The 72,089-nt window shown below is 43.6% G+C and overlaps 2 protein-coding genes across 2 annotated transcripts in view; both read left to right on the plus strand.

Moving 5' to 3' along the window:
• Positions 1 to 19,601, plus strand: part of EPB41L4B (erythrocyte membrane protein band 4.1 like 4B) — a 152,446-nt gene extending 132,845 nt beyond the window's left edge. The window contains 6 exon segments of the mRNA XM_026456265.1: positions 1 to 156; positions 2,354 to 2,431; positions 11,892 to 11,960; positions 17,050 to 17,164; positions 17,167 to 17,195; positions 19,091 to 19,601. The exon segment at positions 1 to 156 is cut by the window's left edge and continues 22 nt beyond it. Of these exon segments, the coding sequence (XP_026312050.1) occupies positions 1 to 156; positions 2,354 to 2,431; positions 11,892 to 11,960; positions 17,050 to 17,164; positions 17,167 to 17,195; positions 19,091 to 19,240 (597 nt within the window). The 3' untranslated portion in view covers positions 19,241 to 19,601.
• Positions 19,602 to 26,653: 7,052 nt separating this feature from the next.
• FRRS1L (ferric chelate reductase 1 like) lies at positions 26,654 to 57,207 on the plus strand. The gene is made up of 5 exons (XM_023201343.2): positions 26,654 to 27,039; positions 44,907 to 44,991; positions 47,460 to 47,598; positions 53,026 to 53,272; positions 57,035 to 57,207. Exons 1-5 carry the CDS (start codon positions 26,802 to 26,804, stop codon positions 57,205 to 57,207), a joined length of 882 nt encoding a protein of 293 aa, XP_023057111.2. The 5' UTR covers positions 26,654 to 26,801.
• Positions 57,208 to 72,089: the final 14,882 nt, after the last annotated feature.

The following is a 72,089-nucleotide window of genomic DNA, read 5'->3' on the forward strand; positions in this document are numbered from 1 at the left end:
GACCTGGCCGAGGCAGTGGGAGTGACCACAGCTACAACCACAAACACCACAACTGCCGCCACACAAGTCTCCGTGCCGCTGCCGTCTCCCAAGGTCCAGCATGTCAGCTCGCCTCACAAGTCAGAAGGCAAAGGCCAGCTGTCCCCCGGGGCCAAGGTAGTGTGGGGTGGAAAGCCCTGGCAAGCAGCCACACTTGCTGGGAGTTCAGTATCAATTTACTGAGTAGCATCTGGTGCATGTATTTCATTTTTGCATAATCAAATTTAAATTTTGCATAATCAGTTGTGTGTACTCATAAAACAACAGCAACAACCAGAACATGTTTTTATATAACTTGACCCCAAAATACAAACCAACTGTTTGCGAGAGAATAAGTGAAATATAAAATCAGGTTCGTTGTACTTTAATTGCAATGTAAGAGATTTTTGAGGGCAATTTTCATTTAGAATCTCATCTCTATAATAAGCTATTAGTCCACTGTGAAGATAGAGAGAAATGATTCCCCCCAACCATAGTGAACAGTTTGGAGGAGCAAAAACAGAAGTATCCCCATCCCTTTCCTTATGTCATATAGCTGGTATTCGTAGTTTGAAAATAGGAAATAGTATTCCATTTGCTGGTTTGAAATTTCAGGAAATTGCCTGAGATGTGAACGGGCTATGACAAAGGCTTTACACAAGATATTTTTCCTGGTTTTCTTTGAAAGACCTCTAGCTGCCGGGCGCGGTGGCTCAAGCCTGTAATCCCAGCACTTTGGGAGGCCGAGACGGGCGGATCACGAGGTCAGGAGATCGAGACCATCCTGGCTAACACGGTGAAACCCCGTCTCTAATAAAAATACAAAAACTAGCTGGGCGAGGTGGCGGGCGCCTGTAGTCTCAGCTACTCGGGAGGCTGAGGCAGGAGAATGGCGTAAACTCGGGAGGCGGAGCTTGCAGTGAGCTGAGATCCGGCCCCTGCACTCCAGTCCGGGCGATAGAGCAAGACTCCGCCTCAAAAAAAAAAAAAAAGAAAGAAAGAAAGAAAGACCTCTAGCTACAATCACTCTTTGGCAACTGGTCCAAATACAGTTGAACCTATTGCTATCCAAGTGGATACAAGTCAGAGGTTGCAGTGGTCTGTGCAACTACCTGGAGAAAAGGTGTGTGCATGAGGCAGGTGCCCTGAAGGCAAGACCGGAGCTTCAGAGGCTGTTCTCAGCTCTTCCATTCATAAGCCACAGCACTCACTTCCAAAACTTTTATTTCTTCAGGCCTCAGTTTCTTCCTCTTAAAAAACGGAATAAGATCTGCTATCTTGCCCTGGCTGGCGTCAGGTCCGGTGGAGGTTAAAGTGCTCATGCAAACTGGATGCCTGAGGCTTTTGCAGCTTCAGGGATCACAATTCCTGGTGACAGCTAAAGAATAATGGTCCAGGGCCACCTCCTGCATTACCAAGGCCAGTCTTTCACCTGGTCCCTTCCCTAGGTGTCTCTGGAAATATCTCTGCTTAGGTGTTCTGCACAGAAACCTGGCTGGAGCACTCAGCAAGCGACTGGCCAAGACCGAGGTTCTCTGCTTCTCTGTAGATCACCTCTTGGCATCTCAGCCTGGATTATTCTCCCCTGTGTAGAGGCCCCTGTACAACTTTGTCTCAGATGTGGACACAGGCTCCTATCACATATCCCACACTGTGGTTAAAACCAGGCTGAAAGAAACATTTACAAAACAGAAGGGAGTTGGGGTGGTGTGGAGGGGACGCAAGTGGCATCCTACCAAAGGCCACAGGGCTCCCTCTCCTGGCCGTCTCTCTCTTTGGGGCCTTCCTTGCACCACGTTGATGGGACTTATTTTTTCTGCCTTAAAAGACCTCGAGGCCATCCATGCAGCTAAGACCCCAGAGCAGGACAACAAAATGTTTTCCAAAAGCAAGCAACATAATATTCCACGTGCCATCATCTGCCATGAAGACCATTGCTCTTAATGTGCAGATCAGTTTAGCTCCTGGAGGAGCCTGGATTTGATCCTCTTAACCTAGGACAAAGTCTTTGCTCTCTCTTTGTATATTCAGAGGACTCTTTCAAGTGTTTTTCCTCCAAAAGACCAGTCAAACAGCACTAAGAGCACTTAAGAAAAGTTGCCTGCAGCTCTGAAAGAGACAGCACCCCACATCATGTCTACTTCTACCAATGAAAAAATTGGGATGCAGTCTCAGCATTTGATATACTGCTTGGCCAGGGAAATACAAGGGGATTGTCACGCTAATGAGATCAGTGTAGAGGAGAGGCTGGGAACCTCTGTCTGTCTTTTCTGGTGAACTTCATCATTGACGCAGTGCTGTCTCTAACCGGGGGTGTTTTTATCTGTCTCCCTAGAGCCCCTCTGACCGAGGAGGTGCCTTTACCCTGGAGCCGGGTGATCTTCTGATGGATTTCACAGAAGCCACTCCTCTGGTAAACTTCCTATTTTGCTAAAACCAGAAAAGCCACAGACCATAGAAACATCTTGGCAGAGGGACGGGTGGACAGAGGTGGGCATTGCTGTTGAGGAGCCTCTTCCTCTTGTCCTGGAGGCTCAGGGATCAGCTTTCATCCAGGGGTCAGGCACTGTGGGTCCCTCCACCTCTAGAGCCCTTGAGGGAGGAAGGGGTGCTCCCTTTGCTCCGAAGGTAGTTGTGGGGGTCCTGCCCGTGCCTGTCTACTGCACTTCAAGAGTTATAGGGCTCCTCTGTGTTTTGGTCTTGGCTTCTTGGCTTCCTGGACTGTGCCCTGCATGCCCACCCATAGGGAATCTCTTGCTGTTGCTTCTGATGATCCATCTGGTCTGAAGCACTGGCTCAAGGCCACACTCCAGCTTTCCAGGCCCCTCGCACCTCCTGCCATCTTCTATCCTCTGCATACAGGTCTCACCTTAGGGATGGCAGCCCTTTTGGGACTCCTGCAGGTGAGAAACGCTTTTCAGGGGACAAGTAAAGGGCCTGGTGGGTCTGAGAATTAGGGTCAGTTTCCAAAAAGAATACATGGTGGCTTTGACAAGAGTGATGAGATTCCCTTAGGGATCATTGTGTTGCAGGTCCAGCTTGTAGATTTAATTACTTATACATTTAAATGGTCTTTTCTTTGTTTGAACCAAATAAGCTGAGATTAGAAAGGAAGCAGCATCTGGCAGAGAATCGGAGATGCCATGATCTGAGGGGTGATGCCTGCCAAATGACTGTCCAGCCTCTGCTTGCACCCCTTCAGTGACAGGAAGCTCATTCTCTCTCCCCAAGACATGCTGCTCACATCTCAGGGTACCTCCAACTTAGCTATGAAATGGATATAGGCCTGTTTCACTGCCCAGGCATGGGACAGCTGAGGTCCTTGTACTGCACTGAGACACAGCCAACATTTCACAGCTGAAGTGTGCAGTGAATGTGTGTCCTCAGGACAAAGCATCCTTTGAGGCGTGAGTGCATGTACTCAGGCCTTCTCTGGCTTTTTGGCAAGAGCTTCCTCCATTTGGGGCTTTCCTTGGTACCATGGGCCTTGACCTTCCTTTGTTCCAGAATCCTGTTTCCATGAGTGCCAAAGGGTCCTAGAGGGGAAGAGGGGACTTCTGCTTCTCCCTTTGGTCCTCTTCCCTCCATCTCCTTCCCCCAGCATCAGAAATGCAAGCAGCAGCTCTCCCACCTGTTGGTAGGGTGATGGACAGATCTCTATCTCAGGGGACCGGGCCCACCTCCACAAGTCAGTGTCTTGGATGCTGTGGGTGAGAGCTACGGAGGGGCTTCCTTATCCACGGGAGGAAGGAGCCAGAAGTAGAGGGAGGCAAGGGTAACCCCCATGCCTGACTTGTGACCAGGGTTTCCTCAACTAAATGGCCCCAGCCTATCAGCTGGAACAATGCGTTGGGACCATCTCATCCAGTCCTTCACATATAGATGTGAAAACCAAGACCCAGACAGGGGCAGACACTTGTCCCAAGTCACATAGCAAGTGTGTATCAAAGCCAGTTCTAGAACCTAGACCCTGGGCTGCCATTCCAGTGGCAGATGGCCCAATCCAGGATGTGTCTCTCTCTTTCCCTGTTAGCCAGTCCCCTCCCTCAAAGTGGGTCAGATGCCCTGGTCTCAGCCTGAACTGTGGTGCAGCCCTGGGACAGTCTCCAAGCTGTCAGCCCAGGTTTGGTCCTCAGAGTTGCTGAGTGGAGCATGAGGAGGGGAAGTGCTCAGGTACCTTGGTCTAAGAGACTCAGCCTGGATGAACTATGGTTATTTTGCCACCAGCCCTGTGCCTTTGCCTCTGGCTGCTCTCTCTGGGCCTTCCTGTCAGCATTTCCCACCGAAGAGGAAGCAGCCCTTTACAGGCATGAATGTCAGAACTTCCCGGGTGCTATTCATCACACAGGCAGCGAATTACCCCTCCTTGGTGAATACTTTTTCCATGCAGTCATTTGCCAAGCTTACAGCCTATCTCTAGCCCCCTGTCTCCTACTAGCTGAGACTCCTGAGGCCCCATCACTATCCTGGTCCCTAGGCCCAGTGCTGGACTGACAGGGAACTGGAGATCTTACCTTCATTCAGCAACGTTCCACCAAGACACTATCAGAACTAACATAACCCTAGCTGGGCGTGGTAGTATGTGCCTGTAATCCTAGCTACATAGGAGGCTGAGGCAGGAGAATTGCTTGAATGTGGGAGGCAGAGGTTGCAATGAGTCAAGGTCGCGCCACTACACTCCAGCCTGGACAACAAAGTGGGAGTCCGTCAAAAAAAAAAAAAAAAAAAAAAAAAGCCAGGCATGGTGGTATTATTCCTGTAACCTCAGCACTTGGGGATGCCAAGGCGTGTGGATCACCTGAGGTCAGGAATTCAAGACCAGCCTGGCCAACATGGTGAAACCCCATCTCTGCTAATAATACAAAAACTAGCCAGGCATGGTGGCACGCATCTGTTATCCCAGCTACTTGGGAGGCTGAGGCAGGAGAATCACTTGACCCCAGGAGGCAGAGGTTGCAGTGAGCCGAGATCGCACCATTGCATTCCAGCCTGGGCGACAAGAGCAAAACTCCATCTCCAAAAACAAATTAAAAAAAAAAAAAAAAAAGAACTAGCATAAGCCTTATCACTTTTATCACTCTTGATACTTGTGGCTGGTCTCTGTGTAGGGTGGTTTTCAAAGAAGCACAGTCCAAAGGGCCCAGAGTAATAAAAAGGTTCAATCTGGAACAGGCATCTTTCAAAAAGTCATTAAAGAATATTAAATTAACACCTCCTATAACACATCTTGATCTCTTTCTGCCTTTTCTTCTATTCTCTTACATTCCTGCTTGACTCCAGGGACTTTCATTCTCAAGCTCTCCGCAAAGAAACACTCTTTCCAACTTCGCTTTTGTAGCTTTTCCCCCCTCCTTTTCCCAAACCTTTTCTGCTCTAATCCCCAGCTCTTTTATTAGGTAGCTCAATTTAGCAATCTTAAGCCTTAGAACCTTTGCAGCTTCACGTCTTTCCATTTCCGATTCTGCATCAGAGTTCATAATCAGATCTGAGTTTCTGCCTGGGTTGCAAGAGGTAGAGTACGTGGGTGAGAAGGGAAGGAGGCAAGTGAGTCAAAACAGCACCTGTTCTCCAGTTGGTTATTTTCTTTAGGGTGTGAATGTGAGCAGGTGCTTGGGGGCATTGGCTTTGATGGAACGAGGGGAGTTGGGGGAGGGTACATTGATGCATTAGTGATGTTGACCCTAGAATGCAGAGTCCTGCACCCCCTACTCCAAGTCTGCCATGCTAGCTTCCCTCCCCAGGTAACACAGACCATCAACACCTATGCTTTCTGAGTTCTTGACTCTTTCTTTCTCGGGCTTGTCCCTCTCTGATCCCCATGCTTCATGAACCACTCACCCAACTGCAAAGCAGAGCTAATTAGCACCCAGATCCCTTCTGGGCCATGACATGTTAGTCAAAAGTTCATGTGTCAGGGAGGACAGGGCCCTGGCCGGAGGAAGGCTGTGTAGGCCATAGAAACAGGCCCCGGGTTGGGTGTTAGAAGGGAGTTTCCATCTGCTGCAATAACTTACTTTTATTTTGAACTTAATTTTACCAGCAGGGCTAAAGCTGAATCTCAAATCAAATTAGGGTGCCCCTTCTGTGATTTTAGCTGTGTTCCCTAGGGCACAGGGAGGTGGAGAGAAATCTACTTGGTCTATGATGTCATGTTCACTAATACATCTAGGCCTCTCTTTGGTTCTTTCGTGGATGTTTTGGGTGGGTGGAGATCACTGTCCTGCCAGGACGTGTGACTCTGTACCTGTTGGACAACATTCTGTTCTGGGGCCATCCTGTCCTGGCGCTTACCATCCCATCAGCTCTACCTGAGGGTGTTGGCGGGACTGGTTCTTGCTGCTCTTCAATCCCTGCTTCCCGGCCTCAGTGTAAGGAGAAAGTTGCACAGGGCCCCTTTGCTCAGTACTCGCTAATGTCTACTCCTTCTCCCTTTCCCTCTGACTTTTCTCTCCAGTGGCCAAACTAGCCATCTCTTCTCCTATCTGGATGATGAAGAAGCCTTACACATTTTCATCATCATTTATCTGTGCCGAGAATCTTTCTGTTTCCCCAAGAGTCAGATTTTGAACTCAAAAGCCAAGCATGTACAGAAGAATGTAGCTGCTTGCCTGCAGAAAAGACCCAAGGAAGAAAGGAAATACCAGGAGAAAAAAATTAAGTGATATTTCAAAACAGCATTCAATTCCATGTATTATCTTATTTCCTTCTCACTTACCAACAGTCCAGAGTGTGGGAGCCCCAGGATGTTCTTTTGTTTCAATCCAATCAGATGCATATTTAGAAAGGTCAGAAAGGCTTGTGCGACGGATCAACACTTCTTTACCATGAAAGTCAAATGCTCGGCAAAGCCTTAAGGCGCTCATTATGTTCTTCAGTTGGGACCCTGGTGGCCAGGACACATTTTAGCTTCTAGGCAGTGTGGCCATGTTTCTCGGTCATTTGTGCCAGCTTTTGTTTTCTTCAAAAAATACCTATTGCGTGCCTGCTGTCATCAGAGGAGAAAAGACCCAGTGGCCTGGGGTCCCTGACGTAGCTGGTTCTGGTTGGAGCATGGATGCCCTGGGCAGTGGTGGGAACTGTTCCTGAGGGCAGCGGGGAGACAGCTTTCTGCAGCAGGAGGGTTTTAAGTAGTCTGGTAAAAGTTAACTGCAGGTGATTCAGATGGATTCACTTGACTAAAAACTAGATTTAGAAACAGTCAACAAAATGAACCACGGACTTAGACTTTGCAAACGCAATTTCTACATCTCCCAGATTTGAATAGTAAAATAGGCCATCATGAAGACCATTGTGCGATAATAGTTGTAAAAAGCCCTTTGGAAATTGTCCAGGACTGCACAATTGTAAAGAGGACAGAGTTAGATCACTTTGGAGATGGAAAAGAGGCTGGCAATTTTCTTGATCATTTTTCCATGAAACTTACCCAGGGGCTGTATTTTATTCTTCACAGCAGGATCATATCAACTATTTAAGGAAACTCTCTTGAGCTAAAAGATGTGTGTATTTGTTCTCTGGAGCAAATGGTCCCTCCCTGAAACCCAAAATAACCCTGTCCGTGGTTCCCTCTCCTAACCTCAAGCATCCTCTGTCCACCAACCTCATCCTCACCAGTACAAGCTGTTGGACCTCTGCTGGGCGCCTGGTGCTATTCAAGGATAAGGTGGAGAACCCTGCATATCCCAAAGGATGTGGAACTTTTTTCACAATGTTTGGTATTTTCCAGCTAAGTAGCAGGGTGTCCCAGTAATTAACAAGATGCCACGACTGGGCCCATGCATCTTGTTATGGGTCAGACAGAGTCAGTTTGTTTTCTGAACACAGATAACAAAGAGCCAAGACATATGAAATCCTAAACTATATGTTACAGCTGGGCACAATGGATCGTGCCTGTAATCCCAGTACTGTGGGAGACCAAGGAGGTGGGGGTTCTCTGGAGGCCGGGAGTTTAAGACCAGCCTGGGCAACATAGTGAGGCGTTGCCTCTATAAAAAAGAAAAATTAAAATGTTAGCCAGGCATGGTGGCACATGTCTGTAGTCCCAGCTACTCAGGAGGCTGAGGCAGGAGGATCACTGGAGCCCAGGATTTTAAGGCTGCCATGAGCTATGATTACACGACTGCACTCCAGCCTGGGTGACAGAGCAAGACCCTGTCTCTTAAAAAAATATGACATGGTGGCTCACACCTGTAATCCCAACACTTTGGGAGGCTGAGGCGGGTGGATCACTTGAGGTCAGGAGTTTGAGACCAGCCTGGCCAACATGGTGAAACCCCATCTCCATTAAAAACACAAAATTAGCTGGGCATGGTGGCACATGCCTGTCGTTCCAGCTACTTGGGGGGCTGAGGCAGGAGAATGGCTTGAACCCAAGAGGCAAAGGTTGCAGTGAGCTGAGATCATGACACTGCACTCCAGCCTGGGCGACAGAGAGAGTCTCAAAAAAAAAAAAAGAAAGAAAGAAAGAGAAATTAAACTATATGTTTTTCCCCGTGATATATTTCTTTCCTGGTGCCCTCTGTTGATATCCACTCACACAGTGTGTGCCCTTGTTCAGCAGAGTGCAGGAGGGCACTGAGCATGGAAGGCAAATGCTTCAAGTGTGTGGCCACTCCTCATTTCCTCCATGGCTCATATCACTAATTCATCCTGGCTGTCTTTCTGACTTGGCCTGGACAATGCTTCAGAACCCTCAACCACGTGCCGAGAAACCACTACCTGTTCTGTGCAGCTGGCACAGGAGACAGCCTCTACCTACCAGGCCTGGGAATGGGGTCTTGGTGTGTCATCTGCTCTGATGATGGAGACAACTGATGAAAGACAGAAAGGAGAAAAGAAGGCTGAGAGAGAGGGTGGAGGGTGGGACCAGAAGCCAGTTGGCCAGAGGCTGGAAGTAGGTTGTGGGTGAGGCTGGCTTGAGAACAGTCTGGAGTTGCCAGATCTGTCTTGCACTGTGCTGTCTTTCTCTCCTTTCCCTTCCCCTATCTCCTCTTCCTCCTCCCCCTCTCTTGCCACCTCCTCCTCCCCTTCTCTCCTCTCCTCGTGAGCAGGCAGAGCCCGCCAGCAACCCCCACTGTGCCCACTCTCGCTGTTCTCCTCCACTCTCTCTCCCCATGAAGGAAGAGACCACTGGAGTTTGCATGTACCCTCCAATCAAAACGAGGCTGGTAGGTACCCTGGCAGGGAGAGGGGCCTGGCCAGGAGAGGTGAGGTGGGCAGGAGCCACCAGGCGAGGTGGAAGCCTGGGTGGGCGTGCAGAAGCCCCAGATCTCGGGAAGAGCCCGTTGACAGGTGCCCTCACTCCAGATGGATGGAGGATTTGGAGTCCAGCTGGCCCTGGTCAGACTGGAACACGCAGCTGTGGAGCCCCCTTCGCCTCTAGGTCTCAAGAATCAAGAAGAGTTTGTTTTCCTAGAATTTTGATCAGCATAGATGCTTTCCCCAGAGAGAAATATATGCTTTGGTACTCAACAGATGGACACTTAAGTTGCATTTCTATTGAAAATAAAACTTCATTAAACTTGTCTTCTTCTGCTATTTATCAAGCTAATGATATAATGGGAGTGCTACCTAACAATGTGAACGAAATTGCCTGTCATCCCAATTTAGCATGATTTTTTGTCATTTTTATATATTTCCTTCTGTTCATATCATTCATAATTTTACATAGTTAAATCATAGTAACCATATTCTCTCCTGTTTTTCTCTTTTCACTTAATGCTGCTATGTTGTTTCTATCTTGTTGTTGTTGCCACATTATATGACTGTTTGTATTTCATCAAGTGAATGGCCTACCATTTACCTAACACATTCTTTACTGCAGGACGTGTGCTTTGTTCCCTGTTTGTCACTCTTCGGGAGAACATATATAGCTTTTTGCATCAGGAATTTTATTTTCTTAGGCTAGACCCTGCTGGATTAAATATTGTGATTTTGGCTTTTGCCACCTTTCTAAAGTGTTTGTGCTAACGGATAGTGCCATCAGAAGAGAGTGACTTTGCTTTTTGCAGCCTTAGCAACACAGGGTGTAATTGTTGAAATATATTTTTCTTATTTACAGCAGGTATAAAATAATTCTTTGAGGTTGTTAACTTTTACCTTTCTTTAATAGCAATAATAAACCACTTTCTGGCAGGGCACAATGGCTCACACCTGTAGTCCCAGCACTTTGGGAGGCTGAGGCAGGCAGATCACCTGAGGTCAGGAGTTCGAGTCCAGCCTGGCCAACATGTGAAACCCCAACTCTACTAAAAATACAAAAGTTAGCTGGGCATTGTGGCACATGCCTGCAATCCCAGCTACTCAGAAGGCTGATGCAAGAGAATCACTTGAACCCGGGAGGCGGAGGTTGCAGTGAGCTGAGATCACTCCACTGCACTCCAGCCTGAACGACAGAGTAAGACTCTGTCTCAAAATAAATAAATAAATAAATAAATAAGTAAGTAAGTAAGTAAACCGCTTTCCCTCTCTGCTTCATGATGGTCTGAGAATTTATCTGTCTATTACTTTCCACTAGGACATTGGTCTCAGAGCATGAGGCTGACCCAATAGGCAACAAGAGGAGAATGTACCCCAAGACTTCACCCCAAGAGTCCTTCTCGTACCTGAGTCAAAAGGCAATTTCAGGCCTATTCTGGCAATTTTGAGATGTGTAAAGAGACCAAAGAAATTTGGGGGAAGGGGAGCAGGCTTGGGCTGGATGTCTCAGTACACATGGCAAGGATATTGTCATCCCCACATGGGGGAGACCTGCTTTACCCATTCAGAAAAGCTTGGCTGATTTGGGTCTGAGCTAATGTGTTCTTCCTCATCCCTGCCTCACCCTCCCATTGGAGCCACTCAAGAGCATCGAGGAGCTATCCCAGTGTCCACAGGCAAGACCTCGAGACACACAAAGCTGGCTGCCCCCTGGGCAGTGGTGGCCTTAGTGTCTTGCCTGCAGCCCTCTGCTGGCGGGTGGTATGGTATGCATTCATCAGCAGGTGTGCGGACAGTTTCTGTGCCCCAGGAATTGCACTCAAAGCTAGTGCCAGAGTCATCAGGCCCCTGGGCCTGATGGCATACCCTAGGCTGGTTTGAAAAAATAAGCCCTCCCATTTCCCAAGGCCTCTAGGAGGCCAAAGACAAAATGACCAAAGAGAAAGACATGGAAGTCAAGAGTCTTTTTTGCCACCGCTACCTCATCAGCTGTTCATCTGGCCTCTTTCAGACTAGCTGAGTACTACAGGCACTCCCGGCAGTGGGCATCTTTGTGCATCCAGCCTTCTGTTCCCAAAGGCCATGGGGGCAGGATTCTCCCATGCTTCCATGGGTTTCCCTGAGGTCTCCCTCAATTGGCCAAAGTGTACAGAGAGTCCCGTAACTGAAGTGATTAGACAGGGAATATTTTCTGGCTTAGTTAGCCGAGCCTCCTTGTACCCTGCTGCTGTGAGAGACCGTGTCCCAGGATGTGACCTCTCAGCAGCCTCTAGGCCATTCCCACAGCTATGGAGAAGTCATCAGAAGCCACCCCAGGCAGCTCTGACTCCCTCATTATCCACCTTGATTGTGGCTTTTTATAAGTCAGGCCTGGAAGGCCAAGCAGATATCGCTGAAGGCAACTCCAGGGCAAGGCAAGTGTGGGGGCGCGCTAGGAACACGAGACTCCAGGCTGCCATCCCTGCTGAGCCCTGCCCTGCAGTCCAACGCCAGGCACAGATACAACCACCAGCCCACACTCCTGAGGGACCCTTTGTATGTGCCCTTACACGAGTAATGAAGGCTCCCCGGGGGCACCCCTGAATCCTTCAGTTCTGTTTTAAAGGTGCTCTGCCAAAGATTGCAAAACTTTGTTTTCTAATCTGAAGGTAACCCCCTTGTCTTTCTCTCTTTTAAAGATAAAAACATTCCCGGCTGATCCAATGAACCCGTTTCCTGATACTTTCACCACAGGGCCACAGTTTACTGTAAGTAGATCCAGAAAACAGATGTGCATTTTAAACCCTTGTTCCCATGTGGTGTGCTTTTCTGTGGGATGCCGGACAGCAAGGTCAACTGCGTCTTTTGATCACCGTTGAACTCTGTGAGGTTGGGAAGAAACTTGGATCTGCAGTCGGCCTCTATTTTATTGACGTGACATTGACATAAAATTAACCATTTTAAAGTGACAATTCAGTGATAGTACATTCACAGTGTAGTGCGTTGACCACTTCTGTCAGTTCTAGTACATTTTTATTGCATCCTCCAAAAACCTCACACCCATTAAATAGTTCCTCTTCATTTTCCCCTTGTTCCTACCGGCTAGCAACCACCAGTCTGCATTCTGTGTCTATGGATTTACCTAGTCTGGATGTTTCGTATAAATGGAATTGTATCATATGTGACCTTTTGTGACTGGCCTCTTTCACTTAGCGTTAATGTATGTGAGGTTCATCCACGCATGTGTCAATACTTCATTTCTTTTTTTGTTTGTTTGTTTGTTTTTGAGATGGATTGAGATCCATTCTGTTGCCCAGGCTAGAGTGCAGTGGCATGATCTCAGCTCACTGCAACCTCCACCTCCTGGGTTCAAGCGTTTCTCCTGCCTCAGCCTCCTGAGTAGCTGGGATTACAGGTGCCTGCCACCACGCCTGGCTAATTTTTGTATTTTTAGTAGAGATGGAGTTTCATCATGTTGGCCAGGCTGGTCTCAAACTCCTGACATCAGGTGACCCACCCGCCTCAGCCTCCCAAGTGTTGGAATTACAGGCATGAGTCACTGTGCCCAGCCTCATTTCTTTTTATGATGGAATATTATTCAATTGTATCTATATACTGCAATTTGTTTATCCACTCATTTTTGGGGGGTTTTGGGGTTGTTTTCACCTTTTGGCTATTGTGAATAGTGCTGTTATGCATATGTGTGTACATGTATCTGTCTGAACACCTGTTTTCAATTCTTTGGGGTTGGATCTTGATACTGGTGTGGTCTTAGGTAGGTTACTTTACCACCCTGACCACCAGCAGCTTTTTCTTTTTTGCTTTTAGAGATGAGGTCTCACTATGTTGCCTAGGCTGGTCTTGAATTCCTGGGCTCAAGTGATCTTCCTAGCTTGGCCTCCCAGCGTGCTGGGAGTATAGGCATGAGCCACCGTGCCTGTCCCTTCTTCTTACTTAAGGTGAAAGTAGTAATAAGAATATCCTCCTCATATCCTGTTGGGGCAAGGATCAAAAGGGACCAAGAATCTGAAAGTGTTTTACTAACCACAAAACATCCCACACCCGTCAGGCATGATTGTTGTTTCTCAAGGCTGGAGAGACAGGGTCGTGTGATGAACAAGAACAAGTTGTCCTGACAACAGACTTCTTGTCACCACCTCTCTGGGTGTCACTGGGCAGCTTATTTATTCTGCCAAGGCTAGGCATAGTGGCTCATGCCCGTAATCCCAGCACTTTAGGAGGCTGAGGTGGGAGGATCGCTTGAGACCAGGAGTTCGAGATCAGCCTGGGCAACATAGCGAGACCCTGTCTCTACAAAATAATAATAATAATAATAATAATAATAATAATAAATTAGCTGCCTGTAGTCTCAGCTACCCAGGAGGCTGAAGCAGGAGGATCTCTGGAGCCCAGGAGGCTGAGGCTACAGTGATCTATGACTGCACCACTGGACTCCAGCCTGGGCAACAGAGTGAGACCCTGTCTTGATTTTTTTAAAAATTCTGCCAAATGTTTAAATGCTGTAGTTTCCTCATCTGCAAAATGAGAGAGTTTGACAATGTTCATGCTTCTTTTCAGGGCTCAACTCATTCTTTAAATGAAAGCTTCTGCAGAAGTTCACTGTATTTTGAGCAATTAGATGGAGCAGAAGTGAGGAATCTGGGGTCCACTCCTCCTTCCTCTCACTCTGTCCTCCTCCCAGGAACCAGAGCTTGCAATTTCCATGATCCCTGAAGCTCCTTCTAAAGGGTTTTTATGCCGTCTGGAGGATCTGTGAGGTGGGCTGTGAGTGGCTATGGGTAGCTCTAAGTGCAGTCTTATGAGATGGATAATGGCCACTACCCCACATGGCTTCAACCACATAGGGAGGGAGAGAGCAGTGGCTGATTCAAGTTTCAGAGGATGAGCAGAGGTGGGAAGGTGTCCAGCAGGGCAGGCAGAGGAAAAAACAGGTTCCTAGAACAGTCCATTTCTAGGGTCATGAGCTGCTTCCAGCATCTGCCTTTTAAGAATGAGAGGGCAGAGACACGGGGCTCTGCCAGGATGTTAGATGCTATTTCCCTGACACTCATCCTGGCTTCCTGCAGTCTTGCTGGACACAGCTCCCCAGCTGGAAGCTCCGGCTCCACCTCCCTTGGTTGGCTGTAGTGGGGCACTCTGGCCTTCTGCCCAGCCTTGGCAGTGCTGTGAGACACTCAGGGAAGCCCTTCCTGAAAGCTGGGGGCCAAAATGGAGCAGGAAGCCAATGGCAGAAACCACGCTGGAACTTTGAAGAACTGAGCAAGAGTGGCTTGAAGACAGCTGGAGCAGGCAGAGGGAACAGCATGAGCCAGACCCCCAGAGTGGGTGGGATCATCACACATTCAAGGGACTGAAAAGCAGGCCAGTGGGACTGGGATACGGAAAGCAAGTGGAGCTGGGTGAGAGAGGAGGAAGGAGATGTAGGTGGTGACAAAACTGGAGGGGCCTTGTAGGCCACAGTAGGGATTCTGATCTCCATCCTAGGAGCAACAGGAAATCTTTGAGGGACTTTGAGCAGGGTAGTGACAGGGCAGATGCACTTGGAAGGGATCCCTGTGATCACAGTGGGAGGACAGTGACATCCAGGCAGAGTGGATTCAGAACAGTAGCCTGGAAACGCAGGACAGTGGCTTAAGGGAGAGAGAGCTGGGAGCTTGACCCAGAGTGGTTTTGTTGGTGGAAGTGGAGAGAAGTGCACAGATGGGGAAGATATTTAGGAGGCTGGTAAGATACAGGATTAGATGAGGCAGAGAGAGGGTCAGAAATGGTTCCCAGATTTCTGATTTGCAGAATGTGGATGGACAATGGGTCCATTCACTGAGATAAGGAAAGTTGGAAAAAGACTTGGTTGGGAGAGATGAGTTTGCCTTTGGCCATGATGGATTAGAAATGCCTTTGAAACGTCCGGGTGGACACAATGAATGGGCAGTTGGAAATCCAAGTCTGTAACTCAAGAGAGTGGACTAGACTGGAAACAATGACTAGGGAGGCAGTGACAGCTGGGTGGTAACAGAAGCCAGGCTCATGGGCTTCAGCTTCTCAATTTTCTCACTCCTGTGTGTAGTGTTCTCATCTCCTTCCTGCCACGATCATGACACTTGAACTTGCTGCAGGTTTGGCCTCTCCACAGGCCTCCAGATCTATCACAGTGACAGGGGTTGTTTAGCAGCGCTGGGAAGCTCTGCACAAAGTTGGTCTGGCCGTTGATCTAGCATTGATGGAGCTGGGTTTCAACAGCTGGGCTCTTGCTTGATCCTGAAACCAGTTTCTACTTTGTATTCAGGCCTATTAACTGGGTCTCTGCTGATACTGAGCTGAGTACGTTGGTCCATCTAGGGTGGGGACCCCTGCCTGACTCTGGCCAGATTTCTGTTCCACATGCTTCTTTCTAACCTGGCTCTGTCCTTCTGTTAACTGCTTTGTTCCAGTGAAAGCTTGTTCATTAATTCACTCATTCATTTCCTTATTCAACAAATATAAAAAAGATAAGATACTTAGGGTTGAGATTTAATAATATAAGTAATTTTTACTGCTTCTTCAAGGTCATTCTTTAGTGAAGCTGGCTTTTTTTTTTTTCCTTGAAGTATATGGAAATAAAGAACACAATGACTACTAGTACAATGACTACTAGTGAAGTATATGGAAATGAAGAACACAATGACTACTAGTACAAGAATTACAGAATTTCTTCACTGATCTACTTTTTTTTTTTTTTGAGACAGAGTCTTGATCTGTTGCCCAGGCTGGCGTGTAGTGGTACAACCTCGGCTCACTGCAACCTCTGCCCACAGGTTCAAGTGATTCTCCTGCCTCAGCCTCCTGCATAGCTGGGATTACAGGCACGTGCCACCACACCTGGCTGATTTTTTGTATTTTTAGTAGAGATGGGGTTTTGCCATGTTGGCCAGGGTGGTTTTGAACTCCTGACCTCAGGTGATCCACCCACCTCAGCCTCCCGAAGTGTTGGGATTACAGGTGTGAGCCACCGCGCCCAGCCTGATCTACTTTTATATATCTTCTAAGCTTTCTATATAAAAGTAATGAGCATAGTTTGCTATATAATGAAAATGACAAGAATATATTATCCTCTCCAAATGAGACAGTATACTGTACACCAGTAGTTCTGAAACTTTATTGTAATTCCTCAAAAAGAATCATCTGGAGGTCTTGTTGAAACATGTAGTGTTGGACTTCATCCCCAGGCATTCTTCGGTCCCAGTGGTCTTGGATGAGGCCTGAGAATTTGCATTTTTACCAAGTTTTAAGATAATGCTGATGCTGCTAGTCTGGGGCCCATACTTTGGGAACCATTGCTACAGTAATGAAAAACACCAGTTATGGTGTCAGCGTTCTTGTTCTGAATACTGTTCTTAACACTTACTGACTGTGTGACCTTGGGCAGATTACTTAACCTCTCTGAGCCTCGCTTTTCCCCATAAAATCAGCTTTAAAATATAAATCTTTTCACCTTTTAACATTTCCCGATATCAGAATGTTTACTACTGGGTATAACAAAGTTTGATAGAGGGCATGACAAAATTTAAATGGCAACATGTTTCTTTCTGTGTGGCAAATGCAAAAATGGTGTATCTTACAACTGATGGTGCCTAAGATGTGAGGAAATATGATTGCTACCTTAAAGGGTTGTCAAGAGTTAATATGTGTCAAGTACTTAGCATGGTGTCTGGCACAAAGTAAAATCACTTAAAATGACAATCAATTATAGCTGGTAGTGAAAAAGAACAGGAACTGTAGAGTAAGGCGTAGGGAGCAACTGGCAGTGTGAAAATGGAACCCAAATTGAGGTTGATCTCCTCTTCCCTGTTTCTTCTCCAGGCAGACTTCAGAGACAGTAAATTACAGTGTTGTCCTGGCCCGTCTTCCCCGCTGATCCCAGCAGCGACCCTGAGGCCTTTGACAGAGACCGTCTCCACAGTGCAGACCATTTACACCACCCGGAAACCTGTTTCTCTGGCAGCCAGGTAGGTCAGGTCAGCAGGTACCAACAGGTAATTCTGGTGACGGGGAAACCAGGGACACTCTAGGTTCATTGTGTTTGTGACACCTACAGCCTTTTCCTACGTTCTTTCATTTATTCTGTATTTATTGAAATGTCTATAAAGGGGCCAGGCATGGTGGCTCACACCTGTAATCCCAGTACAAGGGAGGATCTCTTGAGGCCAGGAGTTCAAGACCAGCCTGGCCAACAAGGTGAAACCCCATCTCTACTAAAATTAGCCAGGTGTGGTGGCGCACACCTGTAATTCCAGCTACTTGGGAGGCTGAGGCAGGAGAATTGCTTGAACCCGGGAGGTGGAGGTTGCAGTGAGCCGAGATTGCACCAGTGTACTCCAGCCTGGGCAACAGAGTGAGACTTTGGCTAAAAAAAAAAAAAAAGTAAGAAAGAAAAAGAAAGAAATGTTTACAAAGGGTAGGCTGTGAGAGGAGATAGACAACAAATGAGTGTGTGTGTGTGTGATACTGACAAGGGATAGGGAGGAACATAAAACTGTGAAAGGTAATAAGGTATTGTGGGATGATGGCCTCAGTGAGGTGGCATTTAAGCAGAGCCCTGAAAGGGGTTGCAGACAAAGCTGCAGATACCTGGGAGGAGTACTGCGCAGAGAGGAACCAGCCAGTGCTAAGGCTCCTGCGGAAGCATGTGCCTGACATGGTTAAGGAAGTTTAAGGGGCCAGCATGGCCAGAGCAGAGTGAATGACAACAGAGGAGGCCTATGAAGTTGTGGGTTAAGGCCACACTGCGTAGGGCCTTGTTGGCTATAGTAGAAACTTTGTTTTCTACCCTGAATGAAATTATTAAACTTGGTTAGTTCCTTTAAAGATGTGTATTTTGCCAGGCATTGTGGCTCATGCCTGTCATCCCAGCTACTCAGGAGGCAGAGGTGGGTGGGTCAATTGAGGCCAGGAGTTCAGGAGTTCAAGTCCAGCCTGGGCAACATAGCAAGGCCCCATCTCTAACTAAAAACAATGAAAAGATGTATATTTACTCTGTGTGTGTGTGTGTGTGTGTGTTTAAACAGTGGAGGCAGGGTACATAGATATGCAACTGGACCTGAGGTCCAAAAAGTCAGAGGCAGCTTCTTAAAACAGCCAATTTTATTTCATTCAATTTTATTCATTAAAATATAATTAATTATTTGTTACAACATTCCCTAAGGTATTCATCAAATGAAAACCTGGGAGAAAATGCATATGAAACCAATTTAAAGCATGATTTAAATAAATCTAACCCCTGGACATCTTCATTCGAAAGACTTTACTGAGGGCCAGGTGTGGTGGCTCATGCCTATAATCCTAGCACTTTGGGAGGCCGAGGCAAGTGGATTGTCTGAGCTCAGGAGTTTGAGACCAGCCTGGGCAATATGGTGAAACTCTGTCTCTACTAAAATACAAAAAATTAGCTTGGCATGGTGGCATGTGCCTGTAATCCCAGCTATGCTGGAGGCTGAGACAGAAGAATCGCTTGAACCTGGGAGGTGGAGGTTGTGGTGAGCCAAGATCGTGCCACTGCACTCCAGCCTGGGCGACAGAGTGAGACTCCATCTCAAAAAAAAAAAAAAAAAAAAAAGACTACTGAGTGGCTGCCATGCACCAGATACTGTGCAAGGCTCTGGAGGTTTAGAGATGAATGACATATAGTCAGTCAGGAACTCTCAGCCTAGTGGGACTGGGAAATGAATACGTAGCCAATTTCAGATCACTGTAATGCTAGCAAATTTAGGGAGTCCTCAAGGAGCCTAAAAAAGAAAGTCCAATACTGAGATCAGGAAAGAACCTGGGAGATGATACTTAAGCTGTCTGCTTCTGCAGTTTTTGAGGGATTGTCTCACTATTTTGTTATTTATATTTTTTTTAGTGCGGAGACACTCCGGCAGGAACTGGAGAGAGAGAAAATGATGAAAAGACTATTGATGACCGAACTGTGAAATTCTCCCCTTGTCACCTGGAAGATGGCATGGTGCCTTCTGTCCGTCTTCTTTCTTCGGGCTTTGTGTGCTCACTCTAGCACAACATACAAATGTGTGCTCTGTTCGCCCAGGTCTCCATGGTTAGTTGAAGCCAATTTCTGGCTTGACTTTTAAGGGAAAAGTTATTTTATGTCTCCTAAGCATTAGAGTTTTTCTATTACTCTATATAGTTGAGACAGGATTTGATAAGTCTAGGAAAAGAAAGATAGGAAAACGGGATTCCTTTTCAGAAGTACCTGTGTGTAACTGTTAATAACCACAGGGGTTAATACGATATGGGATTCTTTACTATCAATTTCAACCATTTGATTTTGTATGATTGAAACTTGCACCGAGCTTTGACTGTTTGTTAAAGAGTCATTTTTAATGAAAGAATAATTCTTTATTGCTGGTTTTTCATTTACACTGATAAATACACAGATCTTATAAAGTCTTTAACATTCATTTGTATTCAGATGTGAGTAGATGAACTAAAAAAAGAAAGTTACATATCACTATGACTGAAGGTACTTCAGCTTACTCTGAAATATAATTTAACTTGTGAACTCTTTGGATATGATATTATTTGGAATAAATAGAATTTGTCATTGAACCCAAAGTAGGAAATGGTAGCTTACGTTGTCTAAAAATCCTTATAAGGTTAAGATGATTCAATATCAAGAAGATTTATTTGGGAGTTCTATCAAGGAAAATTATTTCTAAAGTTGATCAATTCATGTCCTATTGATAGAATCTTGATCAGAAGAAATTTTGCTCTTTTTATATAGTTTCAAGAAATGTGTTTTTAAATTTTTATTAATGCACTTGAACAACTTTGCAGGAATAAAGGAACCCCCTAACCACAAAATATCCCTCTAAATTAGTTCTCTAGCTTTCTCGATGAATACACACATATTTTTACATAGCTATGATCATTGTGTACATTATCTTTTGTTTTACTTCTCCGCCTAACACTTGTCTCCTCTTATCAACACAGATTCTACTCTCACCAATTTAAATGTCTTTATATCCATGTAACATGGTTAACCTCACTTCACCCCATCATTAGATATTTGAGTTATATCTAATTTTTCACTCTTATAAATAGTGCTGCTATGAATGTCTGTAAAAAAAAAAAAAAAAAAAAAAAAAAAAAAAAAACTGCTCCTTCTTTTGGATTATTCCCTTAGGAATATCTCCAAAGAGGGATTACAAGGTCAAAGAGCATGAAGTATTTTATAGCTCTTGTTTTATATTGCCAGATTGCTTTCTAGAAAGATCCAATCTTTGGGTTGGAAGGACCTTAAAGGTCATCTAGTTTAGCCTCCCCACCCCCTCTGAATGCTTGAATCCCCTTGACAATTTATGATGCCACCAGCAATGTATAAGCATTTCTATTTACCAGTAGCTCTGCCAGTATTGGGTTTTGCCATTTTTATTTATTTTCGCTAGTTTAATAGGTATGTATAGTTGTTCTTGAAGAGTTGTTTTATTTCATTAATTGCTAGCAAGGCTGAGCACTTTTCCATGTGATGATTTACTAGTTGTACTTCCGTGTGTGTAAAATGTTCATTCATTTCTTATGACCACTTGTTAAGAGGAACTGATCTCATATATTTGTATCAGAATTGTATTTTTATGTTGTATAGTTTGCTCTCCTGTCCCTCTCCTTAAAACTGAATGGTGCCAATAATTTCATACTAATGACTATAAAAAAGGTAATGCCTCATTTACTAGTATTGTTGTAAAATGAGGAATGTACGCGAATATTCAGATAACCGAGGATTAACCCTTTAAGTGCTGAATCTTTAAAATTTTAATATTTTTTTTTTGAGGGAAATCTTTCTAAAATGTATTACATACTTCCCTGCCTTAGTAAACAGAGTATACTGGAGAGTATTTAACCTTTTCTTGATGAGTCATGGTCACGATTATAAACATCAGCCCCTTTTGTACCTTGGTATGGTGCAGTGATATCATTAAGAGCTATCAATATGTGTAGGGCTTGGCTTGGCCTTTTATAGGATATTATGCTCTTCTGACTGATGGTTTTTTTACTGCTCTCTGCTCTATCAGTGGAGCTATCCGGGGCAATTGTAGCGTTTGGGGCCTTTTACCCCCCATGTCCCCCGGCTATACTTTTAAAACAGCTTTAGCTGTTCTTTATCTTGTGCACATGATACAAAATATGTTCCCGTACAATATGGGGCTGTCACTTCTTGCCAACCCAGCACCCTCTTCCTCTTCTAACCTGCTTTCTGAGGCTTCTGCTCTTTACCTCCTGCTTGCTGATGGAAACCTCCAGGGCAAAGCTGAAGGTTTCTTGGGGAAGCCAGGAAAGCCAGTATTTCATATGTGTCAGATTTGCTTGGTTTCCAAGGAGGGATGCATGGGCTTTTTGGCCAGTGTTTCCAGGAGGCTCTGGGCTTCCTGCTTCTTCCCCTCTTCCCCCTGAGTTCACAGACATTGAAGTTTCTGAAGGTTGACGTCACTGGAAGTCTGACCACAAACAAGTTGGCTGTTACTGTATTTGAAAACCCAGTACCTTTGGCAGCTCACCTCTAACCAGTAAAATAAGAGGATTCCATGGTTTCAGCAGTTGTCCTGGTTATTTGCCTATTTAAGTGAATGATGGGTGCTTGGCATTGTGACTGAGAAGATGAAATTGTGCTGGATGGATTCATAGGGATGAAAATGAATTGGCACAATTGTTTCACATTTTTTTATATATTTTAAACCCAAACAACAGCACCATATGGGCACACAACACACACCTTATGTCCAGAGGGAAACAATCAGCTTACTGACAGTCTTTCCAGAGCTAGGGCTCCAAACTTACTGCAGATTCCCGGTGGGCATGGAATGTTACTGCAAGGGGTCTGGGAAACCTGCAACCCACAGCTTTATGGGTTGTAGACTGCACAGGAAATTCTGTGTTTGAAGAGTTTGAGATCCTAGGGCATTCAGAAGATCCCACTTGCATGTACCCAGAATTTTATATCCCACAGGAATATAGCAGAGGAATATTCTGATATCATATTTATCTTTCACCATCTCAGAAATTACAGTTTTAAAAACTCAAAATTCATCACTATAACCATGTTAAAGCATACGATTCAGTGGTTCCTAATGCATTCACAATGTTGTGCAGACCATACCACTATCTCACTCCAGAACATTTCCATCATGCCAAAAGGAAACCCATATCTGTTAGCAGTCACTACTGATTCTGACCCCCAGCATCACCTGGCAACCACTAATCTACTTTCTGTCTATGGATTTGCTTCTTCTGGAAATTTCATATAAAGAAAATCAAACAATGTATAGTCTTTTGTGATTGGCTTCTTTCACTTAACATAGTGTCTTCAAGGTTCATCCATGTTGTAGCATGTATCAGAACTGCACTCCTTTTTATGGCTGAATAATGTGTTATTATATGGATATACCATATTTGGCTTATCCAGTCATCACTTGCATCAGTTGATAGATATTTGGGTTGCTTCTGCTTTTTGGCTATTATGAATAATATTGTTAGGCTGGGCACGGTGGTTCACACCTGTAATCCCAGCACTTTGGGAGGCTGAGGCGGGCAGATCACCTGAGGTCAGGAGTTTGAGGCCAGCCTGACCAATATGGAGAAACCCCATCTCTACTAAAAATACAAAATTACCCAGGCGTGATGGCACATGCCTGTAATCCCAGCCACTAGGGAGGCTGAAGCAGGAGAAACGCTTGAGCCCAGGAGGCAGAGGTTGTGGTGAGCCAAGATTGTACCGTTGCACTCCAGCCTGGGTAACGAGTGAAATTCCATCTCAGAAAATAATAATAATAATAATGTTATGAACATTTGTGTACAAGTTTTTGAATATCTGTTTTAAAAACTCAGTTTAAAATTTAAAATTCTCTTGGAATTGCTAGGTCATATGGAAACTCCATGTTTAACTTTCTAAGGAACTGCCACAATCAGCTTTTATTTCTTACGAAATCCGAAGTAAAAAATTATATATACTAAACAGTCAGAAGCCTGGGCAAATCAGTTACTCATCAGATACCAAGATGCAGCACTGATTTGCGGGAGTTTTTAATCACAAAAAAGGTTGTTTCAGAGAAATGGCTTTGAGGTAGAGAGAAAATAAAGGTGTTGTTTTTCTTTTTAAGATGAAAATGAATTTAAATCTGGTTCATCTCTAAGTTTTTGTTTGAGTGGCCAGCTCTTGTACAGCCAGTGGTCTCAGAACATTCAGGCAAAGTTCCTCCCCAGAAAATTTACACAGTCGAGGAAACTACAATATTTCTTAGCTGTCCAGTAGAGTCACATTGGTGGGGAACAGAGGGTCTCTGCAAACCTAGGATGTAACTAAGAAAGGAGCATGTGCTTAGGGTTGGAATAGGTCTGCCTCCAGTCTTTCCAGGGCGTAAATCTTGTCAGAAAACACACAGAGTAAGAAAATCCCCAAAAGCAATTTGAGTTAATGGGAAAGAATCTCATGAAATGTGGCCGGGCGCGGTGGCTCAAGCCTGTAATCCCAGCACTTTGGGAGGCCGAGACAGGCGGATCACAAGGTCAGGAGATCGAGACCATTCTGGCTAACATGGTGAAACCCCGTCTCTACTAAAAAATACAAAAAACTAGCCGGGCGAGGTGGCGGGCGCCTGTAGTCCCAGCTACTCAGGAGGCTAAGGCAGGAGAATGGCGTGAACCCAGGAGGTGGAGCTTGCAGTGAGCCAGGATCCGCCACTACACTCCAGCCTGGGTGACAGAGCAAGACTCCGTCTCAAAAAAAAAAAGAATCTCATGAAATGGAAGCATAAGGCTTTGAATGACCCATAAAAGCTAAAGGTTTTCCCAAACACCGCATGTTCTCACTCATAAGTGGGAGTTGAACAGGGAGAACACATGGACACAGGGAGGGGAACATCACACACCGAGGCCTGTTGTGGAGTGGGAGGCAAGGGGAGGGAGAGCATTAGGACAAATACCTAATGTAAGCGGGGCTTAAAACCTGGATGATGGGTTGATAGGTACAGCAAACCACCATGGCACACGTAACAAACCTGTACGTTTTGCACATGTATCCCAGGACTTAAAGTACATAAAAACAAACAAACAAAAAAAAAAAAAAAAAAAAAAAAACTTTGAACATGGAAAAAATAATTCATAAAAAAAAACTATGGGTTTTCTCCCTAGAAAAACCCATACATCACAACATTATTCCAGCACTTTCATAAGGTCCTCATATCACCACTGAAGCCTATCTGTGGCCCCCTGTGAGTCTACATGAGTAGAGAGAGAACTGAAATCCACAGATTACCTGCAAACTTCATTTTAGGCTGTAGCTGCAAATCGTCCCCAGAATTCCCCCATGAAAACAATATAGAAAGCTCACGGGGTTTTTTTGTTTTTGTTTTTTGTTTTTTTGTCTCAGCTCACTGCAAGCTCCACCTCCCAGGTTCACGCCATTCTCCTGCCTCAGCTTCCCGTGTAGCTGGGATTACAGGCGCCTGCTACCATGCCCGGCTAATTTTTTGTATTTTTGGTAGAGACGGGGTTTCACCAAGTTAGGCAGGATGGTCTCAATCTTCTGACCTTGTGATCTGCCCGCCTCAGTGCTCCCAAAGTGCTGGGATTACAGGCGTCAGCCACCGCGCCCGGCCACCCATGTGTTTTTATATCAGATTAATTTATAAGGAGAAGAATGGCCTGGTTTTCATTTTCCTTCTATTTGGGCACCATTATTAATTTCAGTAACCGAAATGAAGGGAATAAAAAGAAAAGTAAAAGGTAAAAGCTTGTATTCCCAAACCAGAGAATCTACACTGAAATCAAAAGTCTAATGCTTTCTTTTTTTGGCTAAACCCTGGTCCATTTTAAATTGACCATACCTTCCCTGGTGAACAGAAAGAGAAGAAAAGAAAGAAATTTCCTTTTTTTTTTTTTTGAAGCACTACACTTTAACAGATTTTCAATCTGTTGGATTAGCTTTTTTAGAATGTTATGCATTGCCAAGCTATGCTTTTTGGGAAGAAATCTCTTGATTTTTTCAAGTAATCATAGTTCATCTGACTTTTTTCAAATAAATCTGATCTATTTTTTGTGACAACTACTATGTTGGGGGACCTAGTGAAGCCCAAGGTTTTCATGAATTACACCTCAATTCAGCCATCAGGATTAACATGTTTAAACTCCAGTTGGACAGCCCAGTGTTAGCTGATACCTAATAGAAAATACCTGACCTCTAAGTCCCCCATCATGTGTCCCCTATTTCAACAGCACTACCCTTATCTCTCAGTCAACCAGGCCATAAAGGGTTAAGACCACTAGTTTCCTTTTCAATATTAACATTTCATAATATTGTGTACAAGTGTGCATGCCGCTTATAGCACTGAACCCTATTGATCCTTACCTCTATGATCTTGCCTAATCTTCATTGCATCATGTCGATGACTAATCATAAGGGATCAGGCAGTCTGACTTCTAGGTCTGCATTTGGGACCTCTATGCTTTTCTGCCTCCATAATTATTTTGTTTATGCAACAAAATAAAATAATAGGAAAAGCCGGTTAAACTGCTGGCTCTGCAACACCAGCATGAAAGGAATTGTGTCCGCGTCTCTAATGGAAAACAGCTTAGCAATTCGAATATATCACCCCAACAACCGTCATCAGAAGAAAACCCTGGGACCTGGCATAAAGCAAATGCTTGGTGTGAATCAATGGATGGCTGAGTAAATAGCCAAAAGTGAATTGCAAGCAGCAGGAATGGATTTGAGAAAAATCAACAATTCAGCATGGCCCTCAGACATGGGCCTTCCAAGGCCTGTGCGTGTTTGCTGCAGGGAAATAGAGTAAACCAGAAGCCTAGTTTTGAAGAGAGACAGGTTACCTACTGGCACCAGCCTCTGTTGATTACACACCGCAAGAGCCTGGAGAGGAAGCAGGTGAATTCAGTCTGGAGATCTGGGTTCCAGTTTTTTCTCTGTCTCTAAACACCTCAGTTTACCTAGCTCTATAGTGGGGGTCTTGGAATTTCAAGTTCCTTCTGTGATGATCCAAGAAATAACAGGTCTAGCAAGTGCTTTATGTAAGCCAAAAAGCGCCGGCACAAGGTTGAGGAGGCAGCACTGACCAGGTGTGTCCAGGGTAAACTCTCTGGAGGAGTATTTCATAAATTGAACGTGCATTGGGATCTCCTGGAAATTTTGGTGAAATGAACATCCAGCTTCATGGGTCTGGAGTGGGGCCTTAGTGATGCTAACAAGCTTCCAGGTGATGCTGATGCTGCCGTTCCGCGGACCACACTCCCGAGTAGCAAGGGGGTAGAAGGGCCAAATCTGCCTGAGTGGAGGGAAGTCGGGGAGATGGGGAGAATGGAAAGGACAGGAGAAGGGAAGCTGCTAGGAAGGAGACTCCGGTGGGGGGAGGAGGGGGTTCCAAGAGGAAGGGGGAGGCTGCGGGGCTGGAGCGAGGATGCGCAGACCGAGACAGGGAGGCGGGGGTGCGGGAGGCTCCGCGGCTGCGCGGGCGCGTGCTGGTGGCCTCGGCGGCGGCTCAGTCCCGGCCCGCGCCCGCGGCGCCCCAGCTGCGGCCCGAGCGGCCTGGCTGCGGCATCTGTGCGCAGCGATGGCGCGGCCGCTCCGGCAGCACCCGAGGGTCTGGACGCCGCTGCTCCTGCTGTTGCTGACGGGACCCGCCGCCTGCGCAGCCAGCCCAGCGGACGACGGTGCGGGCCCGGGGGGCCGGGGACCCCGGGGCCGTGCGCGGGGGGACACGGGCGCCGACGAGGCGGTGCCGCGCCACGACTCCTCCTACGGCACCTTTGCGGGGGAGTTCTACGACCTGCGCTACCTGTCGGAGGAGGGTGAGGCTGCGGGAGGGCGAGGGGTTGCGGGAGGGGAGACCCGGGGTGGGGGACCGAGGATCGGGGGAACGAGGAGCGGGGGAGGGGGCGGGGGAGGGGGTCGGAAAAGATGTCCGTGGAGGCAGCTCTGGCAGAGGCGAGGCCAGGATGGGGAGCGCAGTGCCCAGACCTTCGCCGGCTTGGAGGAAAGGCCCAAAGAGCTGTCAATGCCTGCGGCCCGCTTTACAGATGGGGAGAGTGAGGCTGGGAGAGGGAGGGATCACCCAACTTCTTCAAGGCTGTGGATAGGGGTGGGTGCTGAGTCTAAGCTCCCCCAGTTCTTAGATCTGGCTTCCACCTTTGCCGCCTGGGGTTGGGTTATAGGGGAGGAGGCCGCCACCTGGCCAGAGCAGTTGTGGGGAAGCAGAAAAACCACAACCTAGAGAGAGAGGTTGCCTTATTTCCTCCCTGTCTGTATTGACCTAAATTTGCAGTGACCAGCACCCACTTCGTAGCGTTCTGTTCCTGCTTACTGACCCATCAGAGCTGGGTCACATCAGCCTCCCCACTCCCATCCCTCTTCTTTTATGATGCCACATACGTTATGGTCCCCTAGTATGAGCCACCATTGTTGTGGCCTGCTGGGCCCACGGACTGGGAGTTTGTCAGCCAAGGGCCTCCCTGTAGAGCTGCTTCAGTGAGCACAAAAGCCAAGCGGATGGTGGTCAGAAGGAACGGAAACTGGCCTCTTACTTTAGCAACTTTGGGAAGTAATGATTTTCCTTTTCTTCTGCTAAGAAGGATATCCAACAATCAAGCTGGGGTGTGAAGTGTTGAGTCCCAGAAGCTCATATCTGTTAGTGGATGTCTCTGTTGTTAGGATTAAGTTCAGCTGCATACAACAAGCAAACATTAATAGCTTCAACAAGATAGAAGTTTCTCTCTATGGAAAGAAACTGAGAAAGAGGTAATCTAGAACTGGTGTGGAGGCTCCTTGGTCACCAGGGCCCCTGGATCCTGCCCTTCTGGTTCTTCACAATTCTTAGCATGTAACTTCATGGTTCAAAATAACTGCTTGAGCTACAGCCATTATATTCACATTCCAGACAGTGGGAAAAATGAAGCAGGAAGAAGGTCACTGACTACTTTATAAGGGGATTACTCAGAAGTTTCATGTAACAATTTTTATACTTCTTTGGCCACAACTTAATAATGTGGTTGCACATAGGTACAAAGGAGGATGGAAAGTACAGCCTATTAGCTGAGACATAATATGCCCGGTTCAAAAATCAGAATTATTGTATTAAAGAAGATGGAGAGAATGGATTTGGGGAAATGTATTAACTAGAGGCTTAACTGCTGAATTAGAGATTTTAATGTATAGTGGTTTAAATAAGGTAGTTTATTTTTCTCTCTGATAAAAGTCTGGTTGGTCTGGGGCTGGTGGGATGACTCTGTTCCACAAGGTCATTCTGGGACCCGGGTTCTTTCCATCTTGTTGCTCTACCATCCCCCTGAGGCTTTGTCCTCATCTGTACAGTAGAAGCCAGGTTGCTTGCATGTCCTTGTTCAAGATTGAGGGAAAGAAAAAGAGAAGTTCAGGGCAAGTAGTTACCTTTTAGGCTGGCTGCCCACATTACTGCTGTTCACATTCCTTTGGCAAAAACATAGTTACAATGACCTAGCTTCAAGGAAGGCTAAGAAATGTAGTCTTCTAGCTGGAGAGACATGTGGCAGAATCTGTCACTCTGGAAAAGAATAAATATTCCAAAACCCATCTGTTTCTGAAAGCATCTAGTGTGTGTTTACATTGTACACAACCTAGTGCTGCCAGGTGACTGAAATGTGGTATGTGAGAGCTTCTATTCTGATTGGGTTCATGCATCTAACAAATGAAGGGTAGGGTCAGATTCTGTACGTCCTTTGAGTCTCTCTACAGAGAGAATGATATGTTCATTGTATGGTCCAGAAGGTTTTATGAACATGGACATCGGGTGGGCCACAGCCGTCAAGGACAGCTTTATAGAGTCAAGCCATAAAGTAGGAAAGACTTCAGTGACACAGAAGAGGGAAGGCATTTAGATGAGGTGACTGCACAGCAGGCAGCAGGGCTTTGCTACATGTATACCAATCCCTAGTGTGTCTGCTTCGCCCTCCCACCATTCTGCACATAAAACTGGTTTAACTCTCCTGAAGCCTGCTTCTAACCTGTTGGCGTTGCACTCAAAAGTCTGTGATGGGGCCGGGTGCGGTGGTTCACACCTGTATTCCCAGCACTTTGGGAGGCTGAGGTGGGTGGATCAGGAGGTCAGGAGTTCGAGACCAGCCTGACCAACATGGTGAAACCCCGTCTCTACTAAAAATACAAAATTAGGCGGGCGTGGTGGTGCACACCTGTAATCCCAGCTACTCAGGAGGCTGAGGCAGGAGAATCACTTGAACCCAGGAGGTGGGGAGGTTGCAGTGAGCTGAGATTGTGTCATTGGACTTCAGGCTGGGCAACAGAGTGAGACTCAGTCTCAAAAAAAAAAAAAAAAAAAAAAAATTCAACCTGTTCCCCAAATGAATATTCAACTGCTTTATCTGAAATTTCCTCCCTGACTCAATTTCCTTTTACAACCATATCTCCGCTTCCCTCACCCTGAGCTTTTACTCTCCGTTCTTCTCCTACCCTCTTCTCTCTGACAGTTTCACTTCCTCTTTGCATACAGATTCTACCACCATCTGGTGGGTGCTAGTTGGGATGTAAGTGGTGTGGGCCTATCAGAGGCAGTGCCTCTGCTAGATTACCCTGGGCCTTGGCTTCAGCCCTGTGGGTCCTGAATAGAGACTTTCCCAAGATGCCTAGAAATAAACAGTGACATTGCCTTAAAAGCGGGGGCTGAGGAGCGGTTGCCAGAGAGAGGGAAGAAGAACCAGGAGAGAGGGGTGTCCCAGAAGGCAAAGGAAAAGAGCCTGTTTCCTACCAAGGAGAGGCCTGATAGCATGAAGACTCAAAATTGTCGATGGATTCAGGAGATGAGAGGTTATAGGTGGAACTCTCCTAGGATAGATTCAGTGGAGAAGGAAGAGGGGAACCTGACTGACCTTGGAGGATGTGGCAAGTGAAGAAGTGCAAGGAATGTCTTTGACTTATTCTGTCAGTACACTTGAGGTTGTCCATTTCTAGGGCCTGGGCTACTTGTTCCCTCTGTGCAGGGTAACCCCTTCTTATGTCTCAAATAGCCATGAAACTGAGTACAAAAATCAGAAAAAAGGAATTTGAGTAATGGAGGTGGGAATGGAAATTCCGCTGAAACTGAGAGAGAGCCTACTGATCATTACCTACCCTACCTAGAGACTATTTCCCCAGTATTCAGATTGCCCAAGGCCCTCAAATCCAGAGGCGGGATGCTGACTCATTTGCTGTCTCAAAAAAATGATCACCCCCTAATGTGGTCATTTTTAAAAATTTAAGTTATGTTTTGGTTTAACTATGCTAGTGTTCAGAATTCTTTGAGGGTCCCACTGTCTAAGCCTATACTACTCATCCTTACAGTCTCAGCTCAAATGCCACCTCTTTCAGGAAGCCTTCCCTGATTTTCTCCTTCTCCCACTAGGCAAAGATATGCTTCCACAGCACACAGTCTGCCATGACCCTCTTTGCTCTCTATGGTCAGGAGTTCAGATATGGTCTTAGTGCTTGAATCCTGCCACTCATACTTCTTTCCCTTGAGGTTCTTAACCCAGAATCTACATATTCAGAGCAGTGATAGAATGTGGAACAGATTACCATTTGATTATGGGCAAATGCTCATTTCTGAGGGTTCTTTGGGGAAAAACAAACAAACAAAACTGAGTTGGATGTTGGCTAAGGGTTAAGTCACGAATGAAGCTTGCTTCTCTCTGCTGCGAAGATGGCCAGGTTTGAGAAGCAGACCCTGAGTCTTAACCCAGCCAGCTACATGGATGATGTTAATTGCCTGACCCTTGGAGCCATACCCTGCCTAAGAAGGAAAAGACAGAACATCATTTGTGGTCACTTATCTTTAAGGCATAGTCATCTGACTACTTGTAAAATGTGGCTCAATCAAGGATTTTCTGACCATTGAGTTCTGATCACAATTTTTCTTGGGAAAGAGCTAGAGAGGTAGAAATGACAGAACATGGGGCAAAGGGCAGACGTTTCATCGTCTCCCTATATCCTTCCCCCATCTACCATGGACGGTATGTGGTTATATGACTTACCACTCTACTAATCTGGAAATTTGTTAAGGGTAACAATTTACGTCTAATTTATCTTTGTATCCTTCATGAATCTAGCCTGATCATAATACCAATTAGAGCAACTTTTAATATGTGCTTACTATGCAGCAGGCACCACTTTAAGATACCTTGTCCATATTAATTTTAATCCTTACAGCAACACTGCGAGTTAAATACTACTATTATTGCTACTGTAGAGATAAAGAAACTGACCCACAGAAAGTTTGAATATTTTGGCTAAAGTCACACAGCTAGAAAGTAGCAGAGAACTCTGTGGATTTGTTGATGGACTTAATGGACAAGGTGGTTTAAGGTGTCCTGCCCACCTGGAATGGACGGTCCCTGTTGACTTGCACTAGGACATGGATTGGACAGGTAGAATTGGTTTTTTGTTTTTGTTTTTGAGACAGAATCTCACTCTGTTGTCCAGGCTGGAGTGCAGTAGTGCGATCCCAGCTCACTGCAACCTCCACCTCCTGAGTTCAAATGATGCTCGTGCCTTAGCCTCCCAGGCAGCTGGGATTACAGGCATGCGCCATCACACCTGGCTAATTTTTGTATTTTTAATAGAGACAGGGTTTCACCATGTTGGCCAGGCTGATCTTGAACTCCTGACCTCAAGAGATCTGCCTGCCTTGGCCTCCCAAAGTGCTGGGATTACATGCGTGAGCCACCACATCCAGTCTAGAATTAGGTATTTTTGTGAGTGAACTTGAGAGGGTGGGTTTGGAACTGATATGGTAGACAGTTAGGGCCTACAGTTTCCTAAGCAGTAGAGTGCCACCATGAAGACTGAATTCACTTCTGTGTGGAACTTCACACCTTATAAAACCCCTTGATATTTTTACTTCATAATACGACTCTGAAAAGAGAAGGAACAAAAATTGAGGCCATCCAGAAAGAGGCTGATGCAGTAGTTCTCGGATGAAACTGAATGGTGTGGCCAGACAATTAAAACTTAAACTTCAAGGAATCAAGTACTAAATTAATACCTAAAGGCTGTGAGCCAAGCAGTTAATTAGAAGCAATAAATAGCAAACCAGAAGCCATTAACCACTCAGTAGAGTATGGCAAAACAGGCTCAAGGGATTGCAAAAAAGGAACAGATAGTTTCTTGAATTAGACAAGAATGGAAACCACAAAGCCAGATTGAGAACCTAAAAAATCAACCAAGAAAATAAGTACCTCTCATGGTTCAGGAATAAATGAAGGGAGTATAAAATAATGGAGAGGAAAGGAGGGAGAGAAAAAAAAATGGCTCGAATTGTTCTCCAAAACAGAAGTTACTGAAAGAGCTTATAGAGTCCATGTCAGAAGAAGGAAAGAAATGGAAGGAGAAGAATTGATACACCCGTTTTTAGAAAAGCCCCAAGCCAATATTATTGAGTCTCATTCAGGTTTTTATTTTAGAGGGAAAAAAATAGCATCAAAATGGAAAATGGAGAGAAAGGAACAAGCCAATTTAAGTGATGACAAATGGGGGAATGGACAGAGCGAAGGGAAGAGGGAAAAGCTGGCTGTGTCTGGGTGGTTCAACACATATGTCTCAAGACTAAGGAGGACAGGTAGGTGTGGGGAGGTGGAATGTTGGGGAGTACTATGAGGAGCAGTGGGATGACAGCATTAGATTTCTGCTTCAGGCCAGGTGAGGTGGCCTATAATCCCAGCACTTTGGGAAGCCGAGGCAGGCAGATCACCTGAGGGCAGGAGTTCAAGACCAACCTGGCCAACATGGTGAAACCTGTCTCTATAAAAATACAAAAATTAGCTGGGCATGATGGCAGGTGCCTGTAATCCCAGCTACTCAGGAGGCTGAGGCAGGAGAATCACTTGAACCTGGGAGGCAGAGGTTGTGATGAGCCAAGATTGTGCCATTGCACTCCAGTCTCGGCGACAGAGCGAGACTCTGTCTCAAAAAAAAAAAAAAAAAAAAAAAAAAAAATAGATTTCTTTTTCAAAAAGATGGCGGCAGGGCAGAAGGAGTGAGAGAGAAGCCAGAGAAGATAAGAGGTAGAGCTACAGACAAAAGTCAGGCTCTGGTTTCTGAGGTAGGAATAACAAGAAGTGGTCAAGTGCAGTGGCCCATGCCTGTAATCCCAACACTTCGAGAGGAGCCTCCGAGTTTGAGATCAGCCTTGGGCAACAAAGTGATACCCCATCTCTACAAAAAGATAAAAAAGTTAACTGGGCATGGTGGTACACCTGTGATCCCAGCTACATGGGAGGCTGAGGCAGGAAGATCACTTGAGCCCAGGAGGTTGAGGCTACCGTGAGCCATGTTCACACCACTGTACTCCAGTCTGGGTGACAGAGTGAGACCCTGTCTCAAAATAAATAAAAGGAATAACAGGAAGTGATGACTGAGTAAATGTGCCAGGTTGGGGAAAGGGAGAAACTTAGGACTGAGGCTTCAGGATTGCGAGACTGTAGGTGGCTAGTGGGATTATCCACTAAGATAAGAAACATAGGAGCAAGAGCTTTTGGGAGGTGGAGGAACTCATCTGGAATTGATTTGCTTGTGGAATATCCAGGGAGAAACCCCTGGAGGCAGTTGGCTGTTGGGTTTAAACTGATGGAAGAAAAGAAGAAAGACCGAAAACTGTGAAGTGAGAGAAAGAAGAGAATAAATCTGAAGATAGTAGAAGGAAACAAATAACGAAATAATAAAGATATAGCAGAATTAATGCAATAGAAACCAAATATTCAGTAAAGGGGATCCACAAAGCCAAAAGTGATTCTTTGAAAACGTAATAAGACAGATAAGTGTGTAATCAGGGTTTTCCAGAGAAACAAAACCAATAGGATATGTGTCTATGTAGACAGATTTATTTTAAGGAATTGGTTCACATGATTATGGAGGCTGGCAGGTTCCACAATCTGCAGGATGGGTTGGCAGGCTGGAGACCCAGAGATGAGCTGATGTTTGCAAGTCAAGTCCGGAGGCCATCTGCTGCTACATTGCTTGGTGGAGGTCACTCTTTTTGTTCTCTTCATGCCTTTGACTGATTGGATGAGGCCAACTTGCGTTATGGAGGGCAATCTACTTTGCTCAGAGTCCACCTACTTAAATTTTTTTTTTTTTTTTTTTTTTGGTGGTGGTGGTTGTTGTTGAGACAGAGTCTTGCTCTGTCACCCAGGCTGGAGTGCAATGGTGCGATCTTGGCTCACTGCAACCTACTCCTCCCGGGTTCAAGCAATTCTCCTACCTCAGCTTCCCAAGTAGCTGGGATTACAGGTGGGTCCCACCACACCTGGCTAATTTTTGTATTTTTAGTAGAGACAGGGTTTCACCATGTTGGTCAGGCTGGTCTCGAACCCCTGACCTCGTGATCCACCCGCCTCGGCCAAAGTGCTGGGATTACAGGCATGAGCCATCGCATCTGGCCCACCCACTTAAATGTTAATCCACTCCTAAAACACCCTTAAAGAAATATTCAGGTTCTTTAAACCACACATCTGGGCACTTTGGCCAGCCAAATTGACATATAAAGTTAACCATCTGGCAAAATTAATCAAGAAAAAAATAAGAATGACAAAGGGGGAACCTCAGACATAGCAGAGATTTAAAAGCTAATTGTAATTATTACAACTTAATAAAAGGATAATCCAATTTAAAAATAGAAAAAAGCTTTAAAAAGACATTTTTCCAAAGAAGACATACAAATTGCCAACAAGCGCATGAAAAGATGCCCAACATCATTGACTGTTAAGGAAATGCAAATCCAAATCATAATGAGATACCACTTCACACCCACTAGGATGGTGATTTTTTTTTAAAAGGAAAATAACAAGTCCTGGCAAGGATGTGAAGAAATTGGACCTCTCATACATTGTGGTAAGGATGTGAAATGATGCAGCTACTGTGGAAAATAGGTTGGCAGTTTCTCAAAAAGTTAAACACAGAATTACCATATGATGCAGCAGTTCTACTCCAAGGGAATTGGAAACATATGTTCACACAAAAACTTGTCCATAGCAGCACTATTCATAATAGCCAAAAAGTGGAAACAACCCAAATGCCTATCAAAACTGATGAATGGATGTACATGTATGTGGTTGATCCATACAATGGAATATTATTTAGCCAGAAAAAGGAATGAAGTTCTGACACATGCTACCATGAACCTTGAAAATATTATGCTAAGTGAAGGAAGCCAGACACAAAAGGCCACATGCTGTATGATTCCATTGATATAAAATGTCCAGAATAAGCAAATCCATAGAGGTAGAAAGTAGACTCATGATTGCCAGGGACTGAGAGGAGGGGGAATTGGGAGTGACTGCTAACAGGTACAGGGATTCTTCTTGGAATCATGGAAGTGTTTGTGAATTAGATAGTGGTGATGGTTGCATAACCTTATGAATACATTAAAAAACACCGATCTGTATACTTGAAAAAGGTGAATTTTACGGTATGTGAATTATAGCTCACTAAAAATGAAAGCAGATAAGCCAAAAAGAAATACAACGAACAGCTTTATGCCAATACACTGGAAAATTTAAATGGACAAATTCCTAGAAAAAAATTGCAACTTACCAAAAACTGACTCAAGAAAAATTAGAAAAGCCAAATAATTTTTTACCCATCAAAGAAATTGAATCAGTTAAAAACATCTTCCAACCAAGAAAACTCCAGGCTCAGTTCTACCAGACACTCAAGTGACAGCTGATGCTAATCTTAAACACATTATTTCAAGGGACACTCAAAGGAGGAATAGTTTCCAGCTTGTTTTATGAGGATAACATAACCTTATTAGCAAAACCAGACAAGTACACAATGAGAAAGGAACATTACAGAAGAGTTTTGATCACATACATAAATGCATAAGTACTATACAAAATATTTCTGAAAGAATGGAAAACGATATTTTAGGCAAAGATGAACCATAAGAAAACCAAGATGACAGTAACATCGGACAAAATATAGAAGATAAAACATAAGGAGCAAATTATGTCATATGCCGATAGAAGAAACCAATCAGGGATGTTTACCTGTAACAGTATAGTGTCCAAATAAAAGCAATAACTGATGGAAATAGTGTAGAGCAAAATATAAACCGACATTTGCAATTGGACATACCACCCTTGGTATTGAAAAATCAAACAAAGTTTTAAAATGAAAGATATAGGGAGACCAAGGCAGGAGGATAGCTTTGAGACCAGGAGTTTGAGACTAGCCTGGGCAACATTTTCTCTATACAAAATAAAAAAAAAATTAGCCAGGCATGGTGGCACCTGCCTATGGTCCCAGCTGCTTGGGGTGTTGAGGCAAGAGGATGGCTTGAGTCCAGGAATTTGAGGCTGCAATAAGCCATGACTGTGCCACTGCACTCTAGCCTGGGTGACACAGTGAGACCCTGTCTCCAAAAAATAAAGGATATAGATATATATCATATAATAGATATATAGATATATATCATATAATTTCAATTATATGAATGATAAGTTCAATTAAATAGATATGTAAAATCCACAAATACAAAATCATACTCTTTTTGAGCACATAAATCCACTAAAATCAGCCATATACCAGAATATAAGAAAGTCAACAAATTACAAACAGTTTATATCATACAGATGTCTTCTGATTCCAATGTGGTAAGATTTGAAATTAACAAAAGTATAAGGGGAAAAATCACCGATGTCTGTAAGTAAAAACAACAATATTAACCTATATGTTAAGGAGAAAATCATAAAGAAAATTAAGATATGCATATAATGACCATCAAAGCATTGCATGTCAAAATATCTGGCGTGAATCTAAAAGAGAGCTTAGAGGGAAATTTATAGTTTTGAATACATTTATCAGAAAATAAGAAAAATTAGAGGCTTGGTGTGGTGACTTACAACTGTAATCTCAGCACTTTGGAAGGCTGAGAGGGGCAGATCGCTTGAGCCCGAGAGTTTGAGACCAGCCTGAGCAACATGGCAAAACCCTATCTCTACAAAAATTTTAAAAAATTAGCTGGGTGTGGTGGCTCATGCCTGTGGTCCCAGCAACTTGGAAGGGTGAGGTAGGAGGATCGCCTGAGCCCAGGAGGCGGATATTGCAGTGAGTCATCATTGCGCCAGTGCACTACAGCCTGGGTGACAGAGCAAGACCCTGTCTCAAAAAATAACAATAATAATAATTAATAATAATAATAATAAAAGGTTGGGTGCAGTGGCTCACACCTGTAATCCCAGCACTTTGGGAGGCCTAGGCGGGTGGATCACGAGGTCAGGAGATAGAGACCATCCTGGCTAACACCGTGAAACCCTGCCTCCACTAAAATACAAAAAAATTAGCCAGGCATGGTGGTGGGCGCCTGTGTTCTCAGCTACTCGGGAGGCTGAGGCAGGAGAATCGCTTGAACCTGGGAGGCGAAGGTTGTAGTGAGCCAAGATCACGCCGCTGCACTCCAGCCTGGGTAACAGAGTGAGACTCCGTCTCAAAAAAAAAAAAAAAGTAAGCTAAGCATTCAATTCAAAATGGAAACAAAAAGGAAGGAAATAACAGATCTGGGTGGGAATAAATCAAATGGAAAACACATGTGAAAATGAGAGTGATGACCCCCAACTGAATGTGGACTGTTTGAAAACTCTCATAAGATACACAAATTTCTGGCATGACTAATCAAGGGAAAGGGTGAAAATACACATAAACTACATATGAAATTAAAAAGGAGAAATTTGACGAGTAAGATGGATGAACTCTCTCTGCATCTACCCCAGACTCTCTAGTGTTCCGGCCCCTGATGCAGAGGATAGAGTATTACCTGGAATCCTGAGTTCTGGATACGATTTTGATTCCATCAATCATGTACATGACACTTGAGTGAGAACTGGGTATGTGAAGGGAGGGAATGGGATGCAAGACATCCATTGTTTTTTTTTCTTTTCTTTTTTTTTTTTCTGCAACAGTTTTATTGAAATATAACTCACACACCACACAATTCACCCATTTAAAATGTACAATGCAGCGCTTTTTAGTATATTCGCAGGGTTGTGCATTTGTCACCACAATCAATTTTAGAACATTTGCATCATCCCCAAAAGAAACCCTATACCCTTTAGCTATCACTCTGCAGTCCCTTGTCTCCCTCCTCCCCACCCCAGCTCGAGGCAACCACTAATCTTGCTGTTTCAATATTTGTCATCCTGGACATTTTTTTTTTTTTTTGAGATGGAGTCTTGCTCTGTCGCCCAGGCTGGAATACAGTGGTGCAATCTCAGCTCACTGCAACCTCCACCTCCCAGATTCAAGCAATTCTTCCTCAGCCTCCCAAGTAGCTGGGACTACAGGTGTGTACCACCACACCCGGCTTTTTTTTTTTTTTTTTTTTTGTATTTTTAGTAGAGACAGGGTTTTGCCATGTTGGCCAGGCTGGTCTCAAACTCCTGACCTCAAGTAATCTGCCTGCCTCATCCTCCTAAAGTGGTGGGATTACAGGCATGAGTCACTGCACACAACCTTATCCTGGACATTTCATGTAAATGAGATTATATAATGAAGGTACATCCATGTTGTAACATATATCAGTACTTCATTTTTTATGACTGAATAATATTCAGTCTTACATATGTGGCTAGATTTCCAAAGGGAAATAATAAATAGAATGAGATGTTCTGCACAGTGTCATTTATGCAAATTAAAACATGCAAGTGATATATTAAGAGCACACCTATGTAAAAATAAACATAGAGGTAAATGGTAAGTTGCAGTGGGCCCTCACTGTTCTGCTCTGGGCATTTCCAGACTTTGTGCATGGCCATGAACAGGCTAATGCAGTGCAGCTGTGGGCAACATGGCAAGGGGTGCTGTTGGCAGAGTGAGAAATTGTGCCTGGAACCTGAACCTTACATCCAGGATCTGTTGAAGGCCATTTGGTAATTATCTTGTAAGGTAATCATGCAAGAGTTTCAGGATGATGATCTTGGGAATATGAAAAACTTTCTGCAACCTGTCAGGACTTTACCCTGGACAGGGAGAATTCCATGCTACATGGAACATACTGAGATGAAAACCTTACCCCTACCACCAAATTGTCTGTTATCCATTATTGCTAATGTGTCCTTTCAGTTTATCATAGTAAAATATTGCTTTTCTAAGATGTATGTGTCAGAGTGTTCATTTTTTGTTAAAACTTCTATCCTTGGGAGAAGGATATGCATGAAATACACTGGACCTTGTGTCTAAGGTGGGGAATAAAATGGAATTAGTGATGGATTGGAGAAAAAATCTAAGATTGGCGCCAGGCACTGTGGCTCACGCCTGTAATCCCAACACTTTGGGAGGCCGAATCACCAGGTCGGGAGAATCACCAGGTCAGGAGATCAAGACCATCCTGGCTAACATGGTGAAACCCCGTCTCTACTAAAAATGCAAAAAATTAGCTGGGCGTGGTGGTGGGCACCTGTAGTCCCAGCTACTTGGGAGGCTGAGGCAGGAGAATGACGTGAACCTGGGAGGCGGAGCTTGCAGTGAGCTGAGATCACGCCACTACACTCCAGCCTGGGCAACAGAGCAAGACTCCGTCTCAAAAAAAAAGAAAAATCTCAGATTGGCTTTGCATAGACTGATAATGAGTGTTTCATAAATGAAGAAATATCAATTTAATTCTGTGCACCTAGGGTAGTTAGAATTCTATAATTAAAATAATTTCCCATTAGGATTATGTAATGCATGTAAAACATAGATCCTATTGAATGTCTATTTTCTAGCCTTCAGATAAGTACTAATAAGCTACAGTTTTGGCAAACACATTGTGTCAGTATTCAAAGGTTAATCCATTTAGTCTGTATCAATCAAGGTCCAGTAAGAAAGATAGAAATCATACTAGCTGTTTAAACAAAAGACCAGCCCAGGGAATTGTCTAAGTAAGAAGTTGCAGGACTGGAGAAGCAAAAAGGGGGTACCAAGATAGCATACAGAAAATAACTTCAGGAAAGTTACCACCCCTGGGGCTGGAGTTGCAAAGAGAAGGGCTTGAGATTATAAAAAGGGCCCAGACCAGGGCCTCACAGAGCTGTGACCCAACCTTTGAGAATGAGGCTGTGCTCAGCTGCTGCTGATACCTTGGAGCAGCATGGGATGAGGCTTGTTGTGGGAGCCTAGCACCGAACTCAGAACTCAGACCAACTGCCAGGATGAAGTAGAGTTGCTGAGAACTTGCTTATTGGAACAGCAATCACACAGGAAGGAACAGTCCTCTTTCCCCCCATGTGCCTTCCTCTAATGCTTGCTATTGGCAGAGTCTAAGCACCTGGCAAAGGAGAAGTGGTTTGCAGAGTACTCAGCCTACAGAAGGCTGGGTTGTAGCTGGGACAAGAGCTTAAATATTGGCACATGGTCCAAACTTATTTTCTACTAAATAGAGATCATTTAATTTCAGGAAAAAAATCTAATTCTGCTCTGCTTATATTCCAATATCAACTCCCCACTGGTGTACTGCAATTCAGTTCCTACACTAATGACCCAGAGTTAGTGCAGATCCCACAAGTGAAAGAGCATGGTTCACAATAAGACTGTCCACACCTCAGACCAACTGGCTATAAATGTGGGGTCTTCCCACAAGATAGAAGAAGCTTCCCACTTCAGCTTCTATTATTTGCTAGAATGTTTCACAGAACTCAGGAAAAAAAAGTGCTATTTTTACTATGACAGTTTTGTTATAAAGGATACAACTCAGGAACAGTCAATGAAAAGACACATAGGGTGAAGCCTGAGGGGCTCCCAAAGGCAGAGTTTCCATGCCTTCTCCTCGTAGGATTAGCACATTGCCCTCCCAGCACATCAATGTGTTCAACCAGGAAGCTGCACTGAGCTTCAGTGTCCAGAGTTTTTATTGGGGTCTCACTATGTTGGCATGACTGATTTAATCATTGGCCACATGGTTAAACTCAATCTCCAGCCCCACAACCCTCCCTAGAGGTAGGTCTAGCACAAAGCCCCAACCTTCTAATCACATGGTTTTTCCAGTGACCAGCCTCTATTCTGAATCATCTCATTGCTCGGCATTAACTCAGGTGTGATCCAAGGGGCTCATGAAGAACAAAAACACTCCCATTACTTGGGAAATTCCAAGGATTTAGAGTTTCTCTCCCAGAAACCAGGGACAAAGGCCAAATCCTTTATTTTTCAAAAGTTTGCAATATAAGAGGAAAATGTTATTAAAGGCATGTCCAAGTGCATTTGACAGAACACAAGTTCCTATTACAAGTTTTAGAAGCATATATGATAATAGAAAATTAATGCTAGAAAAGCCCTGAGAAGCCATTTGCCAACATGAATAAGCTAGTTCAGAACATTTATAAGTGAGCTTTGTTCCAAAATTTGCTTTCATTTGGAGTTTAGAAACCTGTTGTTCTTAAAGAGACAGTTGTACCCAATGATTATTACTTCTTAAGCCAGTTTACAAAATTTAATAGTGATAATAGGGCCAGGTGCAGTGGCTCACACCTGTAATCCCAGCATTTAGGGAGGCTGAGGCGGGCAGATCACGAGGTCAGCAGTTCGAGACCAACCTGTCCAACATGGTGAAACCCCGTCTCTATGGAAAATACAAAAATTAGCCAGGCATGGTGGTGGGCACCTGTAATCCCAGCTACTCAGGAGGCCGAGGCAGGAGAATTGCTTGAACCTGGGAGGCAGAGGTTGCAGTGAGCTGAGATTGTGCCATTGCACTCCAGCCTGGGCGACCGAGCAAGACTCTGTCTCAAAAAAAAAAAAAAAAAAAAAAAAAAAAAAAAAAAAAAATAGTGATAATAATCCAGTAGTAATAATAACTTGTATTTATTGAGCTGGAAATCTGCTGTATGCTGATGTATTATTCTAGATGCCAGGAAGTAGTGAGGATGATATGTTTGAAAATGGAAGAAGATGGGGAACCTGAGTCAGATGCACCATTAAAAGAGATTGTCTGTGAACTATAGAATTTCAAAAACATGTAAGTGAACAATCGTTGAATTCCTGGATAAATATTCTGAGAAAAAAGGCCTCAGGATTGTAGTGAGAAGTAAGAGGAAGAAGGTATATGAAGCTGCTTAACATACAGTAGTTCGTAGTGGCTCAATAACTATTCAGAGAAAAGCAAAACTCATTCAAGTCAGGACTCAGTCTACAGCAGCGGCCCCCAGCCTTTTTGACACCAGGGACTGGTTTAATGGAAGACAATTTTTCCATGGACTGGGTCAAGGGGGTGGTTTTGGGATGATTCAAGTACCTTACTTTTATCATGCACTTTATTTCTATTATTATGACATTGTAATATATAATGAAATAATTATACAACTCACCATAATGTAGAATCAGTGGGAGCCCTGAGCTTGTTTTCCTGCAACTAGACGGTCCCATCTCGGGGGTGATGGGAAACAGTGACATATCATCAGGCATTAGATTCTCATAAGAGCCGGGCGCGGTGGCTCAAGCCTGTAATCCCAGCACTTTGGGAGGCCGAGACGGGCGGATCACGAGGTCAGGAGATCGAGACCATCCTGGCTAACACGGTGAAACCCCGTCTCTACTAAAAAATACAAAAAAACTAGCCGGGCGAGGTGGCGGGCGCCTGTAGTCCCAGCTACTCAGGAGGCTGAGGCAGGAGAATGGCGTAAACCCGGGAGGCGGAGCTTGTAGTGAGCTGAGATCCGGCCACTGCACTCCAGCCCGGGTGACAGAGCGAGACTCCGTCTCAAAAAAAAAAAAAAAAAAAAAAAAAAAGATTCTCATAAGAAGCGCACAACCTAGATCCCTCACATGTGCAGTTCACAATAGGGATTGCACTCCTATGAGAATCTAATGCCACTGCTGATCTGAGAGGAGGCAGAGCTCAGGCAGTTATGCAAGCCATGGGGAGTGGCTGTAAATACAGGTGAAGCTTCTCTTACTTGCCTGCAGCTCACTGTGCAGCCTAGTTCCTAACAGGCCATGGACTGGTACTGGTCAGTGGCCTGGGGATTGGGGACCCCTGGTCTATAGTACTGAAGCAGATATAGGACCTAGCATAAAATAAGCATAAAACTAGAAAAAGTAATGCATTTCACCCAATTACTTAGGTGATAAAAAGTTAGGATTGTACTTTATCATGTGATCAAGATCTAGGATAGTAAAAATGGACTATTCAGAGTGCACAGAAGTGTGCCTGAAAAGTGTGACCTGGTGGCTTTTTTAAAAGTATAATAAATCTAATAGACAAAATTAGCAAAGTCTCACTTAAAAAACAAACAAACAAACAAAAAACATTACAAATCCCAAAGAAAAACTTAAAAATAACAAGAAAAAAAACTCATAAAATAGAATGATTTTTAAAAGTTTGTACTGATTTACATTTCCTAATGTCTGTGGGTAATTTTATTTGTTCATTTGACAGTCATTTATTCAGTGTCCAGTGCCACTATGCTGGGCAGAGAATGCAAGATAAGTCACACATGGTTCCTGTGTACGTGGAGTAAACAGTCTAGGAGAAAAGATTTCTCTCACAAAGTGGAGGCATAATGCAGCCTTACCCTTCAATTTATGGTTTGGTGTATTATGGTGGTAATATAAGAAAGATAGACAACTGTTAGAGTGATGTGTTTAAAGAATTTAGTGACAAGCTGGGTGTGGTGGCTCACACCTGTAACCCCAGCATTTTGGGAGGCTGAGGACGGTGGATCACTTGAGGTCAGGAGTTTGAGACCAGCCTAGTCAATATGGTGAAACCCTGTCTCTATTAAAAATACAAAAATTAGCTGGGTGTGATGGCAGATGCCTGTAATCCCAGCTACTCCAGAGGCTGAGGCAAGAGAATCGCTTGAACCTGGGAGGCAGAGGTTGCAGTGAGTCAGGATCGCACCATTGCACTCCAACCTGGGCAACAGAGTGAGACTCTGTCTCAAAAACAACAAAAAACAAAAACAAAGAATTTAGTGACATAAGAAAATGTTACCTACAGCTTAATGCAAAATGGAAGTTAAAAATGAAATGGAAAAATCCTATTATCAAGTATATAAATGGATACTTTGGGAGGCCGACGCGGGCGGATCACGAGGTCAGGAGATCAAGACCATCCTGGCTAACACGGTGAAACCCCGTCTCTACTGAAAATACAAAAAATTAGCCAGGCGTGGTGGATGCCTGTAGTGCCACCTACTCCAGAGGCTGAGGCAGGAGAATGGCTTGAACCCAGGAGGCGGAGGTTGCAGCGAGCTGAGATTGCACCACTGCACTCCAGCCTGGGCGACAGAGCGAGACTCTGTCTCAAAAAAAAAAAAAAAAAAATAAGTAAATGGAAAAATCCCACTATCAAGTATGTAAATGTATCATTGTTAACTTTTTTCTCTTAGAGCATGTATATTGTATTAAAAGTATGATTCTCAAACTCTCAGGGGACAGCGGTAAGCCCATGGTTGTATGAAATTGTGCCTCTCTGAGTGCCCCAGGTTCCTTGCCTGTAAAATGAGAAAAAGACACACCTACTCCCAGTTCACACGCAAGATTAGGTCTAAAGGTGTGTGTCCTGCACCCTCCCCCATGAGGGGGATGATTAGGCTTCATCAAAGCCGTTTTCTGAGTCCTCAAACACTTCTCGATATGTGTGAGAAAAAACAGTCAACACATTTTTAAAAATTCTCATTGGAACAGTTGTTACTGGATTTTCTAACCCTTCTTTATTCTCACTGCCCAGGTTACCCCTTCCCTACTGCTCCTCCTGTGGATCCATTTGCCAAAATCAAAGTGGACGACTGTGGAAAAACTAAGGGATGCTTTAGGTTGGTGGAACCGCAGGTTGGATAACTTTAAGGCTAAGACTGATTTACTTCTCAGGGTAGTATTTAAATTGCATGCAGTTCCTTCTAATCAGGGGGCCTGAGCTCCTTCATCACCTCAACAGGGTTGTGAAGTTTCGTAATGGCCATCCTGCTTTTCAGTCTTAAAGTCCTTTTAACTTTAGTGTGTCCTGGGCCCCGGACCATTCTTCCATGGTTCTTTTGTAGCTGTACGACCATTGCTCCCGGTGTCTTCTACTCACCAATTGCTGATATGCAGAAGGCTCATGTGACGCAGAATGTGTCCGTGCTTATTCAGCAGGGGCTGAATAACATTGCAGGGCAGGCAATGATAAACATGTTTAATACCCAATTCCTTTTTTAATAAATAGTCATGACCTATGGATATCTGTGTGATTCTAATTAGTCATTAAGCATTCACTGTTGCTAGCTTGTTATCTCGGGCATGGTGAGTCTCTACATGATTATTAGTAGTATCACACGACATGACAGACTGGGCTAGAAAACAGTCGTGTGGACAATGGGCCTCCCATCTAGACAGCTCTGCTTCTTTGGGAAAGCCTCCTCCTTTGAACCCTTTACTTCCTAAAACAAATTGCCCCTGAGTAATTTGATGGTCGGGGCAATTTGCTGGCCAGGGGCAAAGTTTTGATGGTCACTGCACTGAAGGTTCTGATTTTGCTGTTGTTCAGTACTTGAGGTCTAAGGAGGAAAAATTGAATACAGGGGCTTTGAGCTTTCTTTAGATTACAAGGCCATTTCTAAGGAATACATAAAAATATCCAATAATATTCTTATTGAGGAAGATGGTCAGCAATATATAGATCTGGTGATTGGGGGATGGAATAAGAAGGGATGGAATTTTAGTACTCTACTGGCTTCAAAGTGACTTGTTTTCTTGTCCATTTACTCCTTTTTTAACTTCCCTTGCTCCTTTTCATCTTTTTCACCCCAGTGCCCTGTTATCTTGATCCTATATCTCTTCCTGGCTGCTCAGGTATCTCTGCCAACATAGTAGTACATTCCTGCCCCCTCCTCAACACTTAGCACCCCGTGCCCTGCTCCTTTAGATACCTTCCATCTGCGCATAGATTGTCCCACCCATTGCTTCAACTTTCTACCATTCTGCAAATGGCGTAATACAGTGTTCCCCAAACCAGGGCTTGCCAGTTTTGAAAGGATCCACACATCCTCTGTAAGAAAATTTAAATTTGTGTTTTCATTTCAGTGGTGCTCTTGAAAAAACATGAATGTCTGCATAATCTCACTATCTGGATAATCACCTTATATTGTTGTATGTTTTAGTGCCTGAATTTGTAATTGTATTAGCAGAAAGTAGCCCAACAGAACAAAGGCAAATTTTATAAATAAAGCCAAGCGCAATGGCTCACGCCTGTAATCCCAGCACTTTGGGAGGCCGAGGCAAGTGGATCACCTGAGGTCAGGAGTTCAAGATCAGCCTGACCAACATGGTGAAACCCCGTCTCTACTAAAAATACAAAAATTAGCCAGGTGTGGTGGCCCACACCTGTAGTCCCAACTAGTTGGGAGGCTTAGGCAGGAGAATTGCTTGAACCCAAGAGGTGGAGGCTGCAGTGAGCCAAGATCCCGCCACTGCACTCCAGCCTGGGCAACAGAGTGAGACTCTGTCTCAAAAAAAAAAAATGAAAAAAAAGTTATAAATATATATCGCATTCATTCATGGTCCGTGAGTACCAGATGGAGGTATTCATTTGGTGTATTGCATAAATGAGGGTTTTGCAGCAGTTCAAGCAGATAAAAGTGAAGAGTTGAGTCATCATGCTATAGAGAGTAGTAAGAACATGCTCTCAACTCCAAAGACCCTGTATGATCTAGTCAGATACCACATGCATATAAGCAGAAATTTACTTTCAGTAAAGCCCCATCATCTGTTGCATGAATGCTGTGAATTTCAATGTTCCTGGTTTATTAGTTTAATTTACATAGAATTTGTAAATTTGTGTTAGTTTGATTATATGAAAATTTGTAAGTTAAAAAGAGTTGGTATACATTTAATTAACGAACAATTTAAATGGTTAACTTGGAGAATCTTTTTCCATTAAAAGGGATTCAGAAATAATTCAGTAGTAACTAACATGTAGAAGACTCTAATATTAGTATAATGTAGAGAACACTGGCTGGGAGTTTGGAGACCCAGGTTCAAGTCCCGTTGCAACCGCTGACTTCGCTATACAACCTTGGGCAAGCCCCTTCCCATCTCACAGCTGCAGTTCTTGGGTATCAAGTGGGGTAGATCATCTCCAGGGTTCCTCCTAAGAGAGTGAAACTGTGTTTTTAAGATTCCAGGTAGCAAAAATCCACTGTGTTTAATAATATTGCTTAACATCCCACCTGATACATAGTAGATGCTCTCTTAATGTCTTTTGAGTAAGTAGAAGCAGTAATGTCTCTTTTGATGTATCTTCTAGATATGGCAAGCCAGGCTGTAATGCAGAGACCTGTGACTACTTCCTCAGCTACCGGATGATAGGGGCTGATGTAGAATTTGAGCTGAGTGCAGACACAGATGGTTGGGTAGCAGTTGGATTCTCTTCAGACAAGAAAATGGTAAGATGCAAAACATGATAGAGGCTGATTTTTTCTCTTTAGTTGGCTGTGCTATTTTGATTTTAGAAGCAAGTTAATTGATCAAAGCAGTATAATGATCATATTAGTTATGGCTCTCTGATTGCAAGTTAAAAAAAAATTCAGTCTAGCTTAAATGAAAGGGTTGGCTATCAGAATCCAAGCTGTCTTGTGGCACCTCTATTCATCAGCTGTTTCCACAGTGAGGCTGCAAGAAGAGACCCACATGTTATAAGCCTTATATGGCTTATAACAGTGAGCATGTATTGCTTGCTCACATGTGCATGGATTGACTGGGGTGCAGCTCATTTTATGTGGGGCTCAGCTGGACTTGACTCCAGTCCATGAGTTGGGTTCAGGCTTTCTGTGTTTTCACTAGTCATCCAAGGTATATTTTTTTCATGGCAGAAGCAGAAGTGAAAGAACCACTTAAAAGAGGGAAAACCAACATTTTCCCCTCTCATATTCTCAATACAGAAAGAACATTTCTGTGACCAGATGTGTGGGGGTGTTCCCCCACACCCCAAGCATTTCTCCAGTGGACAGCTGGGTGTCCTCTTAATTCAATTTGTTTCTGACACTACCTACCTGGAGATAGACTCAGATCCCAAGGTTAAGGGTTCAAAACCACAAGACTGCCCCCATTTCAGACACCAGTCACAAGTCCTAGGTTGTGACTTGTATTTCTCACCAACCAGCTATAAATCTGGGGTGTCACCACCCCCTCATGTTCAGTTAATTTCCTGGAGTGGCTCATAGAACTCAGAGAAACACTTTACTCATTCAATCATTCGTTCATTCAGATGGAGTTTTGCTTTTGTTGCTCAGGCTGGAGTGCAATGGTGTGACCTCGACTCACTGCAACCTGCACCTCCCAGGTTCAAGCAATTCTCCTGCCTCAGCCTCCCAAGTAGCTGGGATTACGGGCGCCCACCACTACACCCAGCTAATTTTTTGAATTTTTAGTAGGGATGATGTTTCCCCATGTTGGCCAGGCTGGTCTCAAACTCCCGACCTCAGGTGATCCACCTGCCTCAGCCTCCCAGAGTCCTGAGATTAAGACATGAGCCACCATACCCAGCCTACTTTACTCATTTATTATGAAGGCTATTACAAAGGATACAGATAAACAGTTAGATGGAAGAGACACTTAGGGAAAGGCATGGGGAAAGGAGTGAGGAACTTCAACACTCTGTTGGGTACACTACCCTTCAGGCACCTCCACCTGTTCAGCAATCTGGAAGCTTATCTGAACCCTGTCCTTTTGGGTTTTTTTGTTTTGTTTTGTTTTGTTTTTTTCGAGGCAGAGTCTCACTCTGTTGCCCAGGCTGGAGTACAGTGGCATGATCTCGTCTCACTGCTACCTTCGCTTCCTGGGTTCAAGCAATTTTTCTGCCTCGGGCTCCCAACATAGTTGGGATTACAGGCGTGTGCCACTGCACCCAGCTGATTTGTATAATTTTAGTAGAGATCAGGTTTCACATGTTGGCCAGGCTAGTCTCGAACTCCCGGCCTCGAGCAATCTGCCCCTCTCAGACTCCCAAAGTGCTGAGATTACAGGCACTTCCGTGCCCGGCCTCTTTTTGAATTTTTTATGGAGGCTTCATTATAATAGACATAATGGATTACATCAGGGAAGTTAAGAATTTGGTTCAACAATTTTGTCTTCCTCTGTACCCAGGGGCAAGTAAACATCTGGACCTCAGACAGGACAGTGGCCAGGCACAGGCGGGGCCTCAGGCACACAGGCAGCTGTCATTACTGGCCCCTGCCCTTCACTGTGCCTTGCTGCATTTTTTCTCTCTCTCCTCTGGGGCCCCATTCTTTGCCACTTCACTGGGCCAGGCTTATTCCCAAATTATCAGACTTTCTCAGGCCTCTGTGCCTTTGCACTTGTTGCTGTTTCTGCCTAGAGCACCCCGCCCTTCTCTTCATCTGGTCTATTTTGAGGCTTGTGTAGGGCTACAGGGGAGAGAGGAGGGCGGCTCAGACCAAAGTTCCAGCAGTGACAGTGGTGAGAAGGGCTCAGATTTTGGATGTTTTGAAAGTAGCACTAACTGAGGCCAAGGTGGATCGCTTGAGGTCAGGAGTTCGAGACCAGCCTGGCCAACATAGTGAAACCCCGTCTCTACTAAAAATACAAAAAATTAGCTGGGTGTTGGGGCAGGCGCCTATAATCACAGCTACTTGAGAGGCTGAGGCAGGAGAACCACTTGAACCCAGGTGGCGGAGGTTGCAGTGAGCCGAGATCGTGCCATTGCACTCCAGCCTGGGCAACAAGAGTAAAACTCTGTCTTAAAAAAAAAAAAAGAAAAAAAAGAAAATAGCACCAACTGGCCGGGCACGGTGACTCACACCTGTAATCCCAGCACTTTGGGAGGCCGAGGCAGGTGGATTGCTTGAGGTCTGGAGTTTGAGACCAGCCTGGCCAATGTGAAACCCTGTCTCTACTAAAAATACAAAACTTAACCGGGTATGGTGGCAGGCGCCTGTAATCCCAGCTACTCAGGAGGCTGAGGCACGAGAATTGCTTGAGAGGCAGAGGTTGCAGTGAGCTGAGATCACGCCATTGCACTTCACCCTGGGCAACAGAGCGAGACTCTGTCTCAAAAAAAAAAAAAAAAAAAAAAGGTAGTACTGACTGACAGGATTTGCAATCGGATATGGGTTGTAGGTGTGTTGTAGGAAAAGACTGGGAAGCCGTCTAAGCAGTGGCTGCTCTGGTGGCTTTATTCTTGGAGGGGTCACCAGGAGAATAGCCTTCAATGAGTTCTAGTCCAGGTGGTAAGACAATGGGTACAACTGGTAAGACTGCACGGATAGATATTAGTCTACTTATCTCCTGCCCTAGAGGCAGTAGGAGAAACAGCAGGGCATGCCACACCCAGAAGCTGGCTTGCATTGAAAGTGACCACTTCCTGTCCTAAATGCATTTGCATTCGTGGTGGGGCTGTTAAGGTGAGGGGAGTAAGGCAGAGTGAGGAGCATTCAAATTTTGTTTGATATTTTGCTATCTAAAGGCCTATAAAGTATCTACTGTCATATTATCTGTGAAAGTAGAGGTCTCTGTTTTTCTTGTATTATTCCAAGAAAAAGCATAGATTTTTTTTAAAGCCTAATGCATAGCAAAAACAAAAAAGAACCCCTTTTTAAAAGCCTTTAACTTTTTAAAAATGGTAAATTATTAGCCGGGCGCGGTGGCTCACAATCCCAGAACTTTAGGAGGCCAAGGTGAGCGGATCGCCAGAGGTCAGGGGTTTGAAACCAGCCTGGCCAACATGGTGAAGCCCTGTCTCTACTAAAAATACAAAAATTAGCTGGGCATGTTGGCAGGTGCCTGTAGTGCCAGTTACTCAGGAGGCTGAGGCAAGAGAATTGCTTGAACCCAGGAGGCGGAGGTTGCAGTGAGCCGAGATCGCGCCACTGCACTCCAACCTGAGTGACAGTGAGACTCTGTCGGGGGGGAATAAAAAGGTACATTAGTACATTAGTGTGTGTGTGTGTGAGTGTGTGTGTGTGTTTTAATTAGACTTTATGTTTTACAGCAGTTTTAGGTTCACAGTGAAATGGAGCAGAAGGTACAGATTTCCCTTATACCCCCTGGGGAGCCTCTCCCATTGTCAACATCCTGCACAGGGTAGTACATGTGTTACAACTGATGAGCACTTTTTTTGTAACTTTTTATTTTTTTGAGATGGAGTCTCACTGTATTGCCCAGGCTTCAGTGGCACTATCTCGGCTCACTGCAGCCTCCATCTCTCAGGTTCAAGCAATTCTCCTGCCTCAGCCTCCCGAGTAGCTGGCATTATAGGCACCCGCCACCACACCTAGCTAATTTTTGTATTTTAAGTAGAGACGAGGTTCCATCATGTTGGCCAGGCTGGTCTTGAACTCCTGACCTCAAGTGGTCTGCCTCAGCTTTCCACAGTGCTGGGATTATAGGCGTGAGCCATCACACCCAACCGAACTCTTAACTTTTTAAAACTTGTTTTGAAAAAAATGTAAACCTATAGACAAGCAGGAAGGATAGTACAGTAAACTCATATACAGAAAATCTAGATTAACAAGATAATAACTTTTTTATTGTGGTAAAATGCACATAACAAAATTAACTATTTTATTTTTTATTGTTGTGTATTTTTATTATTATTATTATTATTATTATTATTATTATTATTATTTTGAGACAGGGTCTCACCTTATTGCCCAAGCTGCAGTGCAGTGGCATAAACAAGACTCAGTGCAGCCTCAACCTCCCCAGCTCAAGTGATCCTCCTACCTTAGCCTCCTGAGTAGCTAGGACTACAGGCATGAGCCCCCATGCCCAGCTAATTTTTTTATTTTTTGTAGAGATAGGGTCTCACTGTATTGCCTAGACTGGTCTCAAACTCCTGGGCTCAAATGATCCTCCTGTCTTGACTTCCCACAGTGTTGGGATTACAGGCGCTAGTCACCATACCTGGCCAGAACTGACCATTTTATTTTGTTTTTTTGAGACAGGGTCTCACTCTGTCATCCAGGCTGGCGTGCAGTGGCACCAAAATTTACGATGTTAAAGTGTCAATTCAGTGGCATCAACTACATTCAGTGTTGTGCAACCATCACTACTCTCTAGTTCCAGAACTTTTTCATAAATAATGACATTAGCCACACATGCTTTATTCTCTCTACTACTGCTGCTACTGCTACTACTGCTGCTACTGCGACTACTACTGATTATTATTTTTTTGATTGTTATTTTCTGGAACTTTGGCATTTAAATAACAAATATCATAATCCTTTAACCCTAAATACTTAAGTAGGTATCTCCTAAAATCAAGAATGTTCTCTTTAATTATATAGTTTATTAAATTCAGGAAGTTTAACATTGATATGAGAGTATTATTAAATATATTGTTTGTTTTCATGTGTTGCTACTTGTCCCAATACTGTCCTGTAGGGAAATTTTGGGTTTATAGCCCAAATTTCTATGTAGGAACACCTAGAACTGCATTTTGTTATCATGTGTATTTTGAAATAGTTTTTTAGCCTTATTTTTTTTCTTTTTTTGGTCTTTTATGACATTGACTCCTTGAAGATTATAGGCTAGGATTTTTTGTTTATTTTTTTGTAGAATGACCTTCAGTTGAGTTTGTCTTATTGTTTTCTCCTGATTAGGTTGGTTTGTGTTTTGGGCAGGAATACCATATAGGTGGTAATGTCTTCTCCAAACATCAGTCAGGAGGCACTGAATGTCACTTATTGTGACGGTAACTTCGGTCTCCTGGTTGAGACTTTTTAGTGGCACTTAAAAGAATTTTTTTGGTGGGATTTCAAATTGCAGAGGTGATCGAATGTATATTTCTAGTGACCAGTGTGCAAAAGATGAACCTTTGACTTTTTTTTTTTCTTAATCATTTCTCATGTTAGGGTGGTGATGATGTCATGGCCTGCGTCCATGATGACAATGGCAGGGTCCGCATACAGCACTTCTATAATGTAGGCCAGTGGGCAAAGGAGATTCAGAGAAACCCTGCCAGAGATGAAGAAGGAGTTTTTGAGAATAATCGCGTCACCTGCAGATTTAAACGCCCTGTGAATGTTCCCAGAGATGAAACAATTGTTGATCTGCATTTGAGTTGGTATTATCTGTTTGCTTGGGGTCCAGCAATTCAGGGTAAGCTTACATTTTAGCATCTGGATTAAACACCAGACACCACTGTGCTTGTGTTCATTCTTAATTGAAGTCACACTGTGTGCACAAGAGAGCGATAAGCACTCTGGGTCATTTAAAGGAAAAGGAGATGTGACTCCTACCTTCAGAAGGTTATAATGGACTTATTATACAGACGAACAAATGAACAGTTATACACATGCAAAGCTACAGCAGTACAAGATAGTATGTCATGAGTGATATACTTAATGAAACACATCATACATCTGCTGTATGTAGGGCTCTGTTGAATTCTCCCAGCATTCTCATTTACTCCTCACCATGTCCTTGAGAGGTATAGGTATTATTGTCCTGGTTTTAGAGAGATTAAGAAACTTGTTCAAGGTTATACAACTAATTAGTAGAAGAATTAAAATTCAATCCTAAGTGTCTGACCCCAAAGCCCATGAATACTCTTAACTCCTATACTGTAAATATAAAAAGACTGAACAGAGTCAAGACGTGGTGGCTCACGCTGTAATCCCAGCACTTTGGGAGGATGGTTTGAACCCAGGAGTTCAAGACCAGCCTGGACACTATAGTGAGACCCCGTCTCCATTCAAAAAAAAAGAAGAGGAAGAAAGAAATAATAAAAAATACTGAACAGGAAGGGCTTCTGGAGACTTCTCCAGAGATTGATACCAGGCATTTCATTAGGGCCCACTTTGTGACTATTCTGTTAGTCACAAATCTACCAAATTATCCCATAGTTTAACCCATTACTCCTTAAATATTTATGTGTATAGGAATTACCTGGCTATATTGTTAAAGTACAGTTTTCTGTAGGTCTTCCCCTCTCCTCTCCCCTCCCCTCCCCTCCCCTCCCCTCCCAGGGTCTTGCTCTGTCACCCAGGCTGAAGTGCAATGAAACAATCACAGCTCACTGCAGCCTCCACCTCCCAGGTTTAAGTGACCCTCCCACCTCAGCCTCCCAAGTAGCTGGGACTACAGGCATGCACCACCATGCCTGGCTAATATATATATATATTTTTTTTTTTTTGTAGAGACGGGGTTTTGCCATATTGCGCAGGCTGGTCTTGAACTCCTGGGCTCAAGCGATCCACCAGCTTTGACCTCCCAGAGTGCTGGGATTACAGGTGTGAGCTACCGCACCTGGCAAGATTCTGCATTTCTAATAAGCTCCCTAGGCATGCTGGTTCATTGATGACCTCATTTTGGGTGGCAAGACTCTGCAGCATTTCCCCAACAAAGACCCAAGGATATCATGAGACCTTTTAGAGACTGCTAAAATCAAGTTACACTGAGCCTTGAGCATTCCTTCTGGTTGATTAGCCTGAGGGCCTGCTCAAGAATGGAAGTGAGTTTGGTTTGCAGTCCTTGCACTGAGAACTTATTCTGGCTCCTGGTAATTGCATCTTTCTTTACTGTGTGCTCATCAACTATGTGCTGACTAATCTGATCTGGTTGTTTTTTTCCTTCAATTGGTTTCCACCGATCAGCCCAGAGATGACATAATCTACCTTTTATTTTGCCTGTTGCCAACTGGGAAGACACTTGGCTGCCTCCAGATTGGTGACACCTTTTCCATTTGCTAATTTCCCCGATTACCAACAGTGGCTCTGCAGTTACAACTTCAATTACTTTCGGTACCCTGGGAAATAAATTATATCTCAGCCTGGAGAAATGGAGTCATCTAAAATAGTGTGATTTGAAGTCTAAAAATTTGAGTCTGAGTATTGGTTCTGCCCCTTGGTAGCTGTATAATATTTAGCCTGTTATTTAATTTCTGAATTTCATTTCCTTATATCTAAAGTGAGGATAATAATACTTCCTATTCCATGGAATTATTGTAAGGATTAAGTGAAAACAAGTATTTTAAGTTGCTTTACCAATTGGAAAAAGTTGTATTTTCAGAAGGTCATCTTTTTACATACATGGCAGATATGGCAGACTAGCCTAAAGTTCAAAGCCTTCTCCAAATCTGGTCCTGCTTTACCTGATAAGCTCTCTCAAGACTTCTGTTCTTCTCACTAACTCTAAGCAAAACAGGCACATTCGTACCCTACATACAGGCTTCTGCTTTTCTTGTTTCCTGAATGCCCTTCTTTTTTTTTCTTTTTTTTTTTTTTGAGATGGAATCTCACTCTGTTGCCCAGGCTGGAGTGAAATGGCATGGTCTCGGCTCACTTCAACCTCAGCTTCCCAGGTTCAAGTGATTCTCCTGCCTCAGTCTCCCGAGTAGCTGGGATTACAGGCACCCAACACCACACGCAGCTAACTTTTGTATTTTTAGTAGAGATGGGTGTCACCATGTTGGCCAGGCGGGTCTCAAACTCCTGACCTCGTGATCTGCCCACCTCAGCCTCCCAAGTGCTGGGATTACCGCATGAGCCACCACTCCTGGCCTCCTGAATGCCCTTTTAATGCCTCTTTACTGATTATATCTTACTCATTCTCCTAAGGTCTCTGTAAGGGGAAAAACTTTGAACTAAGCCTTGAAAGGGATATGAGGTTGGATTTCACTCAAGGAAGGCATGAACTGTAGACACATAGTTAAGTTGAGCAGCCCATGCAGGTGACCAATGAGCTGAGGTTAGGTAGGAGAGGTGAGTGGGATCTATTGAGAGAAAAGTCTGCTCTGTTACCCAGTCTGGAGTGCAGTGCAACAATCACAGCTCACTGCAGCCTCCACCTCCCAGGTTTAAGTGATCCTCCCCACTCAGCCTCCCAAGTATCTGAAACTACAGGCATACAAACCTGAGAAGTTTGATTTTTGCTAACTGGGGCCAGCACGGACACTAAGCAGGGACCTGACATGTCAAGTGTGGCAGGGCTTCCCTAGCAGATAGGACCTTAAAAACCCTCACTCTGAGCCCTATTCCTAAGGAGACCTTTGCACTGAATGCATATGCCTTAGTCTCCCTAACCCAAGTTTCATATGGATTATTCAGAAGGTCAGATACTTTCAATCAACTGAAGATTATTAAATATATTTTAACACAGTCTGTACTTCTTTCCACTTGTAACCAAATTAAAAGAAAGTTTCCCATCCAAAGACTTGTTTGGTACCTTAGTCATCGCACTTTCTGTACCATTCTACCCTAATCTGCCAGACACACAGACACACACCCAGCATACCACACTCCCTCTGGCATGGCCTGGGCAGGCTACTAAGTGTCCCACAGAGAGTAGAGGAGGGCTTCCATCTGTAGGGGAGATGTTAGGAGTTGTTGATATATATACACATGTATATATATGTGTACACATGTACACATCCATACATATATATGTATATGTTGATGATATACATATATATACAAGATAGATTTGAAGGAAAAAAGTTAGTCTCTGCTGTTTGAAAGAAAAATATAGTTTGCCCATTTGGGTATTAATAAGACAAAACTAATTAGAGCCATTTAAAGAAGACAATCATACAATAATCATAATCATACAATATTGTATGATTATGACTAGGAGTCTTAAAACTGGGATGCCAGGAAACAGACCAACAGCATTGTTCCGATAGGGGAGTGCAGATTAATGAGAACTAGTCTTTTTGGATAAATTTAACTAATTTCTATGTTCTTCATTATATGTACAATGATAGAGAATTCTTATAACTCAAATACCTGAATCCAGATCTTTGTAACCACTGCTTATGTATTCAACACTAAATAGACTTTTGATTTTTCCTTTATTTGCCTATACCATTATAAATCTGTTCTTTTTTCAATTGCCCCCCACCCTTCTCTTTTTTTCTTAAAGGCTCTATCACTCGACATGATATAGACTCACCACCAGCTTCAGAGCGTGTTGTCAGTATTTACAAGTATGAAGACATTTTTATGCCATCAGCTGCCTATCAAACCTTCTCATCTCCATTTTGTTTGCTTCTGATTGTTGCTCTGACCTTCTACCTATTGATGGGAACCCCCTAACCACAACTGCAGGGCCAACAGATTACATGGATTGGGAAGTCTTTAGTATAAATATATTTTTAAAGAATATCCAGTATAATTTTAGCTTCAATTATTTAAGAAAAAAACCCCTCATATAATTTCAGCTTTTTGGAAGAAAGAACAAGCTTTTTTTCTAGTCAAAGAAGATTGTTTAATAATGACCCTATACTTTTGGAACGTACTTACACCTTTTCTAAGCACTTTCAAATATGTTTTCTTCTTTAACTTCGCAACATCTGGGAGTTGGATTGATGAAAATTATGATTGCCATCTTCCTGAATGGGATTTGAGACCCAAAAAGACCGCCTTTTTATGATCCACATACCATATAACTTCGGCTAGAAATGACAAATAGAAAGGCAGAGAAAGAATTAGGTATAGAAATAATGTCTCAAAACAGTCTTTACTATTCTATGAGTGCCATAGCACAGAGAGTTATTTTGAGTATTACTAGGGAGAACTTTACTGAATGTCATAAGTTCACAGTCAGCCTTTTGGGCAGAAGAAGTTTCAAATCTCCATCAAGCAGAAGTGCTTTTGGGTATTACGCAGCCAGTGGGGAGATTGGAGGAAAATACAATGATACGAAAATAGTTCATATTTATTTGAAATTTTGGCCGAGCACGGTGGCTCACGCCTATAATCCCAGCACTTTAGGAGGCCGAGACAGGCAGATCACCTGAGGTCAGGAGTTCAAGACCAGCCCGGCCAACATGGTGAAACCCCATCTCTATTAAAAAGTACAGAAATGAGCCAGGTGTGGTGGTGCACACCTGTAATCCCAGCTACTCAGGAGGCTGAGGCAGGAGAATTGCTGGAACCTAGGAGGCGGAGGTTGCAGTGAGTCGAGATTGTGCCACAGCACTCCAGCCTAGGTGACAGAGCCAGACTCTGTCTCAAAAATAACTAACTAAATAATATTTATTTGAAATTTCTTCTCAGTTAAAGAGTAGCTATGATAAAACATTTTTACTTATTTGGAAAGGTTAGAGACCAAACTGTGAGCATTCCTGAAGATGTAAAGTTGTGTTAATGACATTTAAAAAAAAAAAAGGGAATTCTTAGCAGTTAGAATTTGAACTTTTCTACCACTGAATTTTGTAAAACTAAGGTATTCATCTGTGGTTACAGTGAATTCTCTTGTCAGAGCCAGCATGCATTAAGTATGATTAAAAATGTTTTTTTTTTTTTTTTTTTTGAGATGAATTTTCCCTCTTGTCGCCAGGCTGGAGTACAACGGCATGATCTCAGCTCACTGCAACCTCTGCCTCCCAGATTCAAGCGATTCTCCTGCCTCAGCCTCCTAGTAGCTGGGATTACAGGCACATGCCACTATGCCTGGCTAATTTTTTTGTATTTATAGTAGAGACAGAGTTTCACCATGTTAGTCAGGCTGGTCTCGAACTCCTGACCTCAGGTGATCCGCCTGCCTCGGCCTCCCAAAGTGCTGGGATTACAGGTGTGAGCCACCGTGCCTGGCCTAAAAATGTATTATATCAGACAAAACATCTTAGTAAAAATTTAGGGCATTTTAATAATAAGCCAACAGCTTTTGAGACTGTAGAGATTTAGAGTAGAATTTTTTTTTATGAGGTGGCTTTTTAAAAAAAGTTTGAAAATGGGAAAATGACCCATAAAGTGAATTCACCTAGAATATCCATTTAAAATGTTCAGACTTGTGGCTGAGTGCGGTGGTTCACGCCTGTAATCCCAGCACTTTGGGAGGCCAAGGCAGGCGGATCACCTGAGGTCAGGAGTTCGAGACCAGCCTGGCCAACATGGCAAAACCTTGTCTCTACTAAAAATACAAAAATTAACCGGGTGTGGTGGTGCACGCCTGTAATCCCAGCTACTGGGGAGGCTGAGACACGAGAATTGCTTGAACCTGGGAGGCAGAGTTTACAGTGAACTGAGATTGCGCCACTCACACTCTAGCCTGGGCAACAGAGGGAGACCCTGTCTCAAAAAAATAAGTAAAATAAAATGTTCAGACTTATAAACTGGACAGGTAGTCAGCATAATTCATAATAATGCCTTGACATATGCTTTTTTTCTAAAGGAGCCCCAAAGTTCCTTTGTTCCAAATGTCTGTGCTAACAGCCCATTTTGAGGAGAGAAGTCTGCAGGTATAGTTAGTGCTGCTGAGACATTTCCACTGTGGCATTCTAGAGTTCTCTGGCTTGCCCTTGTTGCTTTAAAGCTGGTTCCAACTTTGTGGGCTTTATGATCGAACAACACTGGTGATTGTGATTTCTAATACCACCCTCCAGGTTCATGTCACAGGTGAAAGTCCGCCTGTGGGGAGAGCTTTCGCATTCTCCTGGAGTTGAACCAAAATAAGGAAAACATCAACAAGCACAGTTACCAGAAGTTTCCGAGGGACAGAGGAGAAATACTGTTCATTGCAGATGGGGAGAAATTAAATGACATCAAGTGCATAATGGAACTGGGTAGGATTCAAACTCAGGTCCCCTGGTTCAAGTCCTTGACTCCACTCTGGTCATGGCTAAGTCTGGCCTGTGCCTCATCGTCTCAGCTCTAGCGGCTGTTTAGAGGGAAAGATACTGATAGGCAACCACCCACGTTGTAGATAAGAAGCAAATATTTTTATATTTCTCTCTCTTATGTTATAATATTTGAGCTATAAACAGGTTAAAACAAAAGAGACACTTCAGCTTAGTAGCAGGCAGGGAAGGAAGAAGTGAATGCAGCTTCCTTCCTCTTACATTTCTAATCAGGCTAATTATTTCACGAATGATTTCTCATTTGATTACCTGTTTTGCTTATTTATGCTTGGAATTTTCAGTGACTTCTCAGTGCCATTAAGGTAAAATGAAGTCATTTCTGTGACCTGCAATATCATCGTTTGCCACTCCTCCCCATTTGCTATGTCTTAGCAAGACTGAGAGGCTCTCAGTTCTTCAGACCTGCTCTGTCCCACCTCTCATTTTGTTCATATTCTCCACCTCTTGTGCTGGATGAACTCCTACTCACCTACCAGGTCACAACTTAAATATTTTTTCCTCCAGATCTCTGGACTACATAGGTCCAGGCCCCTATCAAATGCTCCCCTAGCACATTAGGCTTCCTCAGCAACGTGCTCATCATACTTTTCTAGAATTGCTGGCTTGTCTTCCTTGTTATCTCCCTAATGCAGAGACCATTACTCATCATTGTAGCAGACATTTATCCATAGCAGGCACTCAGAAAACATTTGTGGAATGAATGTATACGTGAAACTATACTTTTATGGCAAGTCTGTTTGGTTCAGAAGGCTTGCATTTCATGTATATTATGAGACTGGCCAACATTTTTATATTCTTCCTCCTGTGCTCAAATCATAAATAATTATGTTAGCAAACACTGAACTTTGTCTTTTGAAACATAAATGGAAACATCCTTAGTAACAGTACTAACAAGAATTCACACCAGTAATACAGAATGGCCTTTGACCATTATCTCAGAGAACAACCAATCGATAGACATGCTGAAGTAATAACTCCATAGACTTCAGTTTCATTCATCCCTACTTAATACAAGAGAATCAACTTCTATTTTATGTCTGTATTCCCATTTTCTAATATACTACTTGTCACAGAGGAGATGCCCAACCAGTGTTTTTCGTAAAGCGCCTGAACTGATTAATAATAATGCTAGTGAAATATATTTATTGCTGTTCTAAGCACTTTACACGAATTAACTCATTTAATCCTCACCGCAACCACAGGAAGTAGATTCTATTATTTATCCAATTTTGCAGATGAAAAAACTGAGGCTGGTCATTTGACATAAATTACCAGTGCTGGCCAGGACTTTAGAGACCATTTAATCCAATGCTTTTATTTCACAGAGGTGCAGCTGAAGCCTAAGTAAGTGATATGATTTCCTACACATTCATGCACCTTCATGCACATCCATTAAAACTTCTATTAAATGGAACTGACTATCCACACTCCAGTTAGCTAGGTGCCTTTTTCCCCCCTATTTAGTAATTTACAATTAATTGGAGGACTTTTTATAGTTATATTTAGAGGAAAGGAGCATGTTTTACTTTATATCAACTTTCTTCTCTGCTGAAAAACATTTTGATTCTTTATTTTGCCAGTCATTTTAGTTCTTTTAATAGGGTTAATACACAGGTCAAACAAGACTTAAATACATTTTTAACAATTTAACAATTTAAAAGTGAATCGCCTAAAACCTAGGTCTTTTAAGTTGGAGCCCAATGCTTTTTTTATTGCTCCACTGTAGTCAAAGGTGAATATATAAACATGATTTCAGATAAAATGCAGAAGCTGTATTTAATTAAGTTGGCTTTTGTCATGAAAGAAATCAAAAAGTTTGGACAACTCAGGAATGGATTTCCATCCTAGATGGTACTTACTACTGTTTCTGGAATTAAGTTTACTGTCTATATTCAGGATTTTGTGCATAAGAGACGTGACCACTGAGGTTGTGTGTCATTCTTATTTCTAATCCAAGGGTCAGCAAACTTTCTCTGTTAAGGGTCAGATACTAGAGCATGGCTATGTTCCAATAAAATTTAATTGACACTGAACTTTGAATTTCATAGGCTTTTCAAATGTCACAAATGTTTTCCTTTTGATTTTTTTAAAAAAGCCATTAAAAAATCCAAAGACCATTCTTAGCTTGCAGGCTGCACAAAAACAGGAAGCAGGCTGGGTTTGCTGATGGACTGTGGTTTTCCCACCCTTGTTCTTAGACAGGGACACACCAATATGTCATGAATGTTGTAAAGGATACTGGCAGTAACGTAGTATTACTGGTTAGTTGTAAGAAGATCAAAGTTAGTGAATAATTTGTTTTTAAAATGAATTATTGTTGATTTATTTTTATAAATAAATGGCACAGGGCATTCTCATGCTCTTACGTTCTAATATATTTTCTGGAATTGATGCAAAAGTGGTGGCAGTGAAGTACAGAGCTGGCTAAGCAGCAGTTTTGTCTTAAGTGTGGTGATCGTGGACAACGATTACTGCTGAACTGCTCTTCATGGTAAGGATTTCAGTGTTTCAGAGTAATTCATTAACCTAGAGATGTTTTAAAAAGTTGTATCAAAATCTGCTGCACCATGGGGGTGTTTTACACGTGTGATGTACATCTACCTTATGTACCATAATGGAAAAATGTTTCAGAACCACTGCACTAGGCCAAAGGCTGGGATGTGTATACTTTGCTGTCGTGTATAATTGTATGTCCTTGTTCTCTAAACAGAATTGGTTATGTTTACTGAACAGTTAGGTGGTTCTCTTTGTGTTTATATACACAGACGATCCCCAGATTGGATGGTTCAACTTCAGAGTTTTCAAACTTACAATATGAAAGTGATACACATTTGGTATACTCCTACAACTTATAATGGGGTTATGTCCCATAAGTGTTTGACTTATGATATTTTCAACTTATGATTGATGGGTTTGCTGAGACATAACCCTCTTGTAACTTGGGGAGCATCTGTATATTTGTACATACATGATGGTGTGTGTTTATACATAAATGCCTGTATGTACACACCATGAGCATTTGAAGGTCTTTGTCAAGGTTGTTTCTGTTTCTGATCTCTTGCCTACTGTAAAACCCAAGGATAGAACATTATGCATATTACAGGCAAAACTGTGCTTGAGTTTATAGCAATGTAGTTTGTAGAAAGGATTCCTGGATCTTTTACTAAGCCTTGCTTCCTCCATTCAACATTATATGAATTGTTAAGAACATATAAAGTACCACTGTTGAATGTGACTTTTCTATACTGTTAGTTAAGAAACCGAGACTAGTATTAGCTGAGTAACTGGCATGTTGATGCAACCTGTACAGGTTTTGTATTTAATTAGGTTCCTTATTCAGTTATTCAAGTATCCAGTTATTTAGTTTCAAGTTAGATTTATTTGTTTTTATATTTAATAAAAGACTTGCATATAAGTTCCTCTTCAGGAAAATAGTGGCTAGGCTAGTGTGATTTTTAAGTATGTCTGGCAACTCAAAATGTAATGGAATCATCAAGCTATTTGGGATTTTTAACATAAAATACACTGCTGCTTGATTAATGTGTTCAGTTTTCCCCTGGATATTTGCTATTAGGCTGATAGCCATTCAGTTGGATTCTTCTGGAGAGTAATTGATTCTCTAAGGTAATGGGGTGCTGCAGTGGGTGTGGCATTCACCCAGGTCACTAGAGTCCTACCTGTTTCATCACATAGAAGGCCCTGGCCATGGGGAAGAGTGAATGCAGCTTCTCCGGATGCCTTATTCCCACAGACATGCTGATATGCTGGAACAATCTGGCTCCAGGAGTATTAATATACTTTTTTGAGACTGTCTACAAAATACTATTTTGTAAAAACTATGCCTTTACATAGACATTGATAGGTTGTATTTCTTTTATAACAATTGTTTACCTAATGTTCGATTGTGATTAATTTTGAGATTTATGTATATTTATAAGCCTGTCTCATGTAACTTTTTACTCTAGGATGTGTAGCACATTACTAATAAAGACATGGATTTCTATTTATGTAAAGTAATTGTAGCAATATTCCTAGATGCTACCTAAATGATTGTTCTGTCCATTTTCCATCATAAATACTTTTATCTTTGGATGATTATGTTAGTCAGAATATATTAATTAGGTTTAAACTTTAAAATAAGAATTCTCAACATAGTTTGAAATTCTTCCTGTTGATGTAATTAAAGTTAGTTTATAATTCCTTATTGCTTTGCTCTGGTACATTTTTCTTTTTCTGTTTCTTGTTTTAAATCTTTCATCAGTAAAGTCACTCTCATTTCTCCCTGAATCTACAGACCTTGGAGAAGACGATAGCCTGTCTTGTCTGACAGAGGAAAATCATGTTGCTGTCATCAGGTAAAAATCCCTGTAGAGACACAATTTGTAAAATGTAATCTTATATTTATAGCTTTGGTTTAATACTTTATTAGGTAGTGAATGGAGGCCTATAATCCCATTTCAAGTGTATCATTTGGTTAATTCACATGGCCAGCTCTAAGAATTTCAATAATCGGCCTTATTGGCAACTAAATCATGTAATACGTTGAGAATAATTAGAGTTTAGTTGTAGAGCATAATGAATCACCAGGGAGGTTGTTGAGCTGCCAGTACTACAGGGGCTAGCTTGAGAAGATCAAGGAATGGCATGTTAAGAAAGAATCAGGCATTACCACATTCTGCATTCAAGGCTCTAATTTTCACACACACACACAAAAACACTTCAACTATTTTGTCCTTTGTTTAGTAATTCTGCTTGTTCCGTGTAGTATTTATTTTGCAGTATCCTGAGTGGGTAGCCCAGCTATGAAACCTGATCCTGGCTGATGTTTGACTTGGAGATTTCTTAGGGCTCAGTCACAGGTACAAGGATCAGATGATCAGATGATAAGCTATAAGAAGAGACAGAGGAACTGCAATGGACGTGAGAGTCACCTGCATCCAGGAGGTTAAGAAGCTTTCATCACCACTCATTCAGTCAATCAATCAATCAATCAATCAATCAATATTTATTTATGTATTATTTTATTATTTTATTTATTTATTTTTATTTACTTATTTTGAGATGGAGTCGTGTTCTGTCGCCCAGGCTGGAGTGCAGTGGCGCAATCTCAGCTCACTGCAAGCTCCACCTCCCAGGTTCATGCCATTCTCCTGCCTCAGCCTCCTGAGTAGCTGACACTATAGGCGCCCGCCACCACGCCCAGCTAATTTTTTCTATTTTTTAGTAGAGATGGGGTTTCACCATGTTAGCCAGGATGGTCTCAATCGCCTGACCTCATGATCCGCCCGCCTTGGCCTCCCAAAGTGTTGGGATTACAGGCGTGAGCCACCGCACCCAGCCAATTTTATTTTTTTTAGACAGGGTCTTGCTCTGTCACCCAGGCCAGAGTGCAGTGGCACGATCAGAGGTCCCTGCAGCCTCGACCTCCTGGGCTCAAAAGATCCTCCCACTTAGCCTCCCAAAGTGCTAGGATTACAGGTGTGAGCCACCATGCCTGGCCAATAAATATTTATCTGAGACTCTTATGTGGCCGGTCCTTGTGGCAGACATTACACAGAGAGGACTCTAGGAAGAACAGTTCTTGATTTCTGCCCCACCTCAGGGCTCACCCTGGGGGCCTGTTTGGGGAGTCAGACAAACACACACCATGACAGTACTTTGTGGTGAATGCAGTGGTAAGGAACAGCTCAGGTCTGATGCTGAACCTGAGTGGAGGTCCTCACCCAGCCTGGGGCAACTAGGAAAGCAGGTGATGATACTGAAGTGAACCTTAAGGAAGGGGTGCTATGGACTGAACATTTGTTCCTTCCAAATTCATATGTTGAAAACTTAATCCCCAGTGTGGTGGTATTTGGAGATGGAGCCTTTGGTAGGTAATCAGGCCATGAGGGTAGAGCCCTCATGAATGGGATTAGTGTCTGCATAAGAAGAGATAGGAGAGAATTTTCTTCTTTTCTCCACTCTCCACCATGTGAGTACACAATGAGAAATTGGCCATCTTTGAACCAGGAAGAGGGCCCTCACCAGAACCCAATAATGCTGGCACCTGCTTTCAGGCTTCCCAGCCTCCAGAACCATGAGAAAGAAATTTTTGTTGCTGAAACCAGTCCGTCTGTGGTAATTTATGAGAGAAGCCTAAATCGATTAAGACAAAGGGGTAGAAATATGTTAGGCAAAGGGTGTACAGGGGCATCACCAAGAAAGGGGAGAACAACCCAACAACCTCAGACGAAAGACCAGCAGGATGTATTCTGGAACCATTGTCATCTGACAAGGCTTATCTTAGTTTTCTATTGCTCCTGAAAGCAATTTCCACAAACATAGTGGTTTAAAACTACAGAAACACATTTTCTTACAGTTCTGGAGGCCAGAAATTTGAACTGAATCTTACACAGCTAAATGTAAGGTATTGGTGGCGGGGCACAGTGGCTCACACCTGTAATCCCAACACTGTGGGAGACTGAGGTTGGTGAATCAGTTGAGGTCAGGAGCCTGGCCAACATGGCGAAACCCCATCTCTGCTAAAAATACAAAAAATTAGCTGGGCTTGGTGGCAGGTGCCTGTATTCCCAGCTACTTGGGAGGCTAAGGCAGGAGAATCACTTGAACCCGGGAGGCGGAGGTTGCAGTGAGCTGAGATCGTGCCACTGCACTCCAGCCTGGGTGACAGAGCGAGACTCCATCTCAAAAAAAAAGTAATAAATAATAATAATAAATGTAAGGTATTGGCAGGGCTGGTTCCTTCTGGAGGCTCCAGGGGATAGAATTCATTCCTTGTGTCTTTTAGGTTCTGGTAGCTGACCAAATTCCTTAGGCTGTGGCCTCATCACTCCAGTCTCTGTCTCCCTGGTCAGATGACCTTCTTTTCTTCTGTAGTCTAATCTCCCTCTGATAAAGATACTTGTGATTATATTTAGAGCCCACTCATATAACCCAGGATAATTTCCCTACCTCAAGATCCTTAATTACACCTGCAAGGTGCCTTTTGCAATGTCAGGTAACACTTCATAGGTTCCAGGAATTAAGGCTTGGTTACCTTTGGGGGTCATTATTCCTACCACCCCAAGGCTGGAGGATAAAGGATGAAATGAGGATGGGGAGAGGTGAGGCAGGGTGAGCAGCGTCCTGTTCACAGAGGACCTTGCAAATCATAATAAAGAACTTTGACACCTTCCCACAGGGGATAAGGAGGCTTGGGGAGGGACTAGCTTGTGTTTTAGAAAGATCATGCGGACTGCCATGTTGATTGGAGTGGAGCAAGAGGATGAGCTTAAAGACTAGTTAGAGGCTGCAGTGACATCAGTGTGGTACAAAGTGTATAAACACTTAGAATTCAAAACCAGCAGGACTTAATCTACAAATAAAGTTGGTTTCTTTACACATAAAGAAAAATTAAGCATAGTGACTCATGCCTGTAATTCTAGCACTTTGGGAGGCCAATGCTAGAGGATTGCTTGAGCCCAGGAGTTTGAGACCAGCCTGGGCAACATGGCAAAACCCCATCTCTACCAAAAATACAAAAATCAGCCAGTCTCATAGCTAGGTCTCAAAATAAATTATACTTTTTTGTTTAAAAGAAAGATTAGTCTTGGCAATTTTTTTTTTGCAAGATGGAGTCTCACTGTGTTGCCCAGGCTGGAGTGCAGTGGCATGATCTCAGCTCACTGCAACCTCTGCCTCCTGGGTTCAAGTAATTCTCCTGCCTCAACCTCCTGAGTAGCTGGGATTACAGGCGCATGCCACCAAGCCCAGCTAACTTTTTGTATTTTTAGTAGAGACGGGGTTTCACCATGTTTGCTGGGCTGGTCTCGAACTCCTGACTTCAAGTGATCTGCCCGCCTCCGCCTCCCAAGGTGCTGGGATTACAGGCATGAGCCACTGCGCCTGGCCTAGTCTGGGCAATTTGAAATGCATCCACCATCTCCTGTTTTTCAGTCTTCCTCAGGTTTGCAGCAGAAGGCTGATTGTTTAAGGCACTTGGTGGCCTCAGCCTTAGCGTGAGCATATTGTAGGGAGTAGAGCCAAGGAAGCATGGGCTAAGAATTCCAAATCCTGAGCCCTAAGGCTTAAACTTTAACTATTCCAGGTAAAGTGTGAGCCATTCCTGTGAGGAGGAGGAACCACTAGTGATGGACACTGAAGGCCAGCCACTTTCTGGAGAGGGAATTCTGGCTTTCGGCGCATAATTGTTCGTTACAAAGTCCTGCTTGCAAAGCCCATCCTTCCTACCAACTTTCTTTCCACCTTAGGAAGGGAAGGAGGTGCCTTGTCACAGACTTTTTAAAAATTATATATCTCTACACTTCATTTTATTTATCTGGCCCTCCCCTGGGTACATCAGTTTCAGCAGGGTTGGTTGAATTGATTTGATAAGCTTTTCACTGAAACGTTTCACTAACTGGTAAATCGTTGACATGGCACGACACTGTATGGGAGGTTAGCTGCAGCTGGATGGCACAGACCAAAAGGACAGGAAAGGCTACCCTTGACTCAGTGAACTAGCAGGACCTGCACTGTGAGTAGGGGCCACATGTCCAGCTATGGGAGTGGGAGGGGTGAGGGGGAAGTAGGTAAGGAGTCAGGCAGGGCCTGATGGTATCACACTTGCTTGCACCATTTATCCTTCAGCCACTGAGCTTTAAAAAAAATCTTGGCCTCTAATTCCAACACTTTTGGAGGCCAAGGCATGCGGATCACTTGAGCTCAGGAACTCAAGACCAACCTGGGCAACATGGCCAAAACCTGTCTCTACCAAAAATACAAAAAAATTAGCTAACGGTGGTGACATATGCCTGTGGTTCCAGCTACTAGGGAGGCTGGGGTGGGAGGAGTACTTGGGCCTGGGAGGCGGAGGTTGCAGTGAGCCGAGATCACGCCACTGCATTCCAGCCTGGGTGACAGAGTAAGACCCTGCCTCAAAGAAAAGAAAAATAATTTTTCTTAGTCATTTCTCACATACATACTAACCTTACCTTCCCAAACTCCTTTTTTCCTAAATCAATTATCTACATTTTTAGACTACCAATTTTGTCTAGTAGCAAACACTCAATGGCTAGTTATAGCAGTAAAGGCCATTAACTTTTATCTTGTGTGGCTACAGTGTTCATTTGGTAGTGGTTCCTTAGAATGTTCTGCTGAGAAAGATTTTTTTTTTTTTTTTTTTTTGAGATGGAGTCTCGCTCTGTCACCCAGGCGGGAGTGCAGTGGCCGGATCTTAGCTCACTGCAAGCTCCGCCTCCCAGGTTTATGACATTCTCCTGCCTCAGCCTCCCGAGTAGCTGGGACTACAGGCGCCCGCCACCTCGCCTGGCTAGTTGTTTGTATTTTTTAGTAGATACGGGTTTTCACCATGTTAGCCAGGATGGTCTCGATCTCCTGACCTCGTGATCTGCCCGTCTTGGCCTCCCAAAGTGCTCGGATTACAGGCTTGAGCCACCGCGCCCGGCCCTGCTGAGAAAGATTTTAAGGCTGTGTCTAGGCTTACTGAGAAATAATTCAGTGGCTGGGCGTGGTGGCTCACACCTGTAATCCCAGCACTTTGGGAGGCCGAGATGGGCAGATCACCTGAGATCAGGAGTTCAAGACCAACCTAGCCAACACAGTAAAACCCCGTCTCTACTAAAAATACAAAAATTAGCCAGGTGTGGTGGCGTGTGCCTGTAATCCCAGCTACTCAGGAGGCTGAGGCAGGAGAATTGCTTGAATCCAGGAGGCGGAGGTTGCAGTGAGCCGAGATTGCACCACTACACTCCAGCCTGGGCAACGGAGTGAGACTCTGTCTCAAAAGAAAAAGAAAGAATTCAGTAATAGTTCAGTGATAGATTAATAATGTTTGCCATGGACTTAGCAAAGGAAAGTAGTAATTCACATGCCATGCAACTGCCAGCCCTGGTTTACAGTAATTGTAACAAAAGACCTTGTTATAACTATTTCCAATAGTCACTGTTTGAATTTCTATTGTAAAGTAACCATCACAGCTGGGTTCAGTTCATGGCAGCTAAGTACTGTGTATAAAGGGGCCCAAGGGAAGGTAAGTAATGACTACTCTGTGGCCAAGTACCATATTAGTTATTTACATAACTAGTTCTAGTCCTCACAACAGCTCTGCAATGTAGATGTCTTATCTCTTTTGTACAGATGAGGAAACATGCTCAGTAAGTTAATTTATCCAAGGGTATACAGCAAGAAAGCAGTAGAGCCAGGATTATAATACAAGCCTGTCTGCCTTAAAAGCTTGTGTTCTTTCTAGCACATCTTGCAGCTTCTACAATAATATGGTGTCTACTCACTTTTTTAAAAAAATTATTTTAAAAAGTGTGCAAAGTACTGGAGCAAATGCAAAGAAGTTTATTGATGAGTTTTGATCCAATGGGGAATTCAGGGTATTTGTGAAAGTGATTACCATATAATGTGGTTGGTACTTGAGAAGAGGCAGCTGTAAGTACTACACAGTAAAGGTAGCTGCTAAGTTTCCCTGGATCAGGAAAATTCCACAAAGGAGATGATTTTGATCTGAAGCTTGAAAGATGAATGGGAATTATCCAGATAGGCAAGAGGGAAGAGCTGGGGCTCAATCATCTAGGGCATCATGTACCATGCGAAAGCTTCCATTGTTTTGGCGACGGGGAAGCACCAGCAATTCATTTTTAGCAAAGGAGTGACATGACTAAGTGTCTAATTTAGAAATATAATCCTTGTAGTGAGAGGGACAAGAGTGGGAGCAAAGACACCTATTAGGAGAGCATTTTACAGCTGAGACACCACAAAAGTGGTGAAGGTACAGACTGGAGAGTTATGTATCTGTCTGGAAGGCTGGTGCTATGAAGATATAAAAGATGTCCAATGTATGGTTGTTTGTCTAAGGAGCTCAATGTGCTCCTGGCAGTTGTTGCACAACTGCACGGGATGCCAAATGTAAATAGTGCCCCCAAATGTGAATTGTATCCCTGGAATTGTGCAAAGTGGTGGCCCTGGACCATGGAGAGATACCACAATGCAGTCCCGGGTAGAGCCTTGCTCTGTCGCCCAGGCTGGGGTGCAGTGGCGCGATCTCGGCTCACTGCAACCTCTACCTCCCAGGATCAAGCGATTCTCCTGCCTCAGCTTCCCTAATAGCTGGGATTACAGGTGCCCACCACCATGCCTGGCTAATTTTTGTATTTTTAGTAGAGACGGGGCTTCATCATGTTGGTCAGGCTGGTCTTGAACTCCTGACCTCAGGTGATCTGCCTGCCTTGGCCTCCCAAAGTGCTGGGATTACAGGTGTGAGCCACCATGCCTGGCCTCTGGGTATTAAATATATGTTATTCTCCAATTTAATCTTTACTGCCACCCTGTGAACAAGGATCATGCACCATTTATAGATGAGGAACTGAGCTCAGAGATGCTATGTAACTTGTCTGGGATTATACAGATAATAAGTGGCAGATTTGGAATCTGAATGCATGTCACCCTGATTTCATTTTCACATGATCACTTCTTCTGCATTTTACATACTACTTTATACACAACGCACATACCACATTGTAAGCACTGGACTTTGCACAAAGCAGATACTCAGCACACCTTAGTAAATGTTTGTGGAGACACTTGGAGAGCTCTAAGACAGACACAATGCTGGAGAATCCTCTCCCTGCCTGTGTTTATAATATCTCTGGTGGATGTTATCTTGATACCTTGGGAGTTGGTAGACATCAGTTGTTTAAGAGATACCCCTTATCTTTTCTAGGACAAAATTAAGAGTTACCCCGAGAGTCACTGTCAGATTCTCACCATGTCAGAGACACTGTGCTACTGTTTTATACATACTTTCTTATTTCACCTTCACAGCCATTTTTATAAATCAGGAAGCTTTCTGTTGCAAGTAATAGAAACCTAACTAAAACTGGCTTAAATGATTACAAAATTCATTCATTCATGCAACTGGAAGGCAAGAGGCAGTGTGGTCTCCAGGGTCAGCTTGATCTACTACTCTGAATGTCTTTCACTTCTACTGTATTCTGCGTGCCGATGGAGGCTGTTTGTCCCTGAGGTTGTTGGAGTGAGTTGTCATGTTAAGGCCAACAGAGAGAACTCGGAGTAACCTCGTATTTTGGAGGAGACATCTAAAATCATATGACCTTTGACCTAGGGATTTGAGTGGACAATTGATTTCTTTCTCAAATTTAGTTTTTAGGTCCTATGTCCCAGTATTTTAATTTTTCTCTGCTCTCAACCACATGGATGCTCAGTAGAAACATCCCCAGGTTTCAGTATCATTTCTCGCAGGAAGCACAGACAGTCTTTTTTGAAAGGACGCCACTCATTCATTCTCTTGCTCAGCAAACACTGAGTTCC

This window comes from Piliocolobus tephrosceles, chromosome 14, assembly GCF_002776525.5.
Source record: "Piliocolobus tephrosceles isolate RC106 chromosome 14, ASM277652v3, whole genome shotgun sequence".
Lineage (NCBI taxonomy): Eukaryota > Metazoa > Chordata > Mammalia > Primates > Cercopithecidae > Piliocolobus > Piliocolobus tephrosceles.

Coding starts and splice junctions, on each gene's coding strand:
- FRRS1L (XM_023201343.2), top strand. CDS start 26,802: ATGGCGCGGCCGCTCCGGCAGCACCCGAGGGTCTGGACGCCGCTGCTC. Junction 27,040..44,906: donor GCGCTACCTGTCGGAGGAGG/GTGAGGCTGCGG, acceptor CTCACTGCCCAG/GTTACCCCTTCCCTACTGCT. Junction 44,992..47,459: donor AAAACTAAGGGATGCTTTAG/GTTGGTGGAACC, acceptor TGTATCTTCTAG/ATATGGCAAGCCAGGCTGTA.